Source organism: Mustelus asterias, chromosome 17, assembly GCF_964213995.1.
Source record: "Mustelus asterias chromosome 17, sMusAst1.hap1.1, whole genome shotgun sequence".
NCBI classification, from domain to species: domain Eukaryota; kingdom Metazoa; phylum Chordata; class Chondrichthyes; order Carcharhiniformes; family Triakidae; genus Mustelus; species Mustelus asterias.
Genome location: NC_135817.1, coordinates 69403078 through 69475166, shown reverse-complemented (window position 1 = coordinate 69475166; position 72089 = coordinate 69403078). Strand labels below are relative to the sequence as shown.

Genomic DNA, 72089 nt, shown 5'->3' with positions numbered 1-72089 from the left:
GAGGATTTGAGGAAAATTGTTTTTACTCAGAGGGTGGTGACAGTCTGGAATACACTGTCTGGAAAAGTGGTGGAGGCGGGATGCCTCACATCCTTTCAAAAGTACCTGGATGAGTACTTGGCACACCATAGCATTCAAGGCTATGGGCCAAGTGCTGGCAAGTGGGATTAAGTGGGCAGATCAGGGCATTCCATGCATCGGTGCAGACTCGATGGGCCAAAGGGCCTCTTCTGCACTGTAGCATTCAGTGATTCTGTGATAATGCTGGTATGTTGTATGGTTTATCTGAACATGGTTTGCCTTTTAATCCACATGTCACTCATGTCAATTCTGAACATTACAGCATCCACAGAAGATAGATATTGTAAATTGTTTTATCTTTCTGACTTTGTTTCTTTAAAACCCTTTAAAATGGAAAATAACAGAATAGCAAAGCAGAATATTATCTAAGTGTGGAGAAACTGCAGCATATTTGATTACAGAAGGGCCTGGGTGTCCCTGCACATGAATCACAACAGATTAGCTTGTGAGTCCAGCAAGTAATTAGGAAGACAAATGGAATGTTGGCCTTTATTTCAAGGGGAAACTAGGGAAGTCTTGCTACAAATGTACTGGGCATTTTTGAATATCTCGAGTACTGAGGGTTATTTTAGATTGGCAATGCTAACTTTGTTTCTCTCTCCACAGATGGTGTCAGGGCCTGCTGCATTTTTCCATCATTTTCTCTCCCTGTTTTAGATTTCCAGAATCCGCAGTAATTCGCTTTTACCCTGGAAAACTGTATAGTTTTAGTCTTCTTACTTCAGACCTCATGACAGTGGACACTTCAGCTCTTTTTCCTGGCTTTGGATCTAAGTAAACCGTTCTTCCTAATCTGTTCAAGCAAAGTACTTGAACTGGCCACTTGATGCCACAAAGCTTTGTGGGGATCACTGTGGATTTCTCCCACTAACTGCAAGCTAGTGTAAATCTTCCAGCCGCTTATCGCTCACAAAACCCTGAATTTCTGTGAGCAGACATACACAGGTAAATTAAACAAGAGTGCATTCTAACCAAGGGTCCACCCTGAATCACCATCTCTATGGCAACTTAGCATGCTTTGGGATGGGCTCAATCTGACATGTAAACCAATTACATACCTTTATACAATGTTTTGATTCTGCAACCAATATAAATAATAGTAACAATTCCTTTCAAACTCCCCGACTCCATTCCAATCTTATAGATTGATTATCAATAGCTCAAGATGTCCACCATCAACGTTGATGTTGCAAGGTAACAATGGATTAGCTTTTAAGTGTAATAAGCCCATTGCCTTTACATCAGAGTTGCTTAACTGTTTCTCATTCAGAGGCCCCTGAGTCCTAAAGCTAAAAGTCATTTCTAAAACATGTAAATCAGATTTTTGCAACAGTGGGAATTTATTCTCTCAGAACATCAGCAGTCTTTGGAATTCCTTTCCCCAGTGAGCAGTGAAGACTGAGTCACTGAAAATATTCAAGGCTAAATTAGATAGATTATTGGTTGGCAAAGAAATCAAGGGTTATTGGGCAGGTACAAAAGTGGAGTTAAGGGCACAACTAGGTCAACCATAATCTTATTGAATGGTGGAGCAGGCGGGATGGACCAAATGGCCTGCCCCTGCTGCTATTCCTCTTGACCCTATGATCTTCTGAGCCCCAGCCTCTGATTGCTGTTGCAGTGCCCACTTGCCTGATCGGTATTTACACTTTGCTGCCTGGCTTCTTGTGATGTGTCAGCTTGGTGTTAATAAGATCCCACGTCGGAATATCTACCCACAAGATGTCCATGGCAGCCCCCCAGTTACATTTTTGTTAGTAGTCACAGAGGACACGGGGAGGCAATGACCTAGTGGCATTATCGCTAGACTATTAATCCAGAAACTCAGCTAATGTTCTGGGGACCCGGGTTCAAATCCCACCACGGCAGCTGGTAGAATTTGAATTCAATAAAAAAATATTTGGAATTAAGAATCTACTGTTGACCATGAAATCATTGTCGATTGTTGTAAAAACGGATTCACTCATGTCATTTAGGGAAGGAAATCTGCTGTCTGGTCTGGCCTACATGTAACTCCAGAGCCACAGCAATGTGGTTGACTCTCAATTGCCCTCCAAGGGCAACTAGGGATGGGCAATAAATGCTGGCCAGCCAGCGATGCCCGTGTCCCATGAATGAATAAAAAAAAGTTGGGAACATCCTTTCTGTCTGTTGACAGGGATATGTAATTAAAATGATAGCTAGGCAAAATGAAAAAAAGGGGGAGAAAATCTGACCTTCTTTAACAAAAGCAAAACGTGGTTTCTTCATTGCAAACATGTATGAGTGCATATTGGGTGAGGGCAAGATTGGATTTAGCCTGTCATCATTTGCTGTCAAATTTTACATTATACGTGATTAATAGCCACTCGGAAGAGATAGCAGACAGGACAAGGTAGTGCTGCCTGTGGTAACTTATCGCAGAAATTTAATCATTGCCTAAGGAGAAGAGAGGAGCAGAGAAAATTTGGGAGAGAGAATTGGGCCAAAAGGAGTAAAAACATCCATTATCATAGAATCCCTACAGTGCACAAGAGGCCATTTGGCCCATCGAGTCTGCACCGACTCTCTGACAGTGAATCTTACCCAGGTCCTCTCCCCCTGCCCTATCCCTGTAACCCCACACATTTACCAACACCAGGTTAAAGTCCAACAGGTTTATTTGGTAGCAAATGCCATTAGCTTTCGGAGCCCTGCTCCTTCGTCAGATGGAGTGGATATCTGCTCTCAAACAAGACACACAGAGACACAAAATCAAGTTGATTTTGATCAGTCCAGACACCTGAAATGCATCTTCACCATGCCAATATTCTGCTCTTTAAAGATCTTGTGGCAGAATGTGCCATGTTGTACCTCTCTTCAGATACGCCATGTGAACAATGAATGGATATCATTAGCCATGTCTTTTGAGGGTACCTCTTACTACTGAGGAGCCAACCCTGAATGCACTGAGGGCCCTCAAGGATCTGTGGCACTGACGAGTGGATCAAGAAGTAACAGTTGTGCAAGATCCCAGGGTACCTCAGATGCATTACCCACTTTTGGTGATCACAGATCAGCTGCACGTTTAGAGGTTGATAAATTGATCCAACTGATGAATATTATTGGCTGCTGCCCAGGAAGCTCTTAATGTCACACATGCATGCAGTTGATGGCATTCTGCACTTGTAGGAGGCTAAAGATCACTGCAAACCCTACAGCTCTGACAGCCTGGCTTGCCTCATCCATCAAGAATTGCACAGTAAGTGTGTGCTTTATTGAAAAGGGCATCAATCACCTTTCTTATGCATTTATAAGTGGACAATTGTGAGATTTTGCAGATGCCCCCAGTGGAATGATATGCTGGCAAAAAGTTTGAGTGTGGCAGTTACCTATAAGACAACCGGCATTGGATGACCACCCACTCTGTGGAATGAGATTATTGCAGAGAATGTGGCAGATATGATTCAAGTAAAGCCATCTGAGGCACTGTATTTTGCTCAGCTCCAATTATGAGAGGCGTCCTTTGGTCTCCATGGATTTTGTCCCTCTTTGTCAGATCTCCCAGGGGCCTCGCTGTCCCTTGTTCCTCAGGGCACTGCTCCTTCCTGAGCATTTCCCTATGGCAACACGACCCTCTTCTCATCACTGGCCTCAAACCTATAAAGAAAGCAGCGATGCTTGCAGTCTGCATTCTGTGGCGCTCCTTGTATCTGTGAACAAATAGAATTGAGACATGACTGCACCTGATCCTGGAATAGCCTCCCTTTTGTCACCGAGACAGGAAGCCAGTGTGGAGCCATAGACCTGCCTGTTAGAATATAACCGGTGACAACTTTGTACTGGATGTAATGTGACCAATGGTAACAAGCTATAAGGGTCAGCTGACCCAGTGAACCATGGAACTAATTACAGAATGATGTAATAGCTGACCAGCTGACTTGCTATAAATAAGAACCTGTGTGGAATTTTGTGAAGCTTGGTGTGGCCTCGGGCGAGGCCCCAAGTTGGGAGTAATGAAGTTTCTTTATTAAACCCTTTCTTTGATTTATAAGTTGGAGTAAGTTTTGTTATATTTTCATTACACGCATTTACAGAGTTCCTTCTGATGAAAGACAGTCCTCCTTCCTGACAGGTCATTTCCAGGCCATCCTTTGCAAAGCCAAAGTTTCACAGGTGGCTGACAAGACTACACATTTACTCAGGAGATTTGTTCAGATATGTGTTCTCATCCCCAGTCAGGCCACTGTCAGTCTGTGTCCTTTAGCCGAGACACTAACCCAGCCTCACACCAATGACCTGATTTGTGGCCTGTAAGACATGACCATTCACACGATAACGTGAAGCATTATCAAGAGTTTGTAGCTTATGGGCAGTGGCTGTGTCCTCTTAATTGCTTGATCCTCCTTTCCTCTTCACACGCCTCCGTGACAGACATGTGGGCAATCAGAGCAAATCAAATGTTTCCCCAAGCCTGAGCGGTTTCTTACATGAATGCATCACATGCGTTCAGGTGCCAAGCTCATTCAATTGGCATTGGACACATGTTAACTGATGTCAGCTAAGCCATGACCTGCAGGATGTGAACTGGTATCTCTTCATGTGTCCTGTCAATCAGCTCAAAATCGCAGACGCTGACTCTTCCCACACATCCTCAGTCTATTATTCCAAGGTCTTGGCCATTATATCGGTGCTGTGTTTTGTCTGGGAGACCATATTCCAACCTGTCCCACTTACCCTCCAAGTATCTCCTGTCCTCTTCCATCCAAATTCTCCTTCCTCTCATCACTCATCTATCTCCCCCGAACACCCTGAAACCAATCTTCATATATGTTGACATTTCTGGCCTTTCCCCGAATCATTTAATGTTGATGCCCCAAACTTTTAGTTGATCTGACCTTTCCCCCTCTTGCGGATATGTATACTGTGACTTCCAGGAGCAATCCCATCCCCTCCGTGCCACCATTCAATACACCCCCAATGACTGGCAACTCCCACTTGACAAGATGTAGGGTTCCTCCCCTGACTGTGACTGTGTTATCTGCTGCCCAGTACGAATCCTCCAGCCTCTCCCACCTGCCAGGCCCAACATTTGTAACTGACTGACTACGCCCTGCTGTTCCCAACAATCACTGCCCAGAGAGGCCTTCCCCCTCCCAGGAATAGTCGCCAGGTACCTGCAGCTTACACATGGCTGTGAAACAGACCGCTCTGAGTATCCACTGACGGGGTAATTAAACTTGGAGAGAGAATGCAATTCCGTTTTTACACGTTGGTAGTAAAAATTTGGTAATATCGGGTCAGCCACTTGTTTTGCATCTCTCCTGCTTTTCATTTCCGGAACTCCATAGAATGGGCTTTTGAAAATGCACACAGGCGTGAGGCCCTTTTCCGCAAGTTGGGCTGTTACTTCAGGACAGGAATGTCTGGTGGTGCGTGACAGTTCACTCGGGCCGTCCAGGTTGCCATGGCAACATACACTATTGTATGCACGTTGTTAGGCTGGAATTCTCTGGTCTTGTACGTGCTTCCCGTGAGAATTTGGCACTCGGCCAAATCGCCGTTCGCTGCAGCGGGACTGGAGAATCTCAGCTTCAGGTGAGATCGAAGAATTCTATCCGTAGTCTTGAGCGATGGATAGTGATGGATGACCAGGAGTCTCCCCTGCCCTTACCGCCTGCCACTGGCTTACATTGGAAGGATTTGCAAGTTGATGTCCAACCTGTTTGGCTACATTATGAACGCACCTTCCTTGGCCATCAGGTCCTGGGTTGGGGTTGTGGATTTGAACCTGGGGTTCTGGCTCTGAGACAGGACACTATCCACTGCACCATCTCATGTGGCCTATCCTGTGGTCCTTTTGGAGTTAAAGTCTTTTTATTACTCACAAGTGAGGCTTACATTAACACTGCAATGAAGTTACCGTGAAATTCCCCTAGAGGCCATCACTAATACATGAGTGGTGGCTGCCTGGACAGTTGCATATGGAGCCAGGAGCAATCACTCTTGTTCTACTGGCTCCACAGTGGCTCAGGAAACCATTGTTGTCCTCACTTGTCCTCCTGCTGAAATCCACCCCTCCTGATCTCCTTCCTGTTCTTACACCCTTTAGAATTGACCCCTTCCTCCTTCCCAATCACCTGCTCTCACTCTCAATTGCACTCCTCCCTATGACCAACCTCCTTCCTGGTCAACATCCTCCCTCCTCATTGCTTTCTGCTTTCTCCAGACCTACCTAAGTATCAATGTCTTGGAAGTAGACATTGGATCAATTTTGTCCTTGTAAAACCACGCTTCTAGTTGTCTAGTTGTTGTTTACAGCTTGCTGACAATATGATTTTTTAATTCATTCGTGGGACATGGGCATCGTTGGCTGGGCCAGCTTTTATTGTGCATCCCTAGTTGCCCTTGAACTATGCCATTTCAGAGGGCAGTTGAGAGTCAGCCACATTGCTGTGGCTCTGGAGTCATATGTAGACCAGACCAGGTAAGAACGGCAGATTTCCTTCCCTAAAGGATATTAGTGAACCAGATGGGTTTTTCCGACAATCGACGATGGTTTCATGGTCATCAGTAGATTCTTAATTCCAAATATTTTTTATTGAATTCAAATTCCGCATTTGCTGTGGTGGGATTTGAACCCAGGTCCTCAGAACATTAGCTGAGTTTCTGGGTTAATAGTCCAGCGATAATACCACGAGGCCATCGCGTCCCCATGATGCCTAGTCTTAGGTGAGGTTCAGGGACTGCCAATCTGTTTCAAACCAGGAGACATGGCAAAACAGAAATTTAAAGTTTATTTATTAGAGTCATAGAAAGGCTTACATTAACACTGCAATGAAGTTACTGTGAAACTCCCCTAGTCGCCACACTCCGGCGCCTGTTCAGGTACACTGAGAGAGAATTTAACATGACCAATGCACCTAACCTGCACATCTTTCAGACTGTGGGAGGAAACCGGAGCACCCGGAGGAAACCCACGCAGACACAGGGAGAATGTGCAGACTCCGCACAGACAGTGACCCAAGCCAGGAGTCGAACTTGGGTCCCTGGCGCTGTGAGGCAGCAGTGCTAACCACTGTGCCACCATGCTGCACAAAAGTACTATGTCTGAACAAAAAAAATACAGGAATGAATTCTGTTGTAAAGGTTGTTTGATGTTTCACAGAAAGATCAAACTCTCAGAGTTGGCACTCCCAGCGTTTAACCAGGAAAACAGATGGTGTTGCATGCACAAAGCTGGAACGTAGCACTTCATATGTTAAACTCCATATACTTGCTCGAGCAATGAAGTACCTTCTCCAGAAATCCCGTGGGAAACAACACGATTGCCATTGTAAAATACTTAGAACACACACTGACTAAGAAACAACAAGACTCCAAAATATCAACATATTTAATAGGATTGAACAGCACACACAGTTTCTGACTTATGCACAGTAAGCCGAACAACAAGGTTAATTGCAGATAAAAAGGGAAACTAGGGACATTGTGAACTGGATATCTTACAACATAATGTCTAATTCAAGTTGCCAATGCGTAGAAGTCACAATTTCATCAGAGATTACATGAACACTGTCAGTAAGCTACACTGCCTCATTTAACAATGAATCAGGGAGTTCACCTCATGGTTGACATGACCATAGCTGTCTCTCTCTCTCTCTCTCTTCAGCAGTACCTCAGAGTTGAGGGGGATTTACTTCCACAATAAAAACGAGTTCTCAGGTGACTTAATGCATGACCCACAGTCTCTGTCACAGGTGGGGCAGACTGTGGTTGGGGGAACGGTTGGGGTGGGGTGCCCGCGTTGCCGCACGCTCCTTTCGCTGTCGACGCTTGTCTTCATTTTACTCTCGGCAATGAATCTCCACGTGTTCAGCTCCTTACTGGATGCTTCTCTTCCACTTGAGGGTGCTCTGGGCCAGGGATTCCCAGATATTGGAGAGGAAGACCTGACACCAAGCAAGTGATAGCCGCCTGCCTATATGGCTCAGAGGCGTGGGCTGTGTACAGCAGGCACCTCAAAACCCTGGAGCAGTAGCACCAGCACTGTCTCCACCAGACTCTAAAGTTTAAAGTTTATTTATTAGTCACAAGTAAGACTTACATTAACACTGCAATGAAGCTACTGTGAAGTTCCCCTAGTCGTCACACTCCAGTGCCTGTTCGGGTCAATGCACCTAACCAGCAGGTCCTTCAGAATGTGGGAGGAAACCGGAGCACCCGGAGGAGAACGTGCAAACTCCGCACAGACAGTGACCCAAGCCAGGAATCGAACTTCAGTCTCAGGCGCTGTGAGGCAGCAGTGTTAACCACTGTGCCGCCCACTCCATTGGCAGGATAGGTGTCAGTGTTCTCACTCAGGCCAACATCCCCAGCACCGAAGCATTAACCACGTTCCATTAGCTCCATTGAGTGGGTCACATCATTCACATCGGAGCTTTGATATGGCAAGCAAGCCTCAGGAGGGCAGAATTAATGCATCGAGGTTACCCGGTCGTGAATGTAGCCCAATCCATCACTCAAACTAGTCTCCCATCCATTGACTCTGTCTACATTTCCTGCTGCCTCAGCAAAGCAGCCAGCATAATTAAGGACCCCACGCACCCTGGACATTCTCTCTCCCACCTTCTTCCATCGGGAAATAGGTAGAAAATTCTGAGGCCGTGTACCAACTGACTCAAAAACAGCTTCTTCCCTGCTGCTGTCAGACTTTTGACTGGACTTACCTTGCATTAAGTTGATCTTTCTCTACACCTTAGCTATGACTGTAACACTACATTCTGCACCCTCTCCTTTCCTACTCTATGAACGGTTTGTTTTGTCTGTATAGCGCTCAAGAAACAACACTGAACACTAATACATGTGACAATGATAAATCAAATCAAATGAAAGCCTCTTTGAAAGGATGAACATGCCTTTTTTGATCTCATCTTGTCCATGAAACCAATCTCTGTCCCCTTCAACTCTATTTCCACCTATTAACACCAGTGACAGGAATGGCTGATCACCCAGAATGCCTTGCATGTTAGATGATATTGTGAATGGTTTCCTTTCCTCAGGCACTGTGTTTCCTGCCTTCAAATTTGTTGTCAGCAAGCTTTGGCCCCAAAAACCCTTCATTGATTCATTTGTCCATGCAAACTACCATCCCATCCCCAACCTTTTCCTCATCAAAGCCCTTGAGCATGTTGTTAGTTCCCAAACCATCCCTATCTTCCTGGAATTCCATGTTTGAATCCCTCCAATTAGATCTCTGCCTGTGCCAGGTGCCAACATGGCTCTTCTCAAAGTCAGAAATGACAGAGCGGGGGGGGGGGGGGGGGGGGGGGGGGGGGGGGGGGTGGGGGGGGGTGGTGGAATTTACACCCCATTTTTGGCAGGCAGGAATGGCAGTGGGAGTGGAGAATCCAGGGGGAGTCCCTAATTGGCTTTCGGACAGGTAGATGTCCCTGCTTGATAGTCCCTGCCCACTCTCCCAGCCTATGTTGTAATGGACTTCCTGCCATGAAAGGAACTCTGCGATATTATCAGGAAAGGATGGCCGGTGTTGAGGAAAAGAGCTTCCCCGTGAGCTCTGCACTTGTTACACCACGAGAGAAAATTGAATCATGTAAGATGGACTGCTACTGCATGGCCAGATGTTCATAATTCCTCACTCTCGCACGGTGGCATGTTGGTTAGCGCTGCTGCCTCACAGTGCTAAGGACCCGGGTTTGATTCCCGACTTGGGTCACTGTCTGTGTGGAGTCCGTACGTTACCCCTGTGTCTGCGTGGATTTCTTCCGGGTGCTCTGATTTCCTCCCACAGTTTGAAAGACGTGCTGGTTAGGTACATTGGTCATGCTAAAGTTTCCCTCAGTGTACCCGAACAGGCGCTGGAATGTGGCAACGAGGCGATTTTCACAGTAACTTCATTGCAGTGTTAATGTAAGACCATTTGTGACTCTAATAAATAAACTTTAAATAAACTCTGAAGAAATGCTACACTCACAAAGTCCACCAAAGACACTTGGGGGTCGAAGCGACAAAGCATAGGGCTGAAGAGACTAAGTACTGCCCATCAATGCATGTTTACATAGAGAGGGAGGTGTCCAGGTGTGCACCATGCAATGAGCTCAAGCCTCACCAAATCAAAGAACCACTGCACTTCCATGAGGATCCAGAACTTCCATGGTCACTCAGCACAGCAGATATATTCGACTGGAATGGGAAAGAGTTGATCCTTGTTGATTCATTCTCAGATGGCATGAAATTGATCACTTACCTGACATGAAGAGCACCACAGTAATGTCGAAGCTGAAGGGATACTTTGCCGTGCAAGGCATTCCACAATGGCTAATGATGGACAACGTCTGGCAGTTTGTGCGCAGAGAATTCAAGAACTTTGAACACGCAGAGACTTTGAATCTGTGAGAAGCAGCCCTCTTTATCCACAATCGAATGGATGGTGGAGCATGCAGTACATTCAGCAAAGCACCTCCTCGGAAAATGGCTCTGCGACAACTCAGGCTTTTATGCTGCATCACTTAGTCTGCGCAACCTGCCAAGGGAAGGCCTGCCGTCACCGGCACAGAAAATATTCTCCAGATGCACCAGGACAATGATCCCTGCGGCCAAAATTCTTCTGCAACCTAAAGTGGAAAGAAATGTGAAGGAAACCCTTATGAAATGATGGCAAAGAGGGAAGAGCAACTATGAACATAATGCCCGCAAACTCCAGACTCTGGAGCTGCATCCGACAGTCAGAAAGCAAACTACGCGGGGTTATGACAAACTGGCTGTGCACAGCCATGCTCCCCAACCCAATAGCTCACCTCAGATGTATGTCAGGATATAGCGCCATCTGCTTCAGGTACCTGAACCAGCCCCGCTGTCACAGAGGCTGACACCTCCAGCTGGCAGTCCACTCCTCCCACACCAGCTGAGACAGAGGCCCATCCTGCTACCAATGCAACAAACCCTGTAGTCACTGCGCTTGCCCATTTCACCTGGTGCCTCACGCCATGTGGACAATACCTGGCTGCCTCCCAGAGGCAACCAACTTGTGTAACTACATACTCGAGGCTCTGAACAGACCAACCCCAAATTTAAAGACTATGTGTCAACTTGTGTATATATATATATATATATATATGTTACTTTTGAAAAGTGGGGGGGAGACTCCATTCACATATTGCAATATGACCTGTACACCAGTAATGATATGGATGTGGGGACAGCAGCAGGAAGGTGACTCCTGCAGCTACTGGCAAGGCATGTAAGAACAGTCGAGGACCTTTGTAATAAACTGTTGGAGTCGTCACCTCTGTTATCATTCCCACACAACCATGCAATAATACTAGAGCAGTGTACAATGCATCTCAATCATTGACTGAAACAGAACTAAGATAAGTTCTAATTGAAAAAGAATCATTAGCAGCCACATGGGCGAGTGAGAAGTTTGCCAACTATGTCTTGACCTAAAGTTTATCACTAAACAAACCCAGAAGCCATTAGTTATGTTATTAGCCGCTAAAGAATTAACAAAGATGCCGCCAAGAATGCAGATGTTTCATTGGAGACTGGTGAGTTTCACTGCTACAACTGAGTACATCCAAGGAAAGCAACACCAAATGCAATGTCGCACATTCCTGTTGAGACACCTGAACAAAGACCAGAACTTTTTGCCCCTCATCCAACTAGTATTGCGGAACAATGGGAATGCCTGATCTTGAACATGATACAATGTTTAAAGAGCCTTCTGATAAGCTCTATTCTCTCCTTCATCTCATCAGACCAGTTGGTGTCGTTTCCTCCCTGGCCTATTTGGATTCGGAGGTTAGGTAATCAAAATCTCTTTTGGGTGGGGTTGGTTTAGTTCAGCATTTGAAAGGTTTTGTCCTTTCTGGTCTTGGATAGCTTTGGGGGCCTTTGTTTTAAACAGGGTCCCTTTTCACAAAACCAGGATATTCCATGGAAAAAACTTGGATTAAAAATGATGACCTTTCAGTTGCCCCTACAGGGGATTTTCTGTCTACCACGTTGAGACCCTTGTACAAATACCTTCCTTTGTTTCCTTCTTGTTTCCACCTGCTTCCACCGTGGGGTGGCACAGTGGCACAGTGGTTAGCACTGCTGCCTCATAGTGCCAGGAACCTGGGTTTGATTCCTGGCTTGGGTCACTGTCTGTGTGGAGTTTACACGTTCTCCCCATGTCTGTGTGGGTTTCCCAGGCCAGAATTGAGCCTGGGTCTCTTGCGCTGTGAGGCAGCAGTGCTAACCACTGTGCCACTGTGGGGAAACATTTGTCTCCCTTATACACACAGAAAAGAACCTCACTTTATAGCATACAGAAAAGGGAAACTGTACATATACATTCTTGTTTTAAACAACACAGTTTCTGGCAAAGGGTCATCCTGACTCGAAACGTTGGCTCTATTATCTCTCCACAGGTGCTGTCCGACCTGCTGAGATTTTCCAGCATTTTCTATTTTTGTTTCAGATTCCAGCATCTGCACTATATTGCTTTTATACAGTTTCTGGTTTTGCACCATTTACAAAAGAGCTGCTCCCTCCCGACACAAAGCCTTAACATTCCGGTATTCTCTCTGTGAGAGCAATCTATTGCTGTCAGAGGGTTTCCTCCAGGTGCTCTGGTTCCCTCCCACAGTCCAAAGATGTGCAGGTTAGGTGGATTGGCCATGTTAACTTGTCCCTTAGTCTCCCAAGATGTGTAGATTAGGTGGATCAGCCATTGTAAATGCATTGGGATAGGCCAAAGGGGAGGGCCTGGATAGGATGCTCAATCAGAGAGTTGGTGCAGACCTTATGGGCCAAATGACCTCTTTCTGCACAATCAAGATTCTAGAAACAGAGAGGAGGCCCTGAACTAAAGAACATAAATTTTGATTTGATTTATTATTGTCACATGTATTAACATACAGTGAAAAGTATTGTTTATTGCGCGCTATACAGACAAAACATACCGTTCATAGAGAAGGAAACGAGACAGTGCAGAATGTAGTGTTACAGTCATAGCTAGAGTGTAGAGAAAGATCAACTTAATGCAAGGTAGGTCCATTCAAAAGTCTGACGGCAGCAGGGAAGAAGCTGTTCTTGAGTCGGTTGGTACATGACCTCAGACTTTTGTATCTTTTTTCCGAAGGAAGATGGTGGAAGAGAAAATGTTTGGGGTGCGTGGCGTCCTTAATTATGCTGGCTGCTTTGCCGAGGCAGTGGGAACTGTAGACAGAGTCAATGGATGGAAGGCTGGTTTGCGTGATGGATTGGGCTACATTTACGACCTTTTGTAGTTACTTGGGATCTTGGGCAGAGCAGGAGCCATACCAAGCTGTGATACAACTAGAAAGAATGCTTTCTATGGTCCATCTGTAAAAGTTGGTGAGAGTCGTAGCTGACATGCCAAATTTCCTTAGTCTTCTGAGAAAGTAGAGGCTTTGGTGCGCTTTCTTAACTGGAGTCTCGCCACAGTGAAAAGTATTGTTTCTTGCGTACTATACAGAAAAAAACATACCGTTCATAGAGAAGGAAACGAGAGAGTGCAGAATGTAGTGTTACAGTCATAGCTAGGGTGTAGAGAAAGATCAACTTAATGCAAGGTAGGTCCATTCAAAAGTCTGACAGTAGCAGGGAAGAAGCTGTTCTTGAGTCGGTTAGTACGTGACCTCAGACTTTTGTATCTTTTTCCCGACGGAAGAAGGTGGAAGAGAGAATGTAGGGTGAGTGGGCTCCTTAATTATGCTGGCTGCTTTGCTGAGGCAGTGGGAAGTGTAGACAGAGCCAATGGATGGGAGGCTGGTTTGCGTGATTGATTGGGCTACATTCACAACCTTTTGTAGTTTCTTGCGGTCTTGGGTTGAGTAGGAGCCATACCAAGCTGTGATACAACCAGTAAGAATGTTTTCTATGGTTATCTGTAAAAGTTGGTGAGGGTCGTAGCTGACATGCCAAATTTCCTTAGTCTTTTGAGAAAGTAGAGGTATGATCTGCATCAGAGTTTGATTATAACTTGACCAAAAATCCCAGCATGCTTGACTCTCCGTGTCACTATTGCTGTTGCAGCTAATATTGCCGTTACTGTTGCGGACATCATTTTTGTAATTGGCTCTTCGACCACAGTAGCAATAGGGCATTGTCCATGAGCTCCCCAATATGTTGAAACTTGTTCCTTTCCACTTGTTATGAATGTTTCAGTATTCCTCATGTAGGACTGATATTTTTGTTACATTATTGTGAGTTGTTGAGCAACTGGGCTCTGAATGCTTACTTGTCCATGAGAAATCTCTTAAATATCTCACCGTCAGATTGTTACATTCAGGCTAAGGAAAGTGGAACAGGAGCCTGGAATCAGATCCATTTTATCTTCATATATGTTTTCTCAATTGTTTTAGAGATGTAACCATTTGAAGATTTGAGTAGATTAGAGATGAATAATCTCTTGGCCATCTGGTACGCTGTCTGTTTCTGACAAATGTATTCATAGACAGGCCAGTGATGCCAGTGTATGGGCAGAAAGAAGTGATTATTACCCAGCTGCCCATCTTCAGGAGCACGGGGCTGAGTAAGGGCAGAACCCTGATGGGAACATCGAATTATCAGGCTTTTACACCTGATGGACCCCACACTCTGTTACATTGTCCATTCACGCTGATATGAATCATGCAGGAATTCCACAGCCTGTACATGCAGAACAGAAACCGCCAGAGGAGTTCAGCTGAGTGCTGGGCTCACGGGGGAAAGGGTCATGAGTCCTGGTACTACCCCAGATACTGCCCGGGAATTGCCTCCTGGGCCTCCTGGGAAGCAGTGTCGGAGATAGCATGGGGAGGTGTTCCTTGAGGGGGCCGGTGGGGGTGTGGGGGGGGTTTGTGTGGGTTCATGTTCTTTGGGGAAGGAGGGGTATTGGGTGGGTGGGAGCTGCATGGATGGGTGTTCTGGGGGGGACGGTTCCTTGGGAAAGGGTTCTATGGGTGGGTGGGTGTGGTGTGTTGTTGGGTGGGGTGTTGAGGGGGATGTTTGGGGGTGTGGGTGGGGGATTCTATTTTTAATTTCTTGCACCAACGTACCATTCATTTTTTAAAACCAAAGGTTGCTGGTGGAATTGGTTTAATCAAAGCCCATCCCACCAGCGTGACATCATGGGACTAGCCCCTTCATTTTTTCTACGATGCACTGAGTGACATGGCGGGTAAAGCTGTTCTTAGGGCTTCTTTGTTGCTTTTTCCTGCCCACTGTGCCACTCTGCTCTGTTTAGTCTATAACCACCGGGGAGGTAGCTTCAAAGAAGTCACACCAAAGGCAAGCCGCAGGAACAGGAGTTTATTTGAAAGTCTGTGTAACTCGTACTCCAATCCTGGAGTGCTGTAGGGGCAGTTTCCCAGGCAGGTCAGCTCACCCTCCGGGTCACCTGACCCATCCTCTTAAAGGGGCTACGCCCCACATACATAACTTGCGCCGTATTTGGGAAAATGCCACACATTGCCCCTCAATTTCCTTGTCCCCTTCTGCCACAACATTAGAATGTTGTCCCATCACAGTTCTGTGATATCCTTTCTAGCTTTTGTAGAGCTTCAATGTTTCTAAACGATCAATAGCCCCAGCATTTCGACAGTAGAAAGAATGGACAAAGTCAATCGCAGAAGTTGGCTGTGATTGACAGCCAGTGGTGAAGCAGCTGGCGGCACAGTGGTTAGCACTGCTGCCGCACAACGCCAGGGACCCGGGTTCAATTCCCGGTTTGGGTCACTGTCTGTGTGGAGCTTGCACGTTCTCCCCGTGTCTGCATGGGTTTCCTCCGGGTGCTCCGGTTTCCTCCCACAGTCCAAAGATGTGTGGGTTAGGTGGATTGGTTGTGCTAAATTGCCCCTTGGTGTCAGGATAAATAAGTAGGGTTGCGGGGATAGGGGCTGGGTGGGATTCTGGCCAGTGCAGACTCAATGGGCCGAATAGCCTCCTTCTGCACTGTGGGGATTCTATGAAAGTGTTAACTTTTCTCTCTCTAGATGCTGACTGCTTCAAGTATTTTTCTGTTTCATGATAAATGGCATGAGTTTACGCAGGGATTCTCCTATTTCCTCACTGCAACTGTTTTTCTGCTGGCAGGACTCCCAGGAGATTCATCCTGATATAATTTGTCTACTTCAAGGGACTGGGGGGTGGGGGTTGGGGGCGCATGCACAGTGATTTTAGATTTGTATAAGGCTGGGCGTGCAGCAGATTAAATTGTAAAAAATTTCAAAAATGTCCAAAGCCAAAAAAGGACCTTGCCGATTTTCACATTTAACTCATGCACATTGAGGAAAGTGTGGGAAACCCCTGTAGGAAGGCCAGTCTGCTGTTAACACAGGCTCAAATACAATTGAGTGCATATTTCTCCTGAGATTCTGTCTATAACTGTGAGATCACAGGTGTCCTGGCTTTCTCAAACTCAGTAAGAGTTTTAACAACACCAGGTTAATGTCCAACAGGTTTATTTGGTAGCAAATACCATTAGCTTTCGGAGCGCTGCTCCTTCGTCAGATGGAGTGGAAATCTGCTCTCAAACAGGGCACAGAGACACAAAATCAAGTTACAGAATACTGACTAGAATGCGAATCTCTACAGCCAACCAGGTCTTAAAGGTACAGACAATGTGAATGGAGGGAGCATTAAGCACAGGTTAAAGAGATGTGTATTGTCTCCAGACAGGACAGCCAGTGAGATTCTGCAAGTCCAGGAGGCAAGCTGTGGGGGGTTACTGATAGTGTGACATAAACCCAACATCCCGGTTTAGGCCGTCCTCATGTGTACGGAACTTGGCTATCAGTTTCTGCTCAGTGACTCTACGCTGTCGTGTGTTGTGAAGGCCGCCTTGGAGAACGCTTACCCGAAGATCAGAGGCTGAATGCCCGTGACCGCTGAAGTGCTCCCCCACAGGAAAAGAACAGTCTTGCCTGGTGATTGTCGAGTAGTGTTCATTCATCCGTTGTCGTAGCATCTGCATGGTTTCCCCAATGTACCATGCCTCGGGACATCCTTTCCTGCAGCGTATCAGGTAGACAATGTTGGCCGAGTTGCAAGAGTATGTACCGTGTACCTACCGTGTACCATGCAGACGCTACGACAACGGATGAATGAACACCGCTCGACAATCACCAGGCAAGACTGTTCTCTTCCTGTGGGGGAGCACTTCAGCGGTCACGGGCATTCAGCCTCTGATCTTCGGGTAAGCGTTCTCCAAGGCGGCCTTCACAACACACGACAGCGTAGAGTCACTGAGCAGAAACTGATAGCCAAGTTCCGTACACATGAGGACGGCCTAAACCGGGATGTTGGGTTTATGTCACACTATCAGTAACCCCCACAGCTTGCCTCCTGGACTTGCAGAATCTCACTGGCTGTCCTGTCTGGAGACAATACACATCTCTTTAACCTGTGCTTAATGCTCCCTCCACTCACATTGTCTGTATCTTTAAGACCTGGTTGGCTGTAGAGATTCGCATTCTAATCAGTATTCTGTAACTTGATTTTGTGTCTCTGTGCCCTGTTTGAGAGCAGATTTCCATTCCATCTGACGAAGGAGCAGCGCTCCGAAAGCTAATGGTATTTGCTACCAAATAAACCTGTTGGACATTAACCTGGTGTTGTTAAAACTCTTACTGTGTTTACCCCAGTCCAACGCCGGCATCTCCACATCATTTCTCAAACTCGCCAGGGTGAATAAGGACAATAGTGATTGAAGGGCTGAATATTCACAGGCTGGAGGACCCTTTAATACTGATATCTAACAGCTGCTTCCTTGCCTAATTGAAATGCTTTTGCTCACGGGAGCAAAGTTTGCTCAAATTTGAGCAACTGTGAAGCAAGCTGTTCCATGATGTTACCATGCCGTAGCAACACAGGTGGTTTTCCTCACTAACAAGAAGTTCCAGTCAAGCCTGAAGGACATTCTTCCTGTCACACAAATGAGCAACGTAGGGTGGAATTTTCCAATATTTTTTCCATGTGCTAGCCTCGGCAAGAAGATCCCACCGGAGAAAATCCCACCGGCGCCATGGGCGGGACAATGCGCCAAACATGCATCCTCTTTAAGGACAAAAAAATTGAGTTTCACGTCACGCTCGTGGTGGCCTGCCTCTGATTCGCTTGCCCAGTTACAACTTCATCACTGCTATCAGTGGGGTTCACCATTTAAACGCCTCCCTGGCACTTGTTCCAAGTCCAATGTGGGATGGCTGCCAGGAAGACTTGGCACCACGATGCACCGACGGAGCCCTCAGCAAACCTCTCAAGCAGAGGTGGGAAACCTTCTACCCGTGTTCGTGCGGGGGAAATGGGAGGAAATTGACTTAACCCTTTAAAGATGGTACCCCAATCACAGTGGAGCTGGCCTTGCTGTCTCTATCTGGCCCTGCTCCATTTGAGCGATGGTGTAAACCATGCCCCTAGATTCTCGGTGCACTGAGTGCCAGAAAACCTGGAGTGAAAACTCGACTGTGCACCAGGACAGATCCATGCCGGTTTTCAGTCTGAACCTGAAACTCTGCCAGATTTTGGGAACATTCCGCCCACTAACTTCCAGGCAGTGAGAGAGGGATGGAATGGTGGTGTGTTCCTGGGTCAGGAGCAGCCCACAATGTTTGTGAAGGCGGGAGGAAGCTCCACAGAACTATGATTGGAAAATCCTTTTGTATATTGTCACACCAGTCTGTTCCTTTAAGGATCATGTGTTAAGATGCTCATTCCACCAACATGTCCATTAAAATTCACTTGGGGCTTAACAGTATCATGGCTGCCTGATTTGAATCGTAGAGTGGCTAACAGCCTGAAACAGATGGGCAATTGGCAACATATTGTAATGACCCAAATGTACTATTCCCTATGTGCTCTGAACGGTATGCTTTGTCTGTATAGTGCGCAAGAGACAATACTTGTCACTGTATCCCAATACATGTGGCAATAATAAACCTCTACCCACAATCAGGCAGACTTCCAGCCAGCAAAGTGACCAACCCCACATGGGAGGTTGTGGCCATGATTTTGAGCACCAGCTCACTCCATAAGAGATGGGGCTGCAGTGCCAGAAGAAGGTAAATGACCTTCTACATGCAGCCTCCTTCCTCATGTCTCTCGCAGCACCCGTTAGCATCTCACACATCTCCACGGTGGGTGGTCTCACACAGACTCAACTCACAAGGCCACAGCACTTGTCATGTATCATCCAACTCCGCCCCCCCCCACTCACCCCGCCCCTGGCAATAAACCCTCCAGTCGCTCCAGTGCCTCTCTCATCTCCACTCCCACTCATGTCTCACACATGCCACATTTCATGCCCACCTGATGGGGCAGGACTCCAGCGTACACTCTTCCCGTCTGTCACATTGCAGGACAAACTCAAGCACAAAAGGCAGAGCCGACTGCAGTGATGCCGAATCTCAAGACCCCAACCCCATTTGAGGAAGGAGCCCTTGAACTGGCCGGCGAGGAGCAGGACCGCTCCTGTGCAAGGGTGAAATGGGGCCAAAGGCACAAGTGAGAATCCTCAACACATCCAACCATGGCGCAAGCCTCACGGGAGGGACCTTTCTCCTATCAGTGTCGACACTGGCAGCGGAGAGAAATCGTATAAACCTGGAACCATACTTGGGCCACAGAAATGCCTTTCTGTTCCCCAAAGTATAATCCTGTAGCATTATTGCTATCTCAGCCTTTCGTCTCTTACCCTTGTGTATCTGGGCCATGCCTGGTGCTGCAGCCTTGGCTACGGTTGTACTCACTGGTGTAAGATGTAGCAAATCCATCATTTGGATGAATTCCATAAGATATATTACACGGATATTATATTAAACTGATACAACATGGCCAATTTCAAGTGGAACAACGGACATTTTAAAGATAGTATTATTTTAAAAGGTTACATTCAAGCAAAATGGCTGCAAACCAGACATCGGAATATACAACATCACCAGACCATCCAAGGAGCGAACAAAGGGGGCCATGAGTCATGGCAAAACTAACTGACAAGATTTTGCAGAGGGATGTTGATAGCCCTGACCAACTACAGGAGAGACAATGGAAATGGTTACGAGTTTTATCCCGGCTATATAGAATAATGTCTCCACTAATGGGAAAACATTTCGCAGTTCCAGGAAACCACCTTGGGACACTTAGCAGCCCATCAGACACCTCCAAAAACAGTTTGGGCTCTTTGTCATTGAAACTGATCAAATCAGTTTTATCCTGTAAGCACTGTGCACCCCATTGTTTTGAAACTGACCAATGGGAGGAGTCGGCCAATTTGATTAAGGAAACTGCCTTTTAAAAAAATATCTAACTCTAGCCAAGAGGTCACACAAGGAGGAGAGCTGGTTGACCTTTCAGCACTTAACTGGGAAAGGAGTTCTGTGAAGTTTGGGGCGGGAGAGTTGTAAAGTCGGGAAGGAGTGAATTCAGGTGTCCAGCCAGACAACTACTTCGTGGCAGAGGGAAGATCCAGCAACAAGGCAAGACACCAACTATTTTCTCAGCAGCAGCAAGGACCTTTTGTTTTTAAAACGATCTGAGGAGTGGTGAGTATATTCTCTCAGCCTTCAGAAATTCCCCAATTAGGTAAAGGTTGAGGAGGAGTCTGGGATTCTTCTTGTTTTTGTGTAAATTGTGTAAATCGTGTAATGCTAAGAATTTACGTTAGAGTTTTCTTTCAATGGTATTGTAGTGTCTGTGTTTTATTGACTGAGTTTGGTTGGAGTTATTCTTGAATAAATTATTTTCAAATTGACTGGTCTCTCTCTCTCATCGTCCATCTTGGTGAGATACTAAAAAGCCAGAACATAATTCCAGGGTACAGATCCGTAAGGGGCTGAGCACTTCAAAACTGCTCACTCAAGAGGGTCTACTGGTCAGGAATAACCAGTGGTCCCTCTCTCTCTCTCTCTCCTGTGAAGCTGTCCCAGTGTGGCACTTCTAGGTTGTATTTTACTACCTACAAGGAAGAGTCGTAGGTGACAGCCAGGGTAACTTGTGTGGCATAAGGGTGAGCTCACTGGTCAGGAATAAACAGTGAGTCTTTCTCCCTCTCTCTTGTGAAGCTGTCCCAGCGTGACACTTCCGGATTGTGAGTTGAACACCAGCAGGAGAGAGACACCCACAGTTATCAGTGGCATCCGAAACCAGTCTGTGTGGAGAGTAAAAGAACCTTTACGCTGGAAGAACCATTGCCCTCATCAGTGTTCAAACCTCAGTGGTGATTGGAAAGCATGATGCGTTGCAGGAGCTACTGGACTATGTGGCTGCTCCTCCCCTGACCATCCGGTATTCACCTATTCCCTCTCTGTCCGAGGTTGTCTTAAGATGCACTGTGACAACTTCCAGGAACGTGCTAACCATGTCTCATGGATGTGCTACCTGCCACTCACACTCAAGAAAGCCAGAGCTGCAGCTCTTCCATCTAATGCCACTTGCTGCACATGTGGTTATGTAGGACATGAGATGGGTCCTGGAATTGACAGGACTGAGGTGTACTACTGTCTCTATTGAACAACTAACTAAACCTCTTAGCGTAACCCTAACTTAAAGAGAAAACAAATCAACAATAATGCTTGCGAATCAATCTCTTGCCAGTTGTCCTGCGATATCACACTTGATTTTGTTTTGTTTTATTGTTTCCGAATTTGTTGAATTTTCCACCAATTAGGCCAAAGCTTTTATTGGGCCCTTGTTACTCTAATTATGCCTAGTCTACAGTTTCTAATCCTTTGACTAATCATTTGATATATTAAGTGATAGATTAAAATTTTTTAAAAAGGACTTGCATATAATGCCTTTCATGACCACGGGACAGTCCATAGTACTCTATAGCCAATGGAATACTTTTGAAGCAACTAATGCAAAAGCAAGATACTGCAGATGCTGGAAATTTGAAATAAACAGGAAAATGCTGGAAGTGTTTTACAGCTCTGGCAGCATTGGTATGATCCAGAAGTTGTAATTGTGGAGTAAACCAAATCCCAAAGGGAAACTTGGCCAACTTATCACAACTCTTCTTTTTGTATTTGGATCGTGAGAAGGTACACATTCTGAAGTCAGAAGTCACAAATTTCAGTGACACTTTTGGGATTTTAAATAATAAATTAAAACATTTATTAACAAAATAAAATAAAACTTAAACACAAGGTTACATTCATACAGTTAAAATTAGTCTTACAGAACACTTTCCCCCAAAAGATTTCCCCCAAAAGAATGGTTAGATTCACAAATAAACACTCCTTTAGATAACAAGCCCCTATAGGTGTTTAATCAATAAAATCCAGTAATATTACCACAAGGCAAAACCATTGCTGCTGTAGGGAATGTTTGGCATGAGGCTCCTCACTTTCTCCCACTCTGCTGTGGAAGTTCAAGAAGCTTCAAAACAAAACCCAGCTTTCTGAAAAACAGACTTTTCTAGGTTGGCTGGGAAGCTGCCTCACTTTGTGTCTTTACAGTTCCTTTCCCAGTACAGAGCAGAACTCCTGGAAGTCTTACAGTTTTCACATCTCTCCTTAAGCAGTCCCCCTGTTTCATCTTTATTCCATTGTCCTTACCCTTCTTTGAAATTCACCTTTTCCAGAATATAAAAATCTTTTATCTTCTCATTGATCACACTTTTGAGTCCAATACAATTTAATAACCTTCCCTAATGTTTTTTTAATGATATTTTCCAAGTTGGAAAACCATTTTACTCCCTTTTGAAATTAAACAAGCAAAAACAAAATCAATATTCTCCCTTATCTCCGAATGCAAACTTCTACCCACAGTTTATTTACTTCTAGCAAAATCAACGTGGCCATGTTTACTTCAGGTGCATGCCTTTCATATTTACAGCTCTTTGATGTCCTAAAACTTGCAGGCCAACTGTTTTTGGTTTAATTGAATTAGCCACACACATAGACATTAATGCAGTCACAAACCTGCTTCACAGAACACACAAAAATATTAAAAATAATACCATCTTTCTGCACACTGTCTGTTGTAATGTAGAAAACATGGCAGCAAATTTGCACAAGTTCCCAAAAGAATGATGTGATAATGACGACATAATTTGTTTTTGTGATATTGAGAGATAAAATATTGGTCCAGACACTGGGGGCAAATTCTCTGCTTTTCTTTGAAGTAGCGCCATTGGAACCTTTACATCCACCCGTGAGGGCAGATAAAACCTTGGCTTAAAGTCCCATCTGAGAATTGGCACCTCCAGAAGTGCAGCACTCCCTCAGTACAGCATTAGAATGTTAGCTTTAATTCTTATGTCCAAGCTCTGGAGTTGTTCTTGACTCCAAAATCTTTTTAGCTCTGGAGCAAGGGTGTTACCAACTGAGCCACAGTTTTTATTAGATTAGGAAGATTAAATGTAATGTTTATTTGTGACATGATGGTACAAGGGCTTGAACCTGATTAGCATATATTTTAATATATTTACTATCATTTGCAGGCTTAACGTTGCTACTGCCGTCCACAACGCATTGTCCCACACTGATTTTCAAAATCGAGGACCAGTCATGATGACTAGGCTGGGGTGTACAGGCAAGTATAACCCCTGGGTGGCGAGGGACATGGCCCTTGCACACTTGCACTGCCATTCTGATATTGTCACCCTGGCATTGCTAACCTGGCAGTGCCAACCTGGCAGTGCCACCTTGCACTGCTGGAGCCTTATTGAGTGGGTTCCCCTTGTGTACGGTCGGGTGGGGGTTGCATCCTAATGTCTTTAAAGTGGGGTGGTAGTAATGGCTGTGATTGTGCGGGGAGTGTCTGGATGCTTGTGGGGAGGACTCGCCCTGATAGTTGTGGGGGATTCTCCATGTTCGTGTGGGGGATGTGGGGAGAATTTAATTTAATCCTTTAACGATTGTGCCCCAAACTCTGTGGAGCTGGCCTTGCTGTCTCTATCTAGCCCCACTCCACCTGAGCGATGGTGTTACCCATGCCCCCAGATTCTCGGTGCACCGAGTGGCAGAAAACCTGGAGTGAAAACTCGACTGTGCACCAGGACAGATCCATGCCGGTTTTCAGTCTGAACCTGAAACTCTGCCAGATTTTGGGAAAATTCTGTCCATTAACTTCCAGGCAGTGAGAGAGGGATGGGATGGTGGTGTGTTCCTGGGTTAGGAGCAGCCCACAATGTTTGTGAAGGCAGGAGGAAGCTCCACACAAATATGATTAGAAAATCTTTTGTGTATATTGTTACGTCTGTCGCTTTAAGGGTCACGTGTTAAGATGCTCATTCCACTAACATGTCCATTCAAATTCAGTTGGGGCTTAACTGCATCATGGTTGCCTGATTTGAATCGTAGAGTGGCTAACAGCCTGAAACAGATGGGCAATTGGCAACATATTGTAATGACCCAAATGTACTATTCCCTATGTGCTCTGAACGGTATGCTTTGTTTGTATAGCGCGCAAGAAACAATACTTTTCACTGTATACCAGTACATGTGACAATAATAAATCAAATCAAATCAAAAAATATGTATCAGTAGCTGGAATATCAGCAGTAAGAGGGCAATAAATCTCCAACATCACTTTGAGGTGGTTATTATACCATGAACACTGATATTTGCCAGCCTGGATAGACACTGATGCATTCACAACAGCACAGTAACAAAGCTGGGCATCAAAATTTTGCAAACAACATTATAACCACGTGATATTTTTTCTCCCAATTTAACGGATGATTGGTGTACAAGTGAAGGCAACCTGAACATGTCTCTGTCGCAATGAGAGTTACCGCACTTAAAGCATTGAAACATCTTCACTTGGATAGAAGTTGTGAAAGGATGTTGGACTGAGATCCCCTGCAATTCTAATACAGTTGGGTGAGAGGGTTCATTTCTTATGTACAGTGAGCTCTCATTGGACTCATGCCACCAAGGGAGAACTCCTGTGGAAATAATGGCAATGCAGGTTTATTAAGTTAATACAGTTCCGTAACCCTGAGAGTTCTGATGACATTATTATTTTACCCTGCATTTTAAATCATTTGATACTCCATGATTCCTCAAAACCAGCTGGAACGAATTTACAAGGGCATTTATCTCTTTTCCAAAGGACACACATGTGAAAGAAACACATCTATTTCATTCCTTATAATGACCCACTTGGGGTGTAAGTTGTGTGGCAGGTAATGGGCTATTGTCATCTCCCAGGCATCCACAAATGCCACCTTGATGCCCTCAAACATCTTTCTCATCACTAAGTCGAGTTGATAGGAATACCAGTCGCTGTTGTAGAGGCTGACATCTTGTGGAAGGGCCTGGACATTGGCGGTCTTTATTACAACCAGTGTGTCTGGACTCCTATCCAGCAGACGTAGGATTGACCTGCGGATGTTCTGGAGCCTTCGGATGTACACCTCAACTGGGAAAGTGTTGAAATGACACCATATGGTGAGGGCTATCACTGTGTTCTTTCCTCCTTTAATCTCATCCAGTTTGTTTGCAATGAATGGCAGATCCTGACTCGCGATGGGGACGATTCGGATGGGTTTGCCATGGGCATAATAATCCACTTTGATCTTGTTGTCTATATCCAAAGCAAGATGAGGGCCAGCTAGTTTAGAATTTCCAAGATTAAACTTCCTCAGACCTAGAAAGATACTATGTAATTAATACCAAGTCGTATTTAGTGCAGATGATAATGAACAGGAATGAAGCCGGAAGGCATATTTTGAAGATTTGAACATCAAAATGGAACTTTTTCTTTACCAAACCTGAACTAGATTCATTCAATAATGGTAATGTCCATATACCCGTAGTGCATTATGTCATCACAATCAACCCGCACTGGTATTTTCACTGGGCATAGAAAAATCCTTACAACCAGTAGAGTGCCTTACTCAACTTGCTCAAGCATATGACCTTTTGTGATAAATTTATGTGATGGAGCATAAATGCAATGCTATTTTCAACTATCTCCAGTGAGGAATAATGGCTTCATCTCTCCATATTTCCTCTCTGTTAAGGGATTCAAGTGTTATCTTCGCTACCAATCCTTCCATCTGGCTTTCGAGAGTTCCCTCCATAAAGGGGCAGCAGGTGGCACAGTGGTTAGCACTGCTGCCTCACAGCGTTAGGAACCCAGGTTCAATTCTCGGCCTCAGGTGATCGTGTGGATTCTGCACGTTCTCCCCGTGTCCACTCGGGTTTCCCTCAGATGCTCAGGTTTCCTCCCTGATGTGTAGATTAGGTAGATTAGCCATCTTAAATTGCCCTTAGTGTCAGGGAGATTAGCAGGATAAATACATGGGATTAAGGGGATAGGGCCTGAGTGGAATTGTTGTTGGTGTAGGCTCGATGGGCTGAATGGCTTCCTTCTGCACTGTATGGATTCTATGATGCTATGAATCTATTATAAGGTGATCACAAGGAATGATTCTAAAATTCTTCTTTAGGTCTATTTATCAAATGTGCTCTTTGTAAATTAATTTAATCCTGAAGTTGTGTCAATTAAAGACTTTATAACTATTCTTTCTAAATTAGCTTTTACTGAAATCTTACTATGCACCAGTAACGCAATCTGGCTGGAAGAATAAGAAGAGGGAATAAAATCTAAATGACACACTTCAAATGAGTGCACAAATAGTGATATCTGGTGGTTGACACACACAAATGTTTGAAGATGGCAGAACAAGTTGATAAAACTATTAAAAAGCATATTGGACCTTTTACATTTCATATTAGTAGCACAGAGTACAAAAGTCAGAAAGTTATCCTCACCCTTTACAAAACAAAACAATGGTTAGGCTCCAGTAGGATCATTATAGATTGGATGTCAAGGCCTTGGCAAGGGTTAGAGGACATTTAGCGGAATGATATCATGGATAAGGGACCTCAGTTATGTGGGAAGACCAGAGAAGCTGGGATTGTTTTCCTCAGAGCAGGGAAGGTTAAGGGGTAACAGTGGCACAGTGGTTAGCACTGCTGCCTCACAGAGCCAGCAACCCGGGTTCAAGTCCAGGGACTGTCTGTGTGGAGTTTGCATGTTCTCCCTATGTCTGCATGGGTTTCCTCCAGGTGCTCCGGTTTCCTCCCACAGTCCAAAGATGTGCGGGTTAGGTTGATTGGCCATGCTAAATTGCCCCTTCGTGTCAAGGGGATTAGCAGGGTAAATAAATGGGATAGGGCCTGGGTAGGATTGTTGTTAGTGCAGGCTTGATGGGCCGAATGGTCTCCTTCTACTCTGTAGTGACCTTATGAAACCTCTATATAGTCAGGTTTTATTTAGTAAATAAGAGGAAATTGTTTTCACTGGTGGGTAGATGGCTATAACCAGTGGACACATTTTTGAAAATTAGTGAAAGATATACTGGGAAGATAGGAAGAATTTATACAGTGAGCTTTTGCATTGTCTGAAAGAATGAAGGAAGCAGATTCTGGAAAACTTTCAGAAAGGAAATTATATATAGATTAGAAAAGGAACAAAATTAAATCTAGGTAATAGTTTGTAAATGGGACTAATGGGATAGCTTTTCCAATGAGCCGGCACGGGTAGACTTCTTCTCTAGTACTATAATGTTCTATGATTCTCTAATAAAGCTAGAACAAAAACAATTATAGCATCAGGAACTGGTCTAATCAGATAGCGAGTGCGTATGCATTTTTTTAAAGACAAAGTTGACACTTGTTGGCATGGCCAGTTCGCTAGTGGGATACTAATGCGATTAATCGGCTGCTGGTTTTACACAATGTTCCATTTCCCTTTCTGTTGAAGTTCATTTTCTAACCGGGTGTATTCATTTAGAATTATTCCCCTCTGTGGTGCCTTCCTACGAAGTGAGGTTAGAGGAGGAACAATTGTCCCAAGGTGTGAAGAATTAACTTCGCCCCATCTCCAAATCAATGCCCTCTATCCTTGCCTTTATAGTACGCTTTCATTTATAAGCAACTGGAAAAATTGACAGCATTTCGGGAAGTTGGGGTGTTGAAATGGAAGACATTCTTTATCATAGAGGATGCTGCAGAGGAAAAATGAAGGCTGTACAACAGCATTATTTAATGACAGGTGTAATTACAGCAATGGCAACTTTAATTGATAGCTTCCATTATAACTGAGAATAAGAATTCAGAATGGGAAAGGGTTGTCACAAAAACAAAACTAAATTGTATCGCAGAAAGTAAGGTTTGATAGACCGGAAGTGCATGAAGATATATATTTTTAAATGTGTGATAGCTGGTGACAGAGTCCCAGAGGTTTCAGCGTAGTAGGATATAATGTAATCCAACTGTGCTCGGTGCAGGTCGAAGACATTACTCTAAAACAAAAGCATAACATAAAAACAGCAAGTGCTGGAAAAACTCAGCAGGCCCAGTAACATCTGTGGGGAGAGAAACAGAGTTAACCTTCAGTGCATTGACTCTTCTTCAGATATGAAGACTCTGGTCAACTCTAACCCCAAAGTCCCAACGTTTTACCCTGTTTGTTTCACTTCTTGCACCTAGTGGTGCGCAAGGCAGACTTTCATCTGTTCCCATAGCAAGGTCTTTTCCTGGAACAGGTCGCTATCCTGTCACTAGAGGCTTATAGCTTGAGGGGCGCCACTCTACGCCAAGCATGGCTGACTGGAGTTTTGCTCACGCTTACCACCTGCCATTGGCATATTGGAAGGATTTTGCAGGTTGATGCTCAACCTGTTAGCTGCAATATGAACGCATCGGTCAAGTCCTGGGATGGAACTCAAGCACAGAGGGTAACATTTTCTAGTCCCGCCCACCACAGGAGTCATAGTGGGCAGGACATGACAAAAAGGTCGTGAATGTAGCCCAATCCATCATACAAACCAGCCTCCCAGCCATTGACTCTGTCTACTGTCACTTCCCGCTGCCCCGGCAAAGCAGCCAGCATAATTAAGGACCCCACGCACCCTGGACATTCTCTCTTCCACCTTCTTCAGTCGGGAAAAAGATACAAAAGTCTGAGGTCACCTACCAACCGACTCAAGAACAGCTTCTTCCCTGCTGCCATCAGACCTACCTTGCATGAAGTTGATCTTTCTCTACACCCAAGCTATGACTGTAACACTACATTCTGCACTCTCTCGTTTCCTTCTCTATGAATGGTATGCTTTGTATAGCACGCAAGAAACAATACTTTAGACAATAATAAATCAAATCAAATCAAAAATACAACGTTCCGTTGACGTCAGATGGGATTTTCCGGTATTGGGGCGAGTGCGGCTGGAAAATCCTGCCCAGAATTTCTGGCTCAGAGGCAGTGACCCCACCCACTGTGCCACCAGACCTCCATATTTTACCCCATACCAGCGCATCCTCCTTTTCATATAATCATAGACACTGCAGTACAGAAGGGAGGCATTTGACTGGTCATATTTGTGGGGATTTATTTGTAAATCTGCCAACAAGAATTACTTATCAGGAATTTCCTCAGGAATTTTCACAATTCAATTCAATAGAAGTAAGAATCGGGAGAAATGTACAACAGGTGGCGATATGCTATCAGCCATTTTACACTATCCCAGCAAATCAAAGTTACCCACATTGTCCTGTTCCACTCAAAACTAGTTAATTTGTACACAATCTATTTACGAATTGTGGCACATGTTCTGGCTTTAGATGTGCCATGCATAAATGACAAGCTGTCAAATCCATGGATCTATATATTCAGGTCAGTGGATATTGACTGAAGGGTTGTTGGAAATTAATCCTAGACTGAGTTATAATGAACACATAAAGCAAATTGCACCACAATGGTAAAATACACTTAACCTGGCACAAATTCTGTCAAATATTCAAACCACTGACGTATGGTGGAATCTCCGAAAAGGTAAACGTTTTTCCCACGGAGGCAGTCTGTAATATTTGCAGGAGTGTAGTAGTGGCGAATGTTACAGCTCGTTGACACCCACTGGTCCTGATAATAAAATCCAGATGGTGAAAACAGAGGCTTTCCGGGGACACATGCTCCAAGATCTTTGCCTGTGAATGAAAGACGCTAGGCTGAGAAATAAGCTGGATATGTAAGCGTTGATGCAGAGTGCCTTCCGCGACCTTCCCACCATTTGGAAATTTTAAAAAAAACAGGCTGCCCACTCCCACCTGACAGCCCACGCTGACCATTGTATGGCACGGGCAGCATATTATTGGGGTGAATTGACTTGAGGGACAAGCCCACTTCATCCTTGAACATCTATTCAAATATGGTGTGCAGGCTGCCAATTTCAATGGCTGCCCACCCCCCACATTTTAGCAGTGAAGTTGGGGGTGGACAGTGGTGGGGTGGGCACCTACCCACCCGCCCGGTGAGCAGACACCCTATTTTATGTGCACCCCGCCAAAAACACACCCAGCGGGTGCATGCAAAATGCAGCCCCTTCAATGTAATTTGGGCCTTTTATGATAGTTTAGTGCAAGGATCACCTTGAAGGTCTGAGCCTGTGGTTTTGCAGAGTGGTGAACACATGTCTTGCCAGGACCAGTGTTGCCTGAATTAGCTATGCGGGCATTGCAGGAGTCTGTTGGATTGTGCAAAGTCAGGGTAATACTGGGTTCCAACCTTTTCTGGGGAGGCCTACGTGGGCACTGTCTTGAACAAGTTGCACGACATGGAGGAATTGTCTGGTGATCTTGTGCACTCCAGCAAGGCAATGCGAGGCTGCTTTGGTAGCACTACAAGGATTATTAATTTTACACCCATCTGTTTGACAATCTGGACTGAACACAGAATTGTGGTCTTAACTGTTAATTACTGTATGTTGAATTTGTCTGGTGGTGACAGGCAGACATATGCAGGTCATTGCTGATTTGACAAATTCACGCAGAGCACGTATATGGACTCCTTAAAACCACTATTACTGAAGGTATTGAGTGCTCCGGCTGGCTCGCAAAGAGCAACGAGAGATGGGCAGTAAATATTGGCCTAGCCAGTGATGCCCACATCCCGTAAATGCATTAAAGAAATTACAATTTGGGAACTTTCCTACTCTTAACATTTTCTTTGATATATTTACCTTCCTGTGTATGTAATTAAAAGGGAGATTGTGACAGAGTGGTAATGCTACTGTACAAATTTGCTATGAGGAGAGGTTGGAGAAACTTGGTTTGTTCTCACTGGAATGACGGAGGTTGAGGGGGCGACCCGATAGAAGTCTACAAGATTATGAGGGGCATGGACAGAGTGGATAGTCAGAAGCTTTTTCCCAGGGTGGAAGAGTCAATTACTGGGGGGCACAGGTTTAAGGTGCGAGGGGCAATGTTTAAAGGAGATGTACGAGGCAAATTGTTTACACAGAGGGTGGTGGGTGCCTGGAACTTGTTGCCCGGGGAGGTAGTGGAAGCAGATACGATAGTGAGTTTTAAGAGGTGTCTGGACAAATACATGAATAGGAGGGGAATAGAGAGATATGGTCCCCGGAAGTGTAGGGGGTTTTTAGTTCAGTCAGGCAGCATGGTCGGTGCAGGCTTGGAGGGCCGAAGAGCATCTTCCTGTGCTGTAATTTTCTTTGTTCTTTGTAATAATAGAAGGGCCCTGGTTAATGGTCTGGAGATATGGGTTCAAATCACATCCTGACCTTTGGTGGAGTTTAAATTCAATTAACAACACCTGGAATTGAAAGCTAGCCTCAGTAATTGTGGCTATTATTGCTTATTTTAAGACCCCATCAGGTTCGCGAATGTCCTTTAGGACCCTTACCTGGTCTGGCCTACATGTGACTCCAGATCAATAATAATGCGGTTGACTCTTAGCTACCCTCTGCTGTGGCCTAGCAAGCTACAGAAGTCAAGGGCATTTAGGGATATGCAACAAAACCTGGCCTTGCCAGAGATGCCTACATCCCATGCATACAAAATTAAATTAAACTCAAAAAAAGGGTTAAAAGATGAAGGAATATTTGGAAACTACATCTTATGACAGAAAAACACATGAATATCTGGAAATCAGATGGAACCATGGATTGGTGTAAGTATGAAGATTTTAAAAGAACAAAGAGTTTAAATTTATCTATTAGTGTCACAATTAGACTTACATTAACACTGCAATGACGTTACTGTGAAAATCTCCGAGTCGCCACACTCCGGCGCCTGTTCGGGTACACTGAGGGAGAATTTAGCATGGCCAATGCACCTCACCAGCACGTCTTTTGGACTGTGGGAGGAAACTGGAGCACCCGGAAGAAACCTATGCTGACATGGGGAGAATGTACAGACTGTGCACAGACAGTAATCCAGGCCAGGGATCTAACCCGGATCCCTGGTGCTGTGAGGCAGCAGTGCTAACCACTGTGCCACCTTGCTGTGGTTATTATACCATGTGTTATACCATGTGTATTATATCATTAACCACTCTTGTCTGTTTCCTGTAACTCAGACAATTCCATATTTATGTTGCTACTGTCCCCTTTATTCCATGAGTTAGGAATGGTGATATATAGCATCTCTAGGTCAGAACTGACTCTCTGAACTGCTGCTGGTAAAACAACTATTTACACTGGTTAGAGAAAGGTGCTACTGTTGATTTTTTAAAGAACTCTAAAACTAGCCAAGAGATAATATGAAAGTGTTACCTATTACCTCTGACAGGAGAATAAGTTTACGGGATCAAACAGACTGGAAACATTTAGTGGGCAATGTATCTAATATAAGTATAATTTGTGTTCTTGAAAAGCTTGTCTCTTCCAACCAATATTCTAGGAAATGATGAATTTCAGGTAAAAGGATACTAAACTGCAAAGATAGGCTCAAATGATTAAAGTAGCTTGAGCGGTAAAGAAACTATTCATATTAAAACAGGTAAGCCTTCAAAACGCAGGCTTTTTATCACCATTGAGGGTAGTGTAAGGTCGGAGATTGCTCCAATATAGAAAGACAGTGAGCTGCCATAAGAACATGTATCAGGTGTCAGAGTGTGGCGACTAGGGGATTTTCACAGTAACTTAAAGTAAAGTTAAAGTTTATTTATTGGTCACAAGTAAGACTCACATTAACATTGCAATGAAGTTACTGTGAAAATCCCCTAGTCGCCACACTCCGGCGCCTGTTCGGGTCAATGTACCTAACCAGCACGTCTTTCAGACCGTGGGAGGAAACCGGAGCACCCGGAGGAAACCCGTGCTGACACGGGGAGAATGTGTAAACTCCACACAGACAGTGACCCAAGCCGGGAATCAAACCTGGGTCCCTGGCGCTGTGAGGCAACTGTGTCACCGTGCCACCCTGGTGGTTCATTGCAGTGTTAATATAGGACTACTTGTGACACAAATAAATAAAAAACAAAGGTTATTTTCAAATGAAGTAAAAGCAAAAAGATCAGGAAAAAAAAAGCATTGGACCTGTTATTTCTGTTTGGCAATTTCTGTTTACTTCATAAAACATCAGATGATGTTGTATCCAGCAGGTAAAGAACCATGAACAATAACAGTAAAAAGTCATGTGTTTTATTAAGTTAGAAAGAAAATAAGATTTGTCCTTCCTTTAAGATCCCGTAGTGCCTACAGACTTGGGGAAGGAATCTTTGTTGGTCCTCATTAGCAACAGCAACCTATATTGTGAAATCCATGTACATGAGTGATTGAATGTATGACATTATTCCGCACGGATCATTCGGGTGTTTGAAGTTAGTGTTTTATCAATAATAAATTAAATGAATAATCAAACATATTATTGCCTCTAGTTTTACGAATCTGTTTCATGAGCGAGGGATTTTATCTAACAAAAATAATTATTCATGAAATTTGCAAAAGTTAGACCCAAAGTGGCTGCGCTTAGAAGGAACCAAGGTTGAGAGCACCTTTGCCACACTGTATCATAGAACCCTACAGTGCAAAAGGAGGCCATTCGGCCCATCAAGTCAGCACCAACAACAATCCCACCCAGGCCCTATCCCCGCTTAGTTACCCTGCTAATCCCTCTAACCTATCACATCCCAGGACACTAAGAGTTAATTTAGCATGCCCGATCAACCTAACCCACACATCTTTGGAATGTGGGAGGAAACTGGAGCACCCAGAGGAAACCCACGCAAACACGGGGAGAATGTGCAAACTCCACTTAGACAGTGACCCTAGTTGGAAATCAAACCCAGGTCCCTGGAGCTGTAAGGCAGCAGTGCTAACCACTGTGCCACCGTGCCGCCCTTATAACCCTGTATCTGTTCTTCTGTCAAGTAATGAATTCTCGTGTGGTACAGAACAGTAAGTAAATTATCTTGAATTAAATGTTCCCATTGGGACAATTGTTTCCAGTGTCATTGATCGCACAAAGTAATTTAATCAACTCAGACTATCCTGTTTGGAAGGATGTGACAAAGAGTCATAAAAGCCTGAGCCTAATCTGTACCGGGAACACAATACTTTGCAGTGGGCTACACTGGGAGCTCTTGCCTCTAACAAACATGCCTAAAGAGAAGGCAAAATTATTCATAACAGATCTGCAGTTTTACACAATGGGTGCTGTGACTGGACCCCTGGTTCAAATCTTTATACATTTTGAGATAGACTCTAATTGAAAAGGCAAATTGACTCTTTTAGTTTCGAAGGAACTTAAGGCTGAAACAGATTGGAAACCAAAACTTCTAGGGGGAATAGAAACTGGTTGAAACCATACAGAAGGGCACACAACGATCAGAGCTCAGATGATAATGATTCCAATGGACTAGTGGGGGCAAATGGAAGAAGACAGAGGCCAGAATCAGAGCTGAAAATAAACAAATATACAGGTTGCTGAGGTTGTTTCTGTCACTTGAAGATGCTATAGATGGATTTACACCATCCAATCCATTGTTAGCAGAGTTGAGGATATTCTGAAGAGGTGTTCCATTTTTGGTGAAGACTGTGTCCGTAGAATTTGGGTTGGTTGTGTGCTGATGTTGGCCAAGAATCAGGCTAAAGCCTCAAGGAAGAGGAGCTGAAACTCTTCATGAGGAAATCAGAGTTTTGACTTTGTGGGATTCGAACCCCGGATCCCCAGAACATTACCTTGGGTGTCTGGATTGCTAGTCCAGTGACAATACCACCTTTGTGCCTGAGTTTGATGACATATACACTGAGTATAAGCCAATTTATCTTTGCTGTGTCTGTCATTTAATGTGTAATTTATGGCTTATAATCAAACACAATTTGCCTGTTCATACCTCATGTCGATTCTGGGTTTTAGGTGATATTTACTCTGGAATTCTCCGGCCGTTCACACCAGCGGGATTCTCTGGTCCCACTGGCAGTGCAGCCCCGCCCTCGGGTTTCCCGCTGACATGGGGTGACGTCAATGGGAATTCTCATTGACAGCGGCGGGACCAGAGAATCCTGCCACTAGCAAAAAACCCGCCACCTGCTGCCGGTGGGAAACAAGCAGCTGGGAGGCCGCAGAATCTCACCCTTAGTGTTTGCCGTTTTGAATCTGGTACAGGCAAAATTCTTCTGTTTTAAACTTTGGAATTGTGGTCATCATTTTTTCAATAAATAGCTAGAATTTAGGATTTTCTTTTTTAACGTTACCGATCTCCACCCAGTTTGTAAGAGTGTAACAAATAGTTATAGTGACACAGCATTTGACTTTTCTGTGTTCGTCTATCTTTAAACTGTGCTCATCCTGGCTCATGAAGAGGATTTCTGTTCTTTGTGTTTCTTGATTGGCTGCATTTGCAATTTTCAGCCTCTGAGCTTTACTAGGAAAGTGGTGACAAGGTAGCATTGTCACTGGACTAGCAATCCAGATGCCCAAGGTAATGCTCTGGGGATCCGGGTTTCGAATCCCACCATGGCGGATGGTGAAATTTGAATTCAATAAAAATAGATCTGGAATTAAAAGTCTAAGGATGACCATGAAACCACTGTCAACTGTCATTAAAAATCCATCTGGCTCACTATGTCCCTCACCTGATCTGGCCGACGTGTGTCTCCAAATTGAGAGCAACATGGTTGACTCTTAACATGCCCTTTGAAATGGTCCAGCAAGACTCTCAGTTGTATCAAGCTGCTTAAAAAAGAGGTCCAAGTCTCAACTCACCTTCTTAAGGGAAATTAGGGATGGCCAGTAGATATTGGCTAGGCAGCAATGTCCACATCCCACAAACAAATAAAAACAATAATTTATCCATTTATCTACATTCCTCCTCATCTCAGTCCCAAATGGCCAATCTCTTATTCTATAATTATGGTGTGGTCCTCTAGATTCTCCTGGCCATTGGCAAGACCTTTAAGAATTTATGGCTCAGATCTTCCAGTCAGCAGCAGAGTGACAGTGCCTGCCACCAATCCTGTTTAACATTGTGAATTCACGTATGCTTTCTCATTATGAAGTCTTATTGCGATGAAAGAGTTTAATATTTTTAATATTCTTGGGGTTATGCCATTCTATGAAGCAGGCTTGTGGCTGTGTGTCTGCGTGTGTCTGTGTGGTAATTGTTTGTGTGTAAACATGGGCAAGTTGTATTTGCTATAAATAAATAAGCCATGGGCAGAAATTTGCATTCAGAGATAGAGAAGTGTTAAATGCAAAATACTGCAGATGCTGAAATCTGAAACAAATACAGAAAAATGCTGGAAAATCTCAGCAGCTCTGACAGCATCTGTGGAGAGAGAATAGAGGCAATGTTTCGACTCTGAGTCAGTCGAGTTGAGACTCGAAAGGTTAGCTCTACTCTGTCTCCACAGATGCTGTCAAACCTGCTGAGAGTTTTGCAGCATTTTTCTGGTAGAGAAGGGTTCCTGTTTTTAGTTGTTAAATTTCGAAGGGGGGTAAAAAGTGTTCACAACTCAGAAAAGATTATATAAATTAGGCAAGTTTATTAAATGTTATTTGACCCATAAGTGGGGGCAATAGAAAGAACATGAAAGATTTTATATTCTGGGGAAAGTAAGTTTAAAGGAGGGCTATGGGAAATGAAATCCAGATGAAAGAGACAAAAATACTATTGGGGAGGTTGGAGGTACAACTTGAGAGTGGCCATGCGAAGCCTCTTAGGGTGCTGTACTGTAATGGGAAAAGAGCTGTGAAGAAGCAAAGTGAAATCAGCCATTCAGTTAAGCCAGAAAAGTCATGAGGCCACAAAAAGGTACCCTGTTGTTTTGAAATTTCTTGAATTTCCACAGCGGACTGGAAATGAGAGTGAGAATTCTTGTAGCAGCGATTTTGCCTTACGATAATATTAGTTAAACATTAAAGAATTGTTGCCTAAAGTGGTGTTTATTTGCAAGTTTAATAATGTAGGAAGTCATTCTGGGGGAATGTTGTGCAAAACTAATTTTAACTGTGTAAATGTAATCTCATGTGTTTAAGTTTAATTTTCTTTTGTTAATAAGTATTTTAATTTAATGATTAAAATCCCAAATGTGTTCCTGGAAATTATGGCTTTTGAATTCAGTAAACATATCATCACCAAAATACAAAAAAAGAGTGGTAATATGTAGGCTAAATTTTCCTTTAGGGTTGATTTGTGTGACAATTAACATCTGCCGGATCATAACCCTATGGCCCTTAAGTTTTCAGCTGATTTACTTGCAGAGTGTTTAAATGGATCTTTCTTTGTTAGATTTGCACCCCTCAAGCTCTCACCCCGATCACAATGCCACCAACAATGTTCAACCCCTCTGCATCCGCTGACAATACTCACCCCCAAAACAATAGTCAACCCCCCCATTCCACTGACAGTGCTCACCACTCTCCTGCACTCTGACAATGTGTTCATCACACCCCCACACCTCCGACTATGCTCATCCACCCTGCATCCCCCAAACAATAGATGCATTGTCATTGGAGCTGCATTCATTAAATGAATGCAAGTGTGCGAACATAAAAATGTTTCCTCGGAGAGAAAACCAACTCACTCCGAACATGATGACTCTTCTCAAAATTCTATTGACTCTACGACACTTTATTCAAAAAGAAACTTGAGTGTTGTTGGCATCAACTAATTACTTCATATACTATTGAATTTATGAATCTGCCAATCTGCGCAGTAATGTATATTGCTCTTACCTGTATGAGGTGAAGACTTCACAGTTACATAATCTGGACCATTGGATAAAATATGCTTCTTGACATTGACCCCACTGAAAATATATTATTAGTGTTGCATGTTAAGTCACTGTATTATCCCCATGGATGGAGTGAATAGCTCATACAGTTGGAAGTTTGAAAGTACAATTGCTTTTGTTCCATTCCTCAAGATTCAAATATCAGAAACTTTGGTTTAAAGTTATCGTGATAGAATGGTTTTATATATCACTCAAATTCTTGGCTGCTCAGCTTAAACAACAAGACTTGTCAATGCCAGAATTCCAATCCCCCAGTAGTTGTGTGTATTTGCAGGGTGTGACCCATGAAGGAGATACACCCTTGCACAAAGTTAACTTTATAACCACAGGGACATTGGTCTACTGGAGGTGAGCTTCCCAGCCTCTTTCAGGGAATCCTGCCAAAAGGATGATCGAGTTCTGACATTGCAGGGCACATTGTATTGATGTTAACATTAATAGTAAACTCAGTACTGCCAGTAAAATTGGATTTTTCTCTTCAAAAATTGTGTTTGTCCCTCTTTGGTCTAAAGCAGGTTGTGCTGACTTTGTGATACAGTGCGATAGGGTGGGGAAACGATGGCCTCATGATATTATCGCTAGACTATTAATCCAGAAACTCAGCTAATGTTCTGGGGACCCGGATTCGAATCCCGCCACGGCAGGTGGTGAAATTTGAATTCAATAAAAAATATCTGGAATTAAGAATCTACTGATGACCATGAAACCATTGTTGATTGTTGGAAAAACCCATTTGGGTTCACTAATGTCCTTTAGGGAAGGAAACCTGCTGTCTTTACCTGGTCTGGCCTACATGTAACTCCAGAGCCACAGCAATGTGGTTGATTCTTAACTGCCCTTGGGCAACTAGGAATGGGCAATAAATGGTGGTCCAGCCAGTGACGCTCATGAATGAATATTAAAAAAAGGGCTCAGGGATTTGTGTGGTCAAGCTCCACTCCAGTGCGCATAACTTGGGTGAAGACTGTTACTTTTTAGATAGGACATTAAATCAAGGCCCACCTATTCTCAACAGTAGGAATGAGGCTAACCTCTGCCTCATTAGAATTTATTCCTTAACGTACGTCAATAAAGCAGATGATCTGGTCAATTAGCTTATTGCCTTTTCGTATCCCATTTCCCTACATTGCAATAATAACTTCAATCGACACATTGCAAAGTTACTTCAGGCTTGGGAAGCTATTTGAGATATCTCGAGCATTTGGAAAGTGTTATATTTAAACAAGTTTTCTTTTTCTAGTGATCATAATATTGGACAAAGAAGATTTGAGTTCAAGTTCACTGTAAGTTGCAAACTTGTGTCCTATGGCTTTGTTGACTTTTGACTAGAAAAATAACTGAAAGCTGCTGGCTGTTAAAAAAAAAATCGGTGGAACACAACTTTGTCAACTAATACCTCCGTGAAGAAAAATAACTGCCACTCCCTCCATTGATCTTTTGCTCGGTAATTAATGTCTCTTGAAGTGCCTGGCAAGCGACTGAATCGTGGAATTGATTGCTGCATGAACGATCGCCACATTCTCAGGGAATCAAGGGTGGGTAATAAAAGTGTCCATGCCAGTTGTAGCCTCATTCTGAGTGTAAACAGAAATAAACTATGGGGAAAAAAATCAAGAACGTTAATGTGAACTGGGTCAAGATATTACAAGGGAGAGTTGAGGAGGGGGAGGGTTAGAGGGGGAGAGGGTTAGAGGGGAGAATTGAGTAGGGATAGAGTTAGAGGGGAAAGTTGAGGAGGGAGAGGGTTAACGGGGAGAGTTGCAGAGGAAGAGGGTTCGAGGGGAAAGTTGAGGAGGGAGAGTGTTAGAGGGGAGAGTTCAGGAGGGAGAAGGTAAGAGGGGAGAGTTGAGGAGGGAGAGGGTTAAGGGGGAGAGTTGAGGAGAGAGCGGGTAAGAGGGAAAAGTTGAGGAGGGAGAGTTGAAGAGGGAGAGGGTTAGAGGGGAGAGTTGAGGAGAGAGAGGGTTAATGGGAAGAGTTGAGGAGGAAGAGGGTTAGAGGGGAGAGTTGAGGAGAGGGTAAGAGGAGAGAGTTGAGGAGGGAGAGTTGAAGAGGGAGAAGGTTAGAGGGGAGAGTTGAAGAGGGAGAGGGTTAGAGGGGAGAGTTGAGGAGAGAGGGGGTGAGAGCGGAGAGTTGAGGAGAGAGAGGGTTAATGGGAAGAGTTGAGGAGGAAGAGGGTTAGAGGGGAGAGTTGAGGAGGGAGAGGGTTAGCATGGAGAGTTGAGTAGGGAGGTGGTTAGCGGGGAGGGGGACTGTGTGACTTTGGGAGGGTATTTAGATGGAGGGATGATAAGTCCTTTTGTTCAACTTTCAATGTCTGTAGAACTTAATGAAATTACTTCTGTGTCACATAATCATTCTATCCAATTGCTCTTGTCCAGCCCAAGGGCCTAAATATATTCTAACGAAAGGGCCATAAAGGAAAACGTATGTTAAATTCTGAGATGGAGTATAGAATTTAACAGATTTGTGACTGGACAGTCAAAGTGTTTTATCCTCTCTAGTTAGACATGACTTTGGATCTTTCTAAAGATATGTGTACCAGTGAACGTTTTTGGAAAATGGGGATTCTGTTCTGAAGACGTGTGAAGAATTGTACATTTATTGAAAATGGAGTTGCACATTATGCTGGTTGAAAATTAAGATTTTGAGGCAAATTTTCCAATTGCTCTCACCCATTCTTTCAGTGTAGCGATCGAAGATGACTTGTACTTTGACATCTCTTCCCTCACTTTCACAAAATACTTTCCAGTCTCAAACATTAATGAAAGCTCCAATGGAGTGCCACAAATATAATTTAAATATTCATATTCTCTCAAAATGACAATATTGAAAGGAAAATAATATTTTTTTAAAAGAAGATAATCAAGTGACATACCTTTGAAAATAATAACCTTCTTCTCCTATTAAGAGGTCCTGCTCGTAACCCCCCACCATATGGTTAATACAAGCAGAGCAGGGTATCCTCTTTGGTTTGTAACAGAACCAGGGCTCCCCGGTGCTGGGATCAGTAAAGTTACACAGCGGTTTAGTTCGAGGCAAACAGAAATTACACACAGTGGTTTCTGAAGTACCCCGGTTTTTAAAGGTACTTTTAAAATACACTCTCTGTGGCCGTTCCTTGCGTAGCCTTTCAAGTGCTTGGATTCCTTCACTGGGATGAACCAGGGAAACAGACACTTCCACTTTCCCTGGCCAAGATAAATGAAAGTTTATATAGTAAGATCCATTTTGGTTATCTATAACTGTTCCGGCTGAACCAGCTTTTAAAGCTGGGCTGTGGATCCGGCCTTGGAGATAGTCACCCCCATATTGCTTTGGGCGTCCTTCAAAATCATTCATTTGCAGCATCACTTGTAACTGATCTCCAACATAGAAAGTCTTTGTAGAATTTAAAATTACAAAGCGAACATGTGCTGGGTCGCTGCTTTTCAGAAAGGTCACAGCAGGGTCAGGTGGACTTGGCCATTGGATCATTTTCATAAGGAATGTCCCCTCTGACCTTTCTTCCGGGGTGAAGCTGTGATTCTGGTAGCCACATTGCAACAGTTTGTCTGTCCACTGAACCCTCTCTGACTTCATTTGTTGCATCTTTGTGGAATGAAACTTCGGAATGGGGTAAAAACTCCTCCAATTTGCTCCATTGACTGAATAGTTGTTATACTGTGAAAAGGGACAATTTTTTAATAGTGAATAGTCTTAAAATTTTCCAATTCTTTTCAATACACCACCTACTCCAGTCAAGAAAGTTCCTTCAGTCAAGAAAGAACTGAGGAAGGGTGCTTTCAAATAAAGGGTTATTCACAGTTAAAGATCATTCCACCCCATGATTAAAGTTAAAGACAACAGTCTGTTTTTACTGCATTATATTCTCAATGAACAATTTGCTGCTACATGGTGGTGTTGTAGAGGCTCCCTGTCATTAGCAGGAGCTGGAAAGATTAGCTCCAAGTTGTCCATCTCAATGCCCTTCCTTAGTATTTATATTGTGCATGTTTGCTACCCATTCCACTTGTCCTCCCCCACTTATGTGCAAGTCATCAGATTTGAATACTTAGCCATTGTGGTCAATTTACCCAGTTAACTATCGATCAATTAAAGGTATGTAATACAGATCAGAAGAAACTCCCTGAGTGGAGAGATCGTCACTGTACATGAAATGAAGTCAGGCCCACCGCACCCTCAGGTGTGGGCCAAGGTGGGCTACGTAAACAACTTTGTCCCAGTTGTTTTGTTAAATTTTAGGCCCTTTAGCCCTCACCCCCCTTACCCTATTCCCCTTGGTACTTTGTTGCCAACTTAACGCTAACTCAGGACAACCCATGCCACACACATATCACCCTTGGCTCTTACACCCACCAGCCAACTCACCCAACATCAGCCATGGGCAGACCTCAGGAGCCGTATTGTAATTAAATTAAATAAATGTCTAAATTCTGGGACACTAGGATTTGTTTTTGGGAATGGTGGGATGTGTACAATCTGAATGCATTGCACCTGAGCTGAAATGGCACCAGCGTCCTTACAGGAAGATTTGCTAGTACTGTTGAGGAAAGTTTAAACTAACTTAGCAGTGGGGTGGAATCCTGAGAGAAGGTTCAGCAGGGGGAGATGCACAGCCAAAATTAAAAGAGGCAGTAAGTGGGTCACAGAGGCACAGGAATTATACACCAGTTAAAGCACAAGGGAGTTTGACGAGACTGGATGTTATTTATTTTAATGCAAACAGCGTGGTGAACAAGGTAGACGAGTTGAGGCACAAATTAAAATATGGGGGTATGATGTCATTGCTGTCTCTAAGACATGGTTGAGAGAGGGGCAGGAATGGCAACTCAATATTCCGGGATACAGGATCTTTAGGTGAGACAGGGAAGGTGAAAAAAGAGCAAGGCGTGTTGCAATTTTGACCAAGGAATCAATTACAGCCGTAAGGAGGGACAACATCTTTGAAGGCTCTTCTAACAAAGCCGTATCAGTAAAACTTAAAAACCAAAAAGGAGCAATCACATTGCTGGGAGTGTTCTATAGGCCCCCTAACATTCCGAGGGAAAGAGAGGAGCAAATATGTAAGCAAATTTCAAAGAAGAGTAAAAGTTACAGGGAGTGATAGTGGCAAATTTCAACTTCCCCAACATTAACTGGGATAGTCAAAGTGTGAAAGATTTAGAGGGAGCAAAATTCTTGAAACTTTTTCACACAAAGGGTCGTGGGAATCTGGAACTCACTGCCTGAAAGGGTGGTGGAGGCAGAGACCCTCATAACATTTAAGAAGTATCTGGTTGTTCAATTGCGATGCCAAGGGCATATAAGGTTTTGGGCCAAGTGCTGGAAAATGGGATTTGAAAATTTGGGTGGTTTGTCCTTGACCGGTGCAGACGTGATGGGCCAAAGGGCCTTTTACTGACTCTAATTTTCTATTAAACTCTCCAATTCTGGGAATCAATAAAATATTTTAAATCTCCTCAAACGTTTAATCCCTTATAAAATCAAACAAACTTCTATTTATAACCCCAGATCAAAAAGCCAACCTGTAAATCAAATTGTGAATTTAGGATTCCCCCACTGAGATAATTATACTGATTGAACTGATGGTGATGTCAATAAAGAGCTATTACAACTACCTGAACAGAGAGTTTTCAACTCTCACTGACACACATGGCCTTTTTTGTAATTTTTGAAGGGGTTGGAATTTTAAGAAATCTCATGCCATGATAGCTCGACTGATCTTATTAACCTTTCAAGAACATTTACATCTACTTTGACTACCTGCGACTCCACACTAAAGTTTATTTATTAGTCACAAATAAGCCTTACATTAACACTGCAATGAAGTTACTGTGAAATTCCCTTACTCACCACACTCCGGTGCCTGTTTGGGTCAATGCACCTAACCAGCACGCCCTTTAGAATGTGGGAGGAAACTGGAGCACCCACAGGAAACCCACGCAGACAAGGGGAGAACGTGCAAACTCCACACAGACAGTGACTCAAACCAGGAATTGAACCAGGTTCAATTCCTGGTTTGAGTCACTGTAAGGCAGCAGTGCTAACCACTGTGCTACCGTGCCACCTACGGTCAATCAGTAAGCTGGCCATTTCAATGAGGTGCAGCTTTTAAAATCCACTGAGACTCTTACTATCACTTTAGTATCACTTATGTGGCCGGCCCTTCAACAAGAATGCATTTCACCTAAAGCGGGATGACATTAAAGGGTTCAGTGGTTGTAAAAGCAGATTGTAAATGGACAGCTGTCAGAAATGGGCCAAATTTCACACCCCAGGAACCAATGGGACTATTAACTGAACTTTTACAAAATGCTGGGGACTGAAATGAAACTCTTTGTACAAAGTCAGACACCATGGATTAACTTCAGGGATACGTTAATCAAGAAATAGCTGGAACAATCATACCACACAATGATGGGATGTGCTTACACAGATTTATGTGATTGCCCTGACATTGCACCCCTGTAGCCAAGCAGTTTACAGACCTTACAAAATAATGACTATTGCATCTGGATCAGTCTCTGCAACCTTTGGAAATGTTAATCCCAAACTGTTACAGAAGGTAAAACACATCCATCAGCCTGATATGCCCACGATTTTCTGGATCAAAATGTTTCAATGAACAATTCATCAAACCATGATGTGGACTTAAAAAAGATTTAGCGAAGATTTGCAAACAAAAGGGAAGCTGTATCAATCATTGCATGGGTCTAAGAAAGAAGGATGCATTTAGAAATGGGGGAGTGACTTGCTAGAAAGATCAAGATGTGGAGATGCCAGTGTTGGACTGGGGTGGGCGGAGTAAGAAGTCTCACAACACCAGGTTAAAGTCCAACAGGTTTATTTGATATCACGAGCTTTCGGAGCTCCACTCACCTGATGAAGGAACGATGCTCCGTTTAACCTGATGTTGTGAGACTTCTTACTAGGAAGACCAAGCGAGAGGATGATCACCCGCACAAGATGGGAAGATATTTTCCTGAGTGATCATCAGGGTGAGTCCTGTACGAAATTGAGGAGAGTTAAAGTGAACAGCTTATTTGGGTCATCATTGAATGAAAAGGGGTCAATGAATAGGTTCAGTTGCGGTGCTCAATGTCCCTACATCCTGTCAGCTTGTTGGGTGACAATGTCAAGACACCCTCGTGGAAAACACGGGTAAGGTATTGGAGGAAGATTGTTGCCCATGGAACAGGATCCCAACACAGGAGGAGAGGGTCAGAAATTAGTGGAAAAAGTCGAAGAGAAAATGAAAGATGGAAGAGATAATCTCATGGGAAATAAAGCTGAAAGAAAACATGAAGACCTTACCATTTGCACTCAGGTTTAATACACACATCACATTTTCAATCACAGCCACTTCATGCATATCAGTTTACTCTTAACAGACTGTTTCATTACTTTACGCACCTTCATCCGATCGATGTACACAATGTGAATTAACAATGCCAACATGATCAGCAGAATAAAGAGGCACAAGAATGTGGAAGAGGAAAGCAATGACATTGTGGGTTTTTGATCCATACTTGGAACTCACAGGGTACCTATCTTATCAGAGTTGGACCAATCCTTCCTGCTTCTGAAATCTGTAAAAAAAAGCACAACAAAGGTAAACACCAGAGAAACATGTGACCATTCTTACCACATATATATCTCCAATATTGTTTTATATTTTACTTACATAATAACATGCCAACAAGTGAACGTGCATTTGTCTATTAATGTCAGGTTGCCATTGCAAGAAATGGATGAGATAGTAGAGAGGAAAATAGGCTGAGGCCATTGAAAGCAGAGAGATGGATTGTGTTTTGTGGTAGAGGTTATAGTGAAGGAGAGTAATTCCTATTTGCAGTCAACGAAACTTTTACACGCTTCAAGAAAATTAGACACAAATTAAATATATGAAAAGATAAAGGCTGGGACTTTCCACTCCTGTTTGAGGTGAGTGTCACGGCGGGCAAGAGTGGAAAACATCACCAAAAAATTGCGATGTCCTAATTGACTGAATAATAGGAAGCAGAGAGTAATGGTCAATGGATAGTTTTGGGGCTGGAGGAAGGTTTGTCATGGAGTTCCCCTGGGGTATCGGGTCCCTTGCTTATCCTAATACATATTAATGATCTAGATCTTGGTGTACAGAGGATGATTTCAAGTTTGTGGATGCTGCAAAGTATTGGGAAGTATTGTAGACTGTGAAGAGGACAGTACAGAATTGCAAAAGGACATTGGCAAGTTGGTGGAATGGGCAAGTAAGTGTCAGATGAAATTCACTGTGGAGAAGAGTGAGGTGATGCATTTTAGTAGGAAGTACATAGACAATATAAAATAAAGTGTAAAATTCTAAAAGAGTGTAGGACCAGAGGGACCTGGGTGTATATGTGCATAGATCATTTAAGATGGCAGGACAAGTGTAGAGAACAGTTAATAAGCATATAGTTTTCTGGCTTTTATTTATGGGGTATCGAGTCCAAGAACTAGGAGATTATGCTGAACTTATACAAAACACTAGTTAGACCCCAGCTGGAATATTGTGTAGAGTTCTGGGTGCCATACAATAGGAAGGTTGTGGACACATTGGGGAGAGTGCAGAAGCGGCTTACAAGAATGGTTCCAGGATTGAGAAATTTCAGAGTGGAGAAGTTGGGACTGTTCTCCTTGGAGAGGAAAAAGAGATTTGATAGAGATGTCCATAATCATGAGGAGGGCTGCACAGAATAGATAGGGAGAAACAGTTCCGCTCGCAAAAGGATCAAGAGCGAGAGGGCACACATTTAAAGTGATTTGCAGAAGAAGCAAATGTGAGGTGAGAAAAAACTTTTCACACAGTTGGCGGGATTTTCTGGCCGCGCTCGCCCCAAGACCAGAAAACCCAGCCGGGGGTCAATGGATCTTTGCAATGTCCGTGTCCCACCCGCTACGATTCATAGAAATCATAGAATCCCTACAGTGCAGAAGGAGGCCATTCGGCCCATCGAGTCTGCACCGACCACAATCCCACCCAGGCCCTACCTCCACATATTTTACCCACTAATCCCTCTAACCTACGCATCCCAGGACTCTAAGGAGCAATTTTTTAAACCTGGCCAATTAACCTAACCCGCACATCTTTGGACTGTGGGAGGAAACTGGAGCACCCGGAGGAGACCCACGCAGACACGAGGAGAATGTGCAAACTCCACACAGACAGTGACCCGAGCCGGGAGTCGAACCCGGGACCCTGGAGCTGTGAAGCAGCAGTGCTAACCACTGTGCTACCGGGCAGGATGGGAAAATTCCACCCAGTGAGTAGTTGGGGTGTGGAATGCTCTGCCTAGAAGTGTGGTGGAGGCAAGTTTAATCAAGGCATTCAAGAGGCCATTGGATGATTACTAGGACAGAAACAATATGCAGGGTATGGAAAAAAGACCATAAGACCATAAGACATAGGAGCAGAATTAGGCCACTCGGCCCATCGAGTCTGCTCCGCCATTCAATCAGGGCTGATATTTTTTCTCATCCCCATTCTCCTGCCTTTTCCCTATAACCCCTTATCCCCTTATGAATCAAGAACCTATCTATCTCTGTCTTAAAGACACTCAAAAGGCAGGGGAATGGCACTAAGTCATAATGCTCATTTGGAGAGCCGGTGCAGACATGATGGACCAAATGACCTCCTTCTGTGCTGTAACAAGTCTGTGATTCTATAAGCCAGTTTGTGATTGTACACTCCAGCCATCAATGGCAGGCCACATTTTCTACTGCGACACATCTGGAACATCATTTCAATATCTCTGCATGTCATTATAACATCCCCTTGCCAAAATCATCCCCCCTCACCCCCCCAATGCTGAACCATCAGGCCACATTACCATACAATTCGAACAACTTGTTTCACAACAGTATATATGCAACGTGCACCTGACAACCTCGTCACTTTGAGATTAGTTGGTGCATTGTCGGAACCAGTGGGTGGCTTCACAGGCAGCATCACATGGCTTTCAAATGGTTGTAATCAGCCGGTCTCTACCTACCAGAGCAGCATTAAGGCAGCATGGGCTTCTAATGGGTTACAGGGTAATGGCTGCCCTGGGGAAACGGGGGGACGTATGGCCACAGGCAGGAAAAGGGGCTTCGAGGCTAGGCCTGTACTGGAGGTTACAAGTAGGGAAGGTTACACTCAGACTTGGGGCTGGGGGGAGGGCGTGGTGGGCTGGGGGTGGTGGGTACATATTGAACAGTGTAAATGGCCCTGAGAGGCCCCCTGGGTAAGGTTCACAGAGGCCATAGGCACATCCACGTCAAAATGTTCAGGGGATAACTAACAGGGTATTCACCGGAAGCGCAAGGGGATCAAGGAATATAGGGGATGGATGGAGAGGTCTGGTAGGGAGGGAAACCTGAACAGTGAGGACCTCTGGGATGACGAGAGTGGGTTTTCATACACAGGGAGGGTGTCAACTGGTCTGGCAGTGAGAGCTCAGCACTCCCATCTCCCAAGCTGCAGCGATGGCGCAGAACATCGAAATGAGGGAATCTCAGCTGCTGAGGGAGAGTGAAGGAATGATGTCCACTCACACACGACTAATCTCACAAAGTGGCACTAATCAATCTCCTTCTTTTAACCCCTTGCTCGCACATTGGGAATTCCCCAGAGTCATAACAAACTCCAGAGCTATTGGATAAATGAATGAGCTCCAGTAGCCTGTTAGAATGTTGCCACTGGATGGTTCATAGAACATAGAACATAGAACAGTACAGCACAGAACAGGCCCTTCGGCCCACGATGTTGTGCCGAGCTTTATCTGAAACCAAGATCAAGCTATCCCACTCCCTATCATCCTGGTGTGCTCCATGTGCCTATCCAATAACCGCTTAAATGTTCCTAAAGTGTCTGACTCCACTATCACTGCAGGCAGTCCATTCCACACCCCAACCACTCTCTGCGTAAAGAACCTACCTCTGATATCCTTCCTGTATCTCCCACCACGAACCCTATAGTTATACCCCCTTGTAATAGCTCCATCCACCCGAGGAAATAGTCTTTGAACGTTCACTCTATCTGTCCCCTTCATCATTTTATAAACCTCTATTAAGTCTCCCCTCAGCCTCCTCCGGTCCAGAGAGAACAGCCCTAGCTCCCTCAACCTTTCCTCATAAGACCTACCCTCCAAACTAGGCAGCATCCTGGTAAATCTCCTCTGCACTCTTTCCAGCGCTTCCACATCCTTCTTATAGTGAGGTGACCAGAACTGCACACAATGTTCCAAATGTGGTCTCACCAAGGTCCTGTACAGTTGCAGCATAACCCCACGACTCTTAAACTCCAACCCCCTGTTAATAAAAGCTAACACACTATAGGCCTTCTTCACAGCTCTATCCACTTGAGTGGCAACCTTTAGAGACCTGTGGATATGGACCCCAAGATCTCTCTGTTCCTCCACAGTCTTCAGAACCCTACCTTTGACCCTGTAATCCACATTTAAATTAGTCCTACCAAAATGAATCACCTCACATTTATCAGGGTTAAACTCCATTTGCCATTTTTCAGCCCAGCTTTGCATCCTATCTATGTCTCTTTGCAGCCTACAACAGCCCTCCACCTCATCCACTACTCCACCAATCTTGGTGTCATCAGCAAATTTACTGATCCACCCTTCAGCCCCCTCCTCTAAGTCATTAATAAAAATCACAAAGAGCAGAGGACCAAGCACTGATCCCTGCGGCACTCCGCTAGCAACCTGCCTCCAATCCGAAAATTTTCCATCCACCACCACCCTCTGTCTTCGATCAGACAGCCAGTTACCTATCCAATCGGCCAACTTTCCTTCTATCCCACACCTCCTCACTTTCATCATAAGCCGACCATGGGGGACCTTATCAAACGCCTTACTAAAATCCATGTATATGACATCAACTGCCCTACCTTCATCAACACACTTAGTTACCTCCTCAAAATATTCTATCAAATTTGTGAGGCACGACTTGCCCTTCACGAATCCGTGCTGACTATCCCGGATTAATCCGCATCTTTCTAAATGGTCGTAAATCCCATCTCTAAGGACCTTTTCCATCAATTTACCAACCACCGAAGTAAGACTAACCGGTCTATAATTACCAGAGTCATTTCTATTCCCTTTCTTAAACAGAGGAACAACATTCGCCATTCTCCAGTCCTCTGGCACCATCCCCGTGGACAGCGAGGACCCAAAGATCAAAGCCAAAGGCTCTGCTATCTCATCCCTTGCCTCCCAAAGAATCCTAGGATACATTTCATCAGGCCCAGGGGACTTATCGACCTTCAGTTTATTCAAAACTGCCAGGACATCCTCCCTCTGAACATCTATTTCCTCCAGCCTATTAGCCTGTAACACCTTCTCTTCCTCAAAAACATAGCCCCTCTCCTTGGTGAACACTGAAGAAAAGTATTCATTCATCACCTCGCCCATCTCTACTGACTCCATACACAAGTTCCCACTACTGTCCTTGACCGGCCCTAACCTCACCTTGGTCATTCTTTTATTCCTCACATAAGAGTAAAAAGCCTTCGGGTTTTCCTTGATCCGACCCACCAAGGACTTCTCGTGTCCCCTCCTAGCTCTCCTAAGCCCCTTTTTCAGCTCATTCCTTGCTAACTTGTAAGCCTCAATCATGCCATCTGAACCTTGTTTCCTCATCCCTACATAAGCTTCCCTCTTCCTTTTCACAAGACATTCCACCACTTTCGTGAACCATGGTTCCCTCACTCGGCCATTTCCTCCCTGCCTGACAGGGACATACCTATCAAGGACATCCAGTATTTGTTCCTTGAAAAAGTTCCACTTTTCATTAGTTCCTTTCTCTGACAGTTTCTGTTCCCAACTTATGCCCCCTAATTCTTGCCGAATCGCATCATAATTACCTCTCCCCCAATTGTAAACCTTGCCCTGCCGTACGGCCCTATCCCTCTCCATTGCAATAACAAAAGACACCGAATTGTGGTCACTATCTCCAAAGTGCTCTCCCACAACCAAATCTAACACTTGGCCCGGTTCATTTCCCAGTACCAAATCCAATGTGGCCTCACCTCTTGTCGGCCTATCCACATATTGTGTCAGGAAACCCTCCTGCACACACTGCACAAAAACTGCCCCATCCGAACTATTTGACCTACAAAGGTTCCAATCAATATTTGGAAAGTTAAAGACCCCCATGACAACTACCCTGTGACCCCCACACATATCCATAATCTGCTTAGCAATTTCTTCCTCCACATCTCTATTACTATTTGGGGGCCTATAGTAAACTCCTAACAACGTGACCGCTCCTTTCCTATTTCTAACCTCAGCCCATATTACCTCAGTGTGCAGATCCCCCTCGAAGTGCCTTTCCGCAGCCGTTAAACTATCCTTGATTAACAATGCCACTCCTCCACCTCTTTTACCAGCTTCCCTACACTTAGTAAAACATCTATACCCCGGAACGTCCAACAACCATTCCTGTCCTTGTTCTACCCACGTCTCCGTAATGGCCACAACATCGTAGTCCCAAGTACCAATCCACGCCCCAAGTTCATCTACCTTGTTCCGGATGCTCCTTGCATTGAAGTAGACACACTTCAACCCACCTTCCTGTCTACCGGTACCCACTCTTGACCCTGATACCTTCCCCAATACCTCACCATCCTCACTGACTTCTGGACTACAACTCCTTTTCCCACTCCCTTGACAAATTAGTTTAAACCCCCCTGAAGAGCCGTAACAAATTTCCCTCCTCGGATATTGGTGCCCCTCTGGTTCAGGTGCACCCCGTCCTGTTTGTACAGGTCCCACCTTCCCCAGAATGTGTTCCAATTATCCACGTATCTGAAACCCTCCCTCCTACACCATCCCTGCAACCACATGTTTAACTGCACTCTCTCCCTGTTCCTCAACTCGCTATCACGTGGCACCGGCAACGTACCAGAGATGACCACATGTTTTGTCTTGGCTCTCAGCTTCCAGCCCAGCTCCAGAAATTCCTGCTTTAAATCCGTGTCCCTTCTCTTACCTACGTCATTGGTACCAATGTGTACCACGACTTGTGACTGTTTCCCCTCCCCCTTCAGAATCCGGAAAACACGGTCTGAGACGTCACGGACCTTGGCATCCGGTAGGCAACATACCATCCGTGAGTCTCTTTTGCTGCCACAGAACCTCCTATCTATCCCTCTAACTAACGAGTCCCCAATAACTATTGCCCTCCCGCTCTGCCCCTTACCCTCCCGAGCCACAGAGACGGACACAGTGCTGGAGATCCTCTCACTGCGGCTCACCACTGGTATGTCGTCCCCCTCAACTGTATCCAAAGCGGAATACTTGTTGCTAAGGGGAATGACCACCGGGGATCCCTGCACGGATTGCTTCCTCCCAGCCCCTCTCACTGTCACCCATCTGTTTTCATTCCTCGGAGTAACTGTATTCCTAAAGCTTCTGTCTATGGCCACCTCTGCGTCCCTGATGATCCTAAGTTCATCCAACTCCAGCTCCAGTTCCCTAACACGGTTTTGGAGGAGCTGCAGATGGGTGCACTTCCCACAGGTGTAATCAGCAGGGACACTGTCGTCGTCCCTCACCTCAAACATAGTGCAAGAGGAACATTGCACTGCCTGCACACCCATCCCCTCTAGATACCTTGCCAGTACCAGGTAGAAACAGCAAAAATGAATTAAACTTACCCCTGCTCGCCCTTTCTGCCTAAGCCCTGTGAGCCAAAGCCTTATAGCTCACACTCTGCTTCCCACTCACTCAAGCCCTGTGAGCCAAAGCCTTATAGCTCACACTTTGCTTCCCACTCACTCAAGCCCTGTGAGCCAAAGCCTTATAGCTCACACTCTGCTTCCCACTCACTCCACTGCCCGCTGTATACTGCAGCCTACCTTTTATACTTCACGCGCTTAAAAAACCCTTCCTTAGCAGCCCACTTCCAGTTTTCACTTTAAACTTAAAATACTACTGCAAAAGTAAAGGCCAAAAAAAAACACACACTAGCTGACTAATTAAATAAATAAACAATTCAATTAATCTCTCACCAGCACTGCTGCCTCCAATCACTCCCTCTCAGCTTGCTCCAGTGGAACACTGGAAAGAAACCTCAGGCTCCACCCCCCCGCCCCACCTCCCCCCCCCCCCCCCCCCCCCCGAATAATTTCACTTTCCTGAATAAACATTTACCCTCAGGCGTATCCCCAAAAGTGTAGCATTAAAGTGCAGTGACTGAGACTCCCAGAGCCTGGGCACTGAAAGTGGCATGTCCAAGCTCCTATCCAGATCAATGTCATAGCAGACAACTGGGTGGGGGAAGGGGGGGAATTGATACATGCTCCACACTGATTATCATTTCCGGGGCAAATACTGTCCCACACCAGAACAAACCCACATTCACTGCTGAGTTATTGAGAGAAAGAGGGCCCTTAGAGATAAATTCTCACCCTTGTCTGTTTCGCACTGATACTGCAGAGAGGCAGGAAGATAATGGCTGGATTTATAGCTGCATTATTGCTTACAGGTGGGAGAGAAGAGTAAGAAGTTAAAATGACCACATTCTTACAGGCCGTTAGAGGGTGAATATGGGTAGGATGTTTCCCCTGCATGGTGTGCCTAGGCCAGGGGACACAGTCTCAGAATAAGAGGTCGGAGGAGATTTTGGGCTGTGATGGGGAGGAATTTCTTCACACAGTGGGTGGTGAATCTTTGGAGTTCTCTACCCTCGAGAGGTGTTCAATTATTGAGCATGCTCAGGACAGGAATCAATAGATCTCTGGATACCAATATCATCACTAGATTTAGAGAGAGCACAGGAAAGTGGCACTGAAGTAGATGAGCATTCATGACTGAATTGAATGGCAGAGGTGGGCCGGATGGGGTGAATGGCCTATCCTTACTCCTATCTTTGATTCCTAAGTTCCTAATTCATAATGAGGCTTGGCTGAGAGTTCAGACATCCATTACACTTTTGAACCAAATTTGCCCAAGGGAAAGAATGCTTGATTGACAGTTCTTTCACACAAAGAGGCGTCAAGTGTTTTTCATTTCTGCTATTGTTACTTTATAGTTTTGGGTGACTGACACCCTATAAAGGGTGAATTAAAAGCAGCCTTTTTAAAAGACAGTTCTGAATGAATGAGTTTTTATAATCTTTTCCACACATGCCATTGTTACCATAGGTTTCACTGGTTCTGAACAGAGCATACGCTCAGGGCATGGAAGTGCCATAGATGGGCATGGAGGCTAGGAGGTGCCCTGAAGGCAGATCAGTGGAAAGGCATAGGTTGGCATGGTGTCTATGAGCAGGCATGGAAGTGGGTGAAGGGGCAGAGGCTGGATGGAGGGCATGAATACGACCTTTTAAAATTACCTTCTAAAGGATTCCCTCATCCAGACTATGGTTCATGACACCTCTGAGGGCCTGTGAATCAAGGCTCTTTGAAAAGCTGGCCTATCCCCATGGAGTATGGGGAGCTGTTGTGGGCCCATACTCACACCAGCCTGAACCCTTATCACATGCTGACAAAACTGAGGGGTGCCAGGAATGGGACCTGGAATCCTGAAATTGAGTGCAAATGCCACTTTAAAGATACTTGGAGCCTTGTTGACTTTGCAAAAGTACAGACCATGATAGCCCTTAAATAAGGCGACGATCATTTGATTATCTGGTCAGTCGATTTATTAAATGAGTATTAAAATGGGGCTAATAGATCACTGGGTGTCAGTGGGTGAGAGACAGATATCTGTACTGCTGCATTCTGGAAACAAACCAACTATCAGGAACAGGATCCATATCTAATTTCATATTTCACCATCTCACTTTGGGTCCATTTAACAAATGGGTGGGATTCAACAAATAGGATGAGAATTTTAAAATGTTGGCGTTGTTTAATTGGAAGCCAATGTAAGTTAGTAAATATAGGCGTGATAGGTGAGATCAATTTGACTGCAGCCAACAGAATTTCGGATCACCTCAAGTCAATGGAGGATAGAATATGGGAGACCAGCCAGGAGTGCGGAGAAATAGTTGAGTCGAGACATAACAAAGACATGGTTGATGGTTTCAGTAGCAAATGTACTGAGGCAGGGACAGAGCCAGGTGATGTTCTGGAAGTGGAAATAGCTGGTCTCAATGACAGTGTCACTATGTGGTCAGAAGCTATCTCAGGACGTCACGTACAGTACCAACGTTACAACTAGCCTGGTTCAGCCTCAAATATTGCCATGGATTTTGATGGAGCCGGAGGTTAGAGAATGGAGTTGATCGTGGGGGCCAAGCCCAATAGCCTCAGTCTTCCAAATTCTTAATTGGAGGAAACTTCTACTCATTCAGGGAATGGAAAGTCATCATTGCTCCTCTGCTGAGGCCTCAGATCCCAAAAGGCTTCAGCGATGTATTTAGGAACCTAATCAACTTTATTGAAAATATAAACTTAGCCCACTTGAAGCAGGTTTCCTTCCTGTCTGAAATTTAGGATTACAGTTGGCCAAAGAGGGCATTTCTCTGTTACAGTTCAACTGCCTGTTTGGTTTCTTCCCTGATTCCTATTATTATTTCTCGTATACCTGTTTCCTACCTATTACTTGAATTTGCAGAGTTTGAATAGGAAGTTTCTATTGACTGTATCTAAGTTCATCTTCATGCTTGCTTTTGTATCATAGAATCCCTACAGTGCAGAAGGAGGCCATTTGGCTCATTGAGCCTGCACCAACTTTCTGAAAGAGCATCTTACCACGATATAACATAACAGACTACAACGTGAAGGCATGCACAATTGCCGGCAACAATGCATCCCACCATGATGAGCTCAATGCATTCTATGCCCGTTTTGAACAAGAGGGCAGCGAGAGGATGCCCTCTGCCCTGGAAGACTCCACAGAACCGATATCCAAGGTCACCCACCATTGCAGACATAAGATCAGCCTTCTTGAAAGTCAATCCTCGGAAAGCGACTGGCCCAGATGGGGTACCCTGACAAGCACTCAGATCCTGGGCAGACCAACTAGCAGGGGTATTAACCTTTCCTTACACCGATCTGAGGTTCCTACCTGCTTCAAGAAGATGAACATCATCCATGTACCAAAGAAAAGCCAGGAAACTTGCCTTAATGACTATCGCCAGATGACTCTGACATCCATCATCATGAATGATGTGGAGATGCCGGTGTTGAACTGGGGTGGGCACAGTAAGAAGTCTCACAAAACCAAGTTAAAGTCCAACAGGTTTGTTTGCAATCACGAGCTTTCGGAGCGCTGCTCCTTCCCCAGGTGAGTCAACCTGAGGAAGGAGCAGCGCTCCAAAAGATCATGATTCCAAATAAACTTGTTGGACTTTAATCTGGTGTTGCGAGGCTTCTTACCGTGCCCATCGTTTTGAAGTGCTTCGAAAGTCATGGCACGGATCTTTTCCGGCCTCCCAGATTGCCAGGATCCACTACAGTTGACCTATCGCCGCAACAGGATGACAGATGCCATCTCCCTGGCCCTACACTCAACCCTGGAACACCTTGATAACAAGGACACTTATGTCAGACTCCTATATATTGACTACAGCTCAGCCTTCAACACCATTATTCATACAAAACTCATCTCCAAATTCCGTGGCCTAGGGCTTGGCTTCTCCTTCTGGGACTGGATCCTAGACTTCCGAGCCCATAGACCACAATCAGTAAGGATAGGCAATGACACCTTCTCTATGATTATCCTCAACAGCGATGCCCACAGGCTGTGTCTTCAGTCCCTTACTATACTCCTTATACTGTGTGGCCAAATTCCACCACAACTCCATTTTCAAGTTTGCTGATGACACCATCGTAGTGGATCGGATCTCAAACAATGATGAAACAAAGTACAGGAAAGAGGTAAAGAACATGGTGAAATAATGCGATGACAATAATCTCTCCCTCAATGTCTGTAAATGGTCGAGAGCTTCAAGTTTCCAGATGTTCAGGTCATCAACAACTTGTCCTGGTCCCTCCACACTGACACTATAGTTAAGAAAGCCCACCAATGCCTCTACTTTCTCTGGAGGCTAAGGAAATTTGGCATGTCTGCTATGACTCTCACCAACTTTTACAGATGCACCATAGAAAGCATTCTTTCTGGATGTATCACAGCTCGCTGTGGTTCCTGCTCTGACCAAGGCCGTAAGAAACTACAAAGGGTTGTGAACAAAGCCCAGTCCATCACGCAAAGCCTCCCATCCATTCACTCTATCTACACTTCCCGCTGCCTCGGAAAAACAGCCAGCATAGTCAAGGACCCTACATACCCCGGACATTCTCTCTTCCACCTTCTTCAGTCGGGAAAAAGATACAAAGTCTAAGATTACGTACCAACTGACTCAAGAACAGCTTCTTCCCTACTGCTATCAGACTTTTGAATGGTCCTACCATAATAAGCTGATCTTTCTCTGTACCCTAGCTATGACTGTAACACTATATTCTGCACCTTTTCCTTTTCTTCTCCCCATGTATTTTATGAATGGTATGGTTTGTCTGTATAATGCACAAGAAACAATACTTTTCACTGTATACCAACAAATGACAATAATAAATCAAAGCAAATCAAATCTTACCCAGTCACACACCCTGCTCTAGCCCTGCAATCCCACATATTTGTCCCGCTAATTCACCTAAACTACAATCTTGGGACACTAAGGGGCAAGTTCAGCATGGCCAATCCATCTAACCTGCACATCTTTCAGACTGCGGGAGGAAACTGGAGCACCCAGAAGAAACCCACTCAGACATGGGGAGAATGTGCAAACTCCACACAGACACAGTCACCCAAAGCCAGAATTGAACCAAGGTCCCTGTTGCACCTCAGTTACTGGTGCTTTTTAGCCAGCAATGATTTCATCATTATGGATGGCTTTGCGGGAGGAGGAAGATTGAGGGGACATACTACACAACAGTTGAAAAGTTTAAGGAAATAACAGAAATTGAATTTCCAGTGATATGTTCAAGATTGCCACAAGCTCGATTATGGGGCTGTAGGGACAAACTTGAAAAAGGGAATATATTTGGATGCCATTCTTAGATACAAATGATGGACAAGGATAAGTCTGGATGGGACATTCTACGTTAAAATCTGTCGGGGGGAAAAAAGCACGATAGGTAAACTCGAGGGTGGTCATACTTACAGAGTTTGCATACAGTTTTATATCTTTCTCCCAGAGAAACATGAAAACAAGCAAGCAGTCGAAGCAGGAAACAACCTGTTAACATCAAACCACAACAATCGGCTGTCAATTTTTCAAACTTTTTCCAGCAGTAACTATCTTCAACGAGATTTTAAGAGATGCACATAACCATAGCAGGGCAGGATTTCACGCCAGGCGACTTCATTCCTTCAGTGAATCATCATTAAAGCATTCAACCGCATTTCTTCAGTACATTGACTCGCGTTGATTATTATTCACTTTGTACGGACACAGATGCCAATACATTTCGCAATGTTAATCAACTTACTGTTACTTTTTAACACTCGGGTCGTTTACATTCAGCAGCTCTTTCTCCACCAGCACCAGAATTGTCTGAAAAATGTCCGTCCACAAACTCCTTTTATATCTCATTCTATTTTTGGAAGCAATAGTTTTGCTGAATTTTACTGGTATTTCATAAGAAGTCTCACTTTCTTTCCCATCTCGTTCCATTGTCTGCTCGCTTTCCTTCAAACTTTAGCTAACGCGTGCCCCCAACTGGTTGATTGGAAGTACTTGTTTCACATTTCTAGGTCTACGGGACGAATGTCTGGGCTCCTCTTTGCAACATCACACCCCTGTCACACCGCCAGCCACGCAACAGCGACACAAGACACTCCCTGCCATGTACCGTGACCAGTTTCTCCACAATTTCCTTCACAGTGTCCTCTTCGGTTGCTTTGTACATTAATACTTGAGCAGCACAAGTAAAGGGACCAGTTATCGTAATTTGTGGCAGGTAAATGTAGAATTATAACCATGCAAATTAATTACAAAATCAAAAGAATTACAACAACAAAATCTAAACACTGTCAACTAAACACCAGCCATCGCGCCACACTTCCCTCGCTTTCTGAACAGGATACTTGTACACATTTCAAAATTGTATTCTACAAAGTTTTTTTAAAAGTAAAGTATATTTATTAGTCATAAGTAAGGCTTACATTAACACTGCAAGGAAGTTACTGTGACATTCCCCTAGTCGCCACACTCTGACGCCTGTTTGAGTCAATGCACCTAACCAGCACGTCTTTTGGACTGCGGGAGGAAACCGGAGCACCGAGAGGAAACCCACGCAGACATGGGGAGAATGTGCAAACTCCACACAGTGACCCAAGCTGGGAATCAAACCCCGGTCCCTGGTGCTTTGGGGCAGCAATGCTAACCACTAACCGTTGCACCGCCAATGCTACCAGGTAAGATCTAATATCTTCATAAAACTGTGAATGTTTCCAGGCCAACACTGGACAAGGACCAGCATGAACAGCTCACCAATTACAATGAAAAAAGCTTTGCCTAAAGTTGCAGTGGGGGAACATTTAATTTATGCCTTAACAAAGAACAAAGAGAACATATTCCTCCATTCCCATCTTATTCATGTATTTGTCAAGACACCCCTTAAAAGTCACTATCGTATCTGCTTCCACTACCTCCCCCGGCAGTGAGTTCCAGGCACCCACTGCCCTCTGTGTAAAACTTGCCTTGTACATCTCGTTTAAACCTGGCCCCTTGCACCTTAAACCTATGCCCCCTAATTGACTCTTCCACCCTGGGAAAAAGCTTCTGACTATCCACTCTGTCCATGCCCCTGATAACCTTGTAGACTTCTATCAGGTGTTGAGATGCACATTTTTGCTGAAAGTTAAAATTGCACCCTACATGCCCAGATTTAAGTGGCCAATGTCCTGGAACAGTGTCAATGTTTAACAGGAAAGATTTGTACTTATGTCATGCCTTCTGCAACCCTGAATGCCCCAAAGAGCATTACAGCCAATGAAATACTTTAGATATATAGCCACTGTTGAAGGAAGTGTGGCAGCCCAGTTACTCACTGCAAGATTCCTCAAACAGTAATTTAACATTGACCAGATCATCTGGTTTTTTTTCAGTATTGTTGGCTCTGGGATAAACATTTACCAGGAAGAACTCCTTGGTTCTTCTTCGAAAATCTCATGGGAGCTTATGCACTGACTGGAGCGAGTAGGGAGGCCTTGGTTTAATGCCTCATCCAAGATGTTGCACCTTGAACAATACAATATTCTCTCACTACTGCATTGGAGTGGCAGCCTGGATTTCGGGCTCACATCTCTGGAGTAGAATTTAAACCCTTGACCACTGAATCAATCATTCAAGGGCAACTTATCGGCAGGAATTCTCCCTTCCCACCTGCCACTGGAATTCTAGCAGGCGGGGGGAAGGGGAAGGGGGGGGTGGTGGTGGAGACCATGTAAAGGTCCATTGAAGTTGGGCTGGAATCTCCAGTTTTCACGTGAGCGCGGCCACAGAATCCCACTAATCTCTTTGAAATCATCCACATTCTCTGTGAATGCCTCCCACCCTACAGTTGGATTGATGTTTCTGTGGCTCAATACTGCCCCATGCTGGTGCAGTAGCAAACAGAACACAGGGATCACATGACAATAATCTCAGAGTTGGTAAGCAGGGCAATTTGGCAAATTGGATCCAAAATTGGCTTAGTGGCAAGAGGCAGAGGGCGATGGCCGAAACTTATTTTTGTAACTGTTTTGGGCGGCATGGTAGCACAGTGGTTAGCACTGCTGCTTCACAGCTCCAGGGACCTGGGTTCGATTCCCGCTTGGGTCACTGTCTGTATGGAGTTTGCACATTCTCCTCGTGTCTGCGTGGGTTTCCTCCGGGTGCTCCGGTTTCCTCCCACAGTCCAAAGATGTGCGGGTTAGTTTGATTGGCCATGCTAAAAAAAATTGCCCTTAGTTTCCTGAGATGTGTAGGTTCGAGGGATTAGTGGGTAAATATGTAGGGATATGGGGGTAGGGCCTAGGTGGGTTTGTGGTCGGTGCAGACTCGATGGGCTGAATGGCCTCTTTCTGTACTGTAGGATTTCTATGATTCTATGATTCTATGAGATGAAACTTAAAAGTGCAGGAAAAGCCAAGAACTTAAAGTGGTTCACTGCTTAGTCAACATCACCAGAACAGATTATCTGATGATTATCAAATTGTTGCTTGTGGGAGTTTGCTGTGCACAAATGAGTGTGGCGACTAGGGGATTTTCACAGCAACTTCATTGCAGTGTTAATGTAAGCCTACATGTGACACTAATAAATAAATGTTACAATTTTTAGTTCCCTCTTCCAAATCATTAATATATAATGTGAATGATTGGGGTCCTAGCACAGATCCTTATGGTACCCCACTAGTCACTGACTGCCAGTTGGAAAAAGACCCACTTATGGCATCGTTTTGCTTCCTATCTGCTAACCAGCTTTTGTTCAATCTTAAGACACTACCCGTAACCCCATCTGCTTTAACTTTATACAGTAATCTTGTCGAAAGCCTTCTGAACATCTAAATCAATCTCATCCACCGGTTTTCTTTGGTCAACTCTATTAGTTGTATCCTCAAAGAATTCCAATAGATTCGTCAAGCATGATTTTCCCTTTGTAAATCCATGCTGACTTTGTCCACTGCTTTGCAAATGCTGAGCTATGAAATCCTTAATAATGGACTCTAGCACCTTCCCCAGTACTGACGTTAGGCTCACTGGTCTATAGTTCCCTCTTTTCTCTCTACCTCCCTTTTTGAATAGAGGGCTTAAACTAGCTACCCTCCAAACTGTAGGAACAAGTCCAGAGTACCGCAGAACGTAGTGGACAGTAAGTCACTGAATATATTTAAAAAGGAAACAGATCGATTTCTAAACTGGAAAGGTGTCAAGGGTCATGGGGAAAGTGTGGAAGTATGGCACAGAAACAGAGGATCAGCCACGATCATATTGAATGGCGAAGCAGCCTGGAAGGGAATGGTCTACTCCTGCTCCTATTTTCCCTGTCTGTACATCTAGTGAGGGCTCTAATTCAATAATAATTCAATTGAAATGCTGTCATGGTGTAGGAGGCATTTCATGTTCAAACTTTTCATTGCTATTCTAGCATTGGGAAGTGAGATTTTATACCTTGTACATATATCAGACGGAGAGGCAGAAAAACAAGATGGAAGAAAAGAACATTAAGTGACATATAATGCTCCTCTTCCCCAACTGAGACTCCTTTCCGATATCTTTCTTTAGCATGGTTGATTCGCGCAGAGCAGGGAAGCTTCTTTGGTTTGTAACAGAACCAGGGCTCCCCAGTCCTGGGATCAGTAAAGTTACACAGCGCTTTAGTTTGTGGCAAATGAAGATTACACTCAGTGGTCTCTGAAATTCTCTGATATTTGAAGGCACTTTTAAAATACACTCTCTGTGGCCGTTCCTTGCGTAGCCTTTCAAGTGCTTGGATTCCTTCACTGGGATGAACCAGGGAAACTTCCACTTTCCCTGGCCAAGATAAATGAAAGTTTATATAGTAAGATCCATTTTGGTTATCTATAACTGTTCTGGCTGAACCAGCTTTTAAAGCTGGGCTGTGGATCCGGCCTTGGAGATAGTCACCCCCATATTGCTTTGGGCGTCCTTCAAAATCATTCATTTGCAGCATCACTTGTAACTGATCTCCAACGTAGAAAGTCTTTGTAGAATTTAAAATTACAAAGCGAACGTGTGCTGGGTCGCTGCTTTTCAGAAAGGTCACAGCAGGGTCAGGTGGACTTGGCCATTGGATCATTTTCATAAGGAACGTCCCCTCTGATCTTTCTTCGGGGGTGAAGCTGTGATACTGGTAGCCACATTGCAACAGTTTGTCTGTCCAAAAAGATGTTTGATTCGGCTTTGGTTGTACATTTGTAGAATAATGCTTTGGAGGTGGGGACCTCTCCCAATTTGCCTCCATTCCGGAGGTTAATCCCTTCTTGTACTGTGGAAAGGAGCAACTTTATAAAATAATATAGTTTAATTTTATGTCACTTTCCAAAACACGTCCATCTCCAGCCACGAAAGAAGCAGTGATTTACAAAGGGGGAAAAAGTCTCCGAGAGTTATTCAGGATTTTGCTGGATAAAACATGTATGAAATAGTACAAGGAAAGTAGAGCGGAGATTCTCCAATAGTGAGGGTGCAGACACAGTGGATGTTCACCATAAGATGGAGAAAATTGAGATCAGAGAACCTTATATTGTCAAGAGATAGAAGAAATTAGCAAAAATAAGGATCAGGAAAAGGATAAAATAAGGTTAAATTGTAATTGGAAACCAGGACAGCAGCAATATAAATGGAGCTCTGTTCCACAGTACCTTGCAGGCTCATGAACTCTGCCACCTAGAGGAATAAGGGGAGCAGGTGCATGGAAACATAACTACCGATGAGCTCCCCTTTCCTCTGCTGCATCCTGACTTGGAATGATATCACTGTTCCTTCATCATTGCTCAGACACAATCCTGGAATTTCCAATCAAACACTTTACAGAACAGGAATGAGATAGAGAATCTGGTGAACTGGTGCGACAACAATAATCTCTCCCTCAATGTCAACAAAATGAAGGAGATTGTCATCGACTTCAGGAAGCGTAGAGGAGAACATGGCTCTGTCTCCATCAATGGGGATGAAGTAGAAAGGGTTGGGAGCTTCAGGTTTTTAGTGTGGTGAAGCATAGATGGTTACCACTATGGGTACTTGTACATATGTTACTCTTGTTACTGTTGGGGTTAGGGTTTGGGCGTTCCACCTGTTATCATTGTTTACGTGGTACACTCCGTTCGGCTCCGCCTTCTTACTGGAGTATAAAGGTCACTGCTACTTCCTAGTAGCCCTTAGTCTGGGATAGTATTATTAAGTAGTGTGCTCCAATCTTGTTGTGAATAAAAGCCTTTATTCCCGGGTACGTCCTAGCCTCCCGTGTGAATCAATCGCGCATCATTTAGGTGTTCAGATCACCAGCAACCTGTCCTGATCCCTCCATGCCGAGCTGTCATTAAGAAAGTCCACCAACGCCTCTACTTTCTCAGGAGACTAAGGAAATTTGGCATGTCCGCTAGAACTCTCACTAGTTTCTACAGATGCACCATAGAAAGCAGTCTTCCAGGTTGTACCACAGCTTGGTATGGCTCCTGCTCTGCCCAAGACTGCAAGGAACTACAAAGGGTCATGAATGAAGCCGTGTCCATCACTCAAACCAGCCTTCCATTGACTCTGTCTACACTTCCAGCTGCCTCGAAAAAGCAGCCAGCATAATCAAGGACCCCACACACACTCTTCCATCTTCTGCCGTCGGGAAAAAGATACAAAAGTCTGAGATTATGCACCCACCGACTCAAAAACAGATTCTTCCCTGCTGCCATCAGACTTTTGAATGGACCTACCTTGCATTAAGTTGATCTTTCTCTACACCCTAGCTATGACTGTAACACTACATTCTGCACTCTCTCCTTTCCTTCCCTATGTACGGTATGCTTTGTCTGTACAGCCCGCAAGAAACAATACTGTATATAGAACACTGTATACTAATACATGTGACAATAATAAATCAAATCAAATGGAGGTTAATTTAAACTTGCCTGATTTTCCCACTCTCCACCAATCCGTAAATGTGAAGCTGTTTTCGTCATTCTGATGTCTTTATAAATGATCACTTATTTTATCCAACACTTAAAGTCAGAATTTTTAAAAATTCATTTGTGAGACATGGTCATTGCTGGCTGGGCTAGCATTTATTGCCCATCCCTAGTTGCCCAAGGGCAGTTGAGAGTCAACCACATTGCTATGGATCTGGAGTCACATGTAGCCCAGACCAGTAAGGACGGCAGATTTCCTTCCCTAAAGGACATTAGTGAACCAGATGGGTTTTTCTGATAATCGACAATAGCTTCACGGTCATCAGTAGATTTTTAATTCCAGATCTCTTTTTACTGAATTCAAATTCCACCACCTGCCATGGCAGGATTTGAACCTGGGTTCCCCGAACATGAGCTGGGTTTCTGGATTGATAGTCTAGTGATAATACCACTAGGCCATCACCTCCTCTGGTCATGACTTACACAGCAAACCTGAGGTCTGATGAAAAGAAATGGATTAGTTCCAAGCTTCGAGCAGTTACCGGGTATAGTGAGCGTCCAAATTCTTTCTGCTGCCACCTGCTGGATGGTAGACAGCACAGGCTCTTTCCTGGAGTTTTGTCACTTTGCCAGTCAAACAAAAACCGTCTGAATCAAGTTCCAACAGACATTATCACGGTGCAGCTTGAGGGGGAAAGGTCATGTGACACCTCCTCAATGTTGCACCCGAGATGTATATTCTCAAGGTTGGAATCTAGGATGGAATTTCCCAAAATTTGTCAAAGTGTCAGGTTCTGACTGAAAATCGGTGCATATCTGTCTAGATGCACAGCCGAGATTTCAGACCAGATTTTCTGACACGCTGACAAAGTGGGTTATGTTGCCCGTGTGATGGGGCTTGATACGGGTGGCAAGGTCGGCTCCACTAAGCTCAGGGTACCATTAAAAGTATGCCCCAACCAGCAGAATTAAAACTTCCCCCAACACCACCCACCCCGCTCCCCCCCCCCCCAGTAAAGGTATCAGTGGCTCTCACTCCCTACCACACCCCCCCCCCCCCCCCCCCCCCCCATGGTACCCATGGTACAATGATTGGTAATCTTTAATTGGTAATAATTATTGGGGGTGGCATGGTGGCACAGTGGTTAGCACTGCTGCCTCACAGCTCCAGGGACCCAGGTTCGATTCCCAGCTCGGCTCACTGCCTATATGGAGTTTGCATATTCTCCCCGTGTCTGCGTGGGTTTCCTCCGGGCGCTCCGATTTTCTCCCTGAGTCCAAAAGACATGCAGGTTAGGTGGATTGGCCATGCTAAATTGCCCCTTAGTGTCAGGGGGACTGGATAGGGCCTGGGTGGGATTGTGGTCACTGCAGACTCAATGGGCCAAATGGCCTCCTTCTGCACTGTAGGATTCTATGATGATTCTATGATCGTGGGCTCTCTCCCTCATGCGCCACAATGCAATCATCGGGGTTCTCTCCTCTACCCAACCCCCACAGTACAATTGTCAGAGTTCCCTTCCCCATCCACCCCCACCGCCCACAACACAACAATCAGGGGCTCTCTTCCACCCACCCCATGGCATAATTATTGGGGGCTCTCCCACTCCCATCTCGCCAATGCCCCCTACCAAGGCATAATCATCATGGCTCTCGTAACCCTCCAAGGCCAGCAGCCACCAATGTATACTAATACATGTTTCTGTAGTGTAGCGGTTATCACATTTGCCTAACACGCGAAAGGTCCCCAGTTTGATAACTGGACAGGAGCATTCTTGGGGTGGCACAGTTGTTAGCACTGCTGCCTCACAGAGTCAGGAACCCCGGTTCAATTCCTGGCTTGGGTCACTGTCTGTGTGGAGTTTGCACGTTCTCCCCGTGTCTGCATGGGTTTCTCCGGGTGCTCCGGTTTCCTCCCACAGTCCAAAGACGTGCTGGTTAGGCACATTGACCGTGCTAAATTCTCCCTCAGTGTACCCGCACAGATGTCGGAGTGTGGCGACTAGGGGATTTTCACAGTAACTTCATTGCAGTGTGACTGTAAGCCTATTGTGATGAATAAATAAACTTTTTTAACTTTTATGTGACAATAATACATCAAATCAAAAAGATAAAGACCCATTTATGCCTACTCTCGGTTTTCTGTCAGCCAATCCTCTGTCCTCCACACCATGAGCTTTTATTCTCCACAATAAGCTTTGACGTAACAGCTTAAAAAATGCCTTCTGGAAATCCAGGTGCAGTGTCTCCACGCTCTCCTGTATCCCCAGCACATGTCACTCCTTCAAAAAACTTTAATAAATTGACTTCTCCAATTCTGATTGCTACAGCCTAGCTGGACATTTCCACATCAGCTGCCAACATGCTTACTCTTATCTGAAGTCATCGTTAGTTATATATTGGCTGGAATTTTACCGGCACGCCTGCCCCGATTCCGGGAGCGGGCGAGGCTCGGAGAACAGCATTCTCCATTGGCCTCGGGTGGGATTGTACAAAACTCGGGCAGACATGCCGGTAAAATTCCTCCCACCTTCTCAAGGCTCAAACACTAATAGCAGCTATCCGAGCAAAGGACGATAGTGCAACAGCTGCCAGTGGACTGATATTGCTGCAGGAGAGACAATGTCATCAGGAGAGAGGAAAATAATTTTTAAAAAGTTTATTTATTTGTGTCACACGTAGGCTTACATTAATACTGTAATGAAGTTGCTACGAAAATCCCCTCGTCTCCACACTCCGACGCCTGTTCGGGTACACTGAGGGAGAATTTAGCATGGCCAATGCACCTAACCAGCACGTTTTTCGGACTGTGGGAGGAAACCAGAGCACCCGGAGGAAACGCACGCAGACATGGGGAGAATGTACAGACTCCATACAGACAGTGACCCAAGCTGGGAATCGAACACGCTGTGAGGCAACAGCGCTAACCACTGTGCCACCATAATGAGTGGTGAAAGTTGGAGAGAAAGAGGAAAATGATAAAAACTACAACCTCCTCCCAACCTCGAGGAAATGTTGCTTTCTATTTGCAGCAGTCAGCAGAACACTCACATCATGGGGACAATACTCCCAGCCCGCTGCGCTGCTTGACGAGTGCACAGGGCTGGGAGACCTCGGCAGCAGCTGTTTCACAGTATTCACGATGGGGGCCACAGCCTCAGCGCATCTTCCAGTGTATGTTTTTTAGTGTCATCACTTCCGTGTCAGAAATCGGCACGGAGCTGATTATAATACGGAAATTTGAATTTCTCAATGACTAGCAGGCCCGGGATAGTATTCTCCGGCCTCGCTGACATTTCTCCCTCCCCTCCACCCCCCCACCGGGAGTGCTTCCCTCCAGTGGCATTTACAACTGCTCCCCACGAACGGGGAACAGGCTTCCGACCCTGTTGGAGGGAACAGAGGCCATTGAGGTCCTGCCGGAAGGTCGGGAGTAGGCGGAGGGTACCCCTTGGGTGGGGCAAGCCTGGCACTGAGGCACAACTCAAGGGGCAAAATGCCACAGCCCACCTTAGAAATCTTAGAAACCCTACAGCACAGAGAGAGGCCATTCGGCCCATCGAGTCTGCACCGACCACAATCCCACCCAGGCCATATTCCTACATATTTACCCATTAATCCCTCTAACTTACGCATCCCAGGACACTAAGGGCAATTTTTTAGCATGGCCAATCAACCTAACCCGCACATCTTTGGACTGTGGGAGGAAACCGGAGCACCCGGAGGAAACCCACGCAGACATGAAGAGAATGTGCAAACTCCACACAGACAGTGACCCAAGCCGGGAATCGAACCCAGGTCCCTGGAGCTGTGAAGCAGCAGTGCTAACCACTGTGCTACCGTGCCGCCCCACCGGGCACCTTGGCACTGGCCACTGAGCACTGGGCAGTGTCAAGGGGTGAGGCCAGAATGTACATTCTGGGGGGAGAGGCCCATTGGGGAGATCGGTGGGTGAGGGATTTACTGCCACTCTGTAAGAGAATTAGCGGGGGAAGGAGGGAGTGAAGGCTATCGGGGCTAGCCATCGGGATTGGGGGGGGGGGGGGGGTGGTCAGGACTGTTGGCGGGAATAGAGGTTGGGGAGATCAGGGCTGGCTGGGGAACTGTGGGGCGGTGCGGGGCGGGGGGGAGAGATAGGGGCTGGCCCGGGGAGATCCGGGAGGTCAGCAATCATGGGTGTGGAGGGGGTCAGAAGGCCAGTGATCAGAGGGGATTGTGGGGCTGGCTAGTGATTGGGAAGGCCAGCGATTGGGAGGCCGTCAATGTGGATGGCCAGGGCGCATGCACCGATATGTCTGAGTGGAGATTGGTGTGTGCGCACTGGCCCATTCAGTGCTATGCTGCTGGCCGCTCGGGTGGGAATTATCCTGTGCCCCACTTTCTGGCGTGAATCACACTGAGGCACTCTGCAATGCTCAGAGTGTCAGAGATTCGCTCTGGTAAGTACGCTAAAAAAACCCAGCAGAATTACTCCCGTTTTCCCGCACGTTGGGAACTTAGAATGTGTTTTGGGAGAATCGCATTTTTAAACCCTGCTCCTCCAAGCCGTGTTTGAAATCTCTGTTCATTGTGAACAAGCTGTTTTATCATTCTTCGCATCTTTATCATCATCAGCAATGACATCAGTATCAACAGACTGAAGAGGAACTGGTACAGGGACAAGGGATGGGGTGCATTTTTGCTTCCTCGTGGATCCATACTCACTAGTTCACTGGCATTAGCAATCTATCTGATCAATTCCTGTTCCTTGAAATATAACTAACAAAATTAAGAAAATTACCAAAAGAGAAACCTGAGAGGATTCTTGTCATCGCATTTAACATACAGTTTTCCATTTCAATTGTACAGAGACCGCTTAGCAAGCAATCATTCCAGCTGCAATGAAGCTGCCGCAGGTAGCTAGGTAAGTATGTGTGAGGCAGAAAGGAATAGAAGAATATGTAGAAAGCATTGGTTGGAAGGATTCTCTGTTGATGTCATGTTGATATATAATGGGAGGAGGCTCACGTGAAGCATTGCCATTGTCAAGCTGGGCTGAATGACCTGTTTAGCTACGATAATGTCTGTGTAATTTCAGAGAACTGAATAATTGGAGTTGAAGGAGTAGCTGCTTATTTGCATCATTGGCAAATTCACAAAAATAGACTCAGGCTATTTAGGAGAAAGTACAAAAATAAAATCCCTGTCAAAATGTCCCAAGACATGCTGGTTAGGTTGATTGGTCATGCTAAATTGCCCCTTAGTGTTGGGAGGATTAGCAGGGCAAATAAGTAGGGTTATGGGGATAAGAGCCTGGGTGGGATTGTTGTCGGTGCAGGCTCGATGGGCTGAATGGCCTCCTTCTGCACTGTAGGGATTCCCTGATTCTATGAAATAGGTTGGAAACAATTTAGCATTAAGATTGATAATGATATGTGAATTATATTGTTATGATGCATCGCTGAAGAGCATTGTTTAATTAAGTACTTAAAGCATTCACACGGAAAGATTGCCTGGAGCCTGGGCTTGCTGGGTAAAACTCAACCATATGTATTTGGATTGCATGAACAAACATATTATGAAGAAAGGTAATAGTGCCGAGTTTCATATGTTACCCACCGGCTTGGAATCAATACAACATCACAGCAGAGAATGGTTGCATTAAGATGCAGACTGTTGACTCAGAATTGTTTTCAGATGGGAGATTGTAATTTGAGTTATTTTTGTGAAAACACGGCAAAAGACAGGTATAAAGTGTTAGGGTATGTTTACCCATGGCTGTTCATTGAATCTAAACCTTATGACCTGTGGACTGCTGGCCTCCTGATCGCTGGCCAGCTCAATCGATGGCCAGCCCCGCAACCCCACAACGTTGCCCCACCGATCCCCCTACATCCCCGATAGCTGGGCTCTCAGACATGTCTGAGCCAGCCTTGGCCTCCCCCATCTCGAGCCGCCTTATTCTCCCCCCTCCATCTCCTCGCAGTCCCGATCTCCCTCCGCACCCCCGATTCCACCCTGCCCGGCAGGCCGACACCCCCACCCCAATGGCCAGTCCCAATCGCTGGCCTCCCTCCCACCAGAGGTCCCGCCCCATTAGACCCCGTCCCATTGGCTCTGCCAAGGTGCCCCCCCCCCCCCCCGGATACCCCTCTCGGGCTGTGTCAGGGGGCCAGGCTGGCACTGCCAAGCTGGCATTACCCAGAGGGAAACCCCCCCCGCGCCCGCCCCTTCACTCCAGTGGGTCGCCAGTTAGTGGGGAGCTGTTATAAACCCCGCTGGAGTGAACCACTCCTCGCAGGGGGGGGACTCTAGTGGGCCCAGAGATTTCGGTCCCCAGCCCGTAATTAGATTTAAATTATAATTTAAATAAATTATACCGCTCCGTGCCGATTTCTGGTGCGGAGCTGACAGTGCCGGAAATCTGGTGGCCGGAGACCCGCAGAGGCTGTGGCACCCAGTGGGAAGCCCGCGAAACAACCTCCACTTGAGGGTCCCGGCCAACTGCGCTGCTTTAGCAGATGGTGGAATTTGAATTCAATAAAAAAAATCTGGAATTAAGAATCTACCGATGACCATGAAAACATTTTCGATTGCCGGAAAAACTCATCTGGTTCACTAATATGGGAAGGAAATCTGCCGTCCTTACCCGGTCTGGCCTACATGTGCCTCCAGAGCCAGAGCAATGTGGTTGACTCTCAAATGCCCTAGGGGTGGGCAATACATGCTGGACCAGCCACTGACATCCATGTCCTGTGAATGAATAAAAGAAAGGTACCAAATACTGATAAAAAGTCATTGACCTGAAATATGTTTCTCTCTCCATGGATGCTGACTGACCTGTTGAATATTTCCAGCATTTTCTGTTTTTATTTCAGATTTCCAGCATCCACAGAATTCTGCTGTTCAGTGAAGAAATTGGCATTGTGTCAGGAATAGAACAGAAATCCTACATCCCGGAGGACCTGCAAATGTCAGGCTTGGTGGAACAAGCAAATTGACTGGTTAATAGGATATTGAGGAAAACAGTTAATGAGACCGAGATCTTAACATATCCTGAATTGATGACAATTAGAGTGACTGGGAGCTAAATTCAATAACCTCTGAAGACAGGGATGGCAATAGTGATACTTGTTAGGCCAAGTTCTGGGTAGGCGACAGTGCATAAAGCTAACCTTCTTTTGGGAGGTGCACTTGGGCTGCTGTTTAAGTTTAAAGTTTATTTATTAGTCACAAGTAAAGCTTACATTTACACTGCAATGAAGTTACTGTGAAATTCCCCTCATTGCCACAATCTGGCACCTGTTTGGGTCAATGCACCGAACCAGCACGTCTTTCAGATTGTGGGAGGAAACCGGAGTACCCGGAGGAAACCCATGCAGACACAGGGGAGAATGTGCAAACTCCACACAGAGAGTGCCCCAAGCTGGGAATCGAACCCAGGTCCCTGACATTGTGAGGCAGCAGTGTGAACCACTGTC

At 44.9% G+C, this 72089-nt stretch overlaps 1 protein-coding gene across 1 annotated transcript; it reads right to left on the bottom strand.

Moving 5' to 3' along the window:
* Positions 1-25087: 25087 nt before the first annotated feature.
* Positions 25088-69327, bottom strand: LOC144506190 (NXPE family member 3-like). The gene is made up of 7 exons (XM_078232045.1): positions 69235-69327; positions 63203-63220; positions 62621-62996; positions 40914-41325; positions 37980-38053; positions 29778-29987; positions 25088-25641 (listed from the first exon to the last, which is right to left on the bottom strand). Exons 1-7 carry the CDS (start codon positions 69325-69327, stop codon positions 25088-25090), a joined length of 1737 nt encoding a protein of 578 aa, XP_078088171.1.
* Positions 69328-72089: the final 2762 nt, after the last annotated feature.

Bases quoted from the DNA above. Each gene is read 5' to 3' on its own strand.
- LOC144506190 (XM_078232045.1), bottom strand. From the start codon at position 69,327: ATGGATCCACGAGGAAGCAAAAATGCACCCCATCCCTTGTCCCTGTAC. The intron at 38,054-40,913 runs GTATGTCACTTG...ATATATTTTCAG, and splicing joins GAAGGTTATTATTTTCAAAG to TGGGGTCAATGTCAAGAAGC. The intron at 25,642-29,777 runs GTTAAGTGTATT...GTATCTTTCTAG, and splicing joins TTTGACAGAATTTGTGCCAG to GTCTGAGGAAGTTTAATCTT.